Below are 72089 nucleotides of genomic sequence, written 5' to 3'. Positions count from 1 at the left end.
TCCTTCTCTACTCGTCCCCTTCCATCCCACCACCATGATTGTGCTGGTCAACAAAGGACTCTCCAGGGGAAAAAACAAAGCCCTGATTTGTGGCATTTGTCAATTCCCTTGGTGTAAATATTCTTACCATATCTGATTTTGAGTTACCAACATGATGTCAGTGGATGTGGAGTTAGGAGGAGGGGTGCCCCCCAGCTCTTGTGAGCCTGGACTAGCTGAATTCAGGACACCACTGCCCATCGCTCACAGAAATCAACCCTGAACAGGTGAGCAACATTTTAGAGCTCACAAACCCTTTGTTCCATATCGTCGCCTGAGATAGTCACAAGAATCCCTGGAGGTAAACATCATCCCTATAGATCTGGCAGACAGAAAAATTGAGACTGGGAGGGCTGGAGTGATTTGCCCAAAGTCAGACAACTAGTAAGTAAAAGAGCCAGGACACAGGCCTGCGCCTTCTGGCTCCAAACCCAGCGATCTTTCCTCCTCTGTGCCACTCATTTCCTGTGAGATCACTGCCTGTCTTTCTTTTCAGGTGCCAAGATCCCAGGGCTCAAGCCTCTGTTTTTCAATCTGACAGGCAAGAATAGTAATCCCCACCCTGCCTTCTTCACAAATGCCCTGGGAATCAAATGAGATAATCCAGATGAAAGTGTTTTTCGAAGCACAATACACCCTACAAAGATAAAAGGATGAATATTACAGTCAGTAGCTGGAGGGAAAATATGGGAGCAACAAATCCCAGGCCCTGTGGGGACTTACATACCACAGGGGAGGCAGGACCACCCTGAACACGTTCACTTCAGATCTATGCTCAAAGGAAAATGTGCGACAAGATGTATGTTCAATCCCCCTTTTAAATGTTTATTGGTACAGAGACAGTTGGAATTGTTCTCCAGAATCCTTGTTGCTTATCCTTCTTGCTCTCTGCAGAAATATGCTTATTCCCTCCTCCAGCACTGCCCCCCACCCCACTCACCTCTGTCTAAGAGGTCAGGATCACCAGCTAAAAGCAAAGGGAATATATTGACTGGTGTCACTCGGCAGTCCTGGGGAGTCCAACTCGGAGTCCTCATTGAGTGCGATGCTACCCTTGTGTCTGTGATCTGCCTCCGTCTCTCTCTCCCTCTCCTCTTCTCTCTTCTCCACTTTCCTCTGTAGCTTGTCCTCCCTGCATCCCCCCCCAACCACTGCCCCTGCAGAAAGCTTCTTTCCAAGGGGAGGGTGGTGGGCAGGGACACGGCTACTGGGAGTTCTAGTTTTATATCATCTCAACAAAGAGATATTCTTGGGGCACCTGGGTGGCTCAGTTGGCTGGACAACTGCCTTTAGCTGAGGTCATGATCCTGGAGTTCCAGAATTGAGTCCTGCATCAGGCTCCCTGCTCAGTGGGGATTCTGCTTCTCCCTCTGACCTCTCCCCTCTCATGATTTCTTTCTCTCTCATTCTCTTTCTCAAATAAATAAAATCTTTAAAGAAAGAAAGATATTCTAATTCCCAGAAAGAAAAGAAGAAAGAGATATTCTACTTCCCAGTTTCAAGCATATAAATGCTACCAAAAATATTTTTTTTTTCTCCTTGTCCTGAATTGGATCACATGCCCAACCTCTACTCTGGCCAAGGGTAAAGGTGTACAATGACTGACCAAGCTTGACGCAGACCCAATCCTGTGGCCAAATATCATGGAGCAGGGGAGAAGTGGTTCCCCTACAGCAGGAAGACCCCATTACCAGGCCAAGAGTACCGGACACAACATTAACAGCCGTCTGCTATGGTGGCAGAACCACATTCAGACGACAGCCTTCCCTAATGTCAAAGCCTTTGCCTGTTCTGTCATCCTGCACTGATTCCAAGCATGGAACACAACAGGATTAGAAACTAGGATGGCAAACAAATTGCTTCTGAAGTGATAGAATATCAGCTTTATAAGTCAAGGCCATGTCTGACTTTTCTTCAGTACCTAGCACATCTTGGGCACTTGACTAATGTTTATTGAATGAATGACAACAGCAGTTGATTGATAGGAAATGGTAGGGTTCTGAGTCCCTACCAGGAATCAATAGAAAGGAAGGGTGGGACTGATGACTGATGGGGGCCACGGGTAGATGTGGGTAGTGGCTGTATTTAGTATTTATTTGCTGACCCTGCTCTGTAACCAAGGCTCAGCATGGCAGGATCATCACTTCTTGTAATCTGGTAGTGTTGCTGCTTAATACCAAGTGTCATACTGTAGAATACTGTGTGTCCAGCTCTGCCAGAGGACAGTGTGCAATTCCTATTGGCCTAGTGGCATTGAGCCACCACTAGTAGGCTGCCATTCTCAACCTAATGCAAGCAGTCTGCCTTGGGCTATCCACACTTTCTTATACTTGTCTTCTTCATGACCAAGGCGAGCACTGGTGGGTGAGTACTGCAGGGGACAAAGGGCTGGGGGGAGGGGAAGGAGGAGGTTGCCAAACTGAGTCAGAAGACAAGAGTGGTTCTAGTTCGCGTTTGGCTGGTAACTTGCTCAGTGACCTGGACAATGGTATTTGGGCCTCTGGTTTGTACTCAACTCATGTTCATTACTCCACCCTGGTGTAATTCCTAAAATAAGCCTGTAAGGTAGGTACTAGTCCATCCATTTTACATATAGAGAAACTGAGACCCCAGGAGATCAAACCGATGTGTCTGAGCTCTCCTGTTGGGAGGTAACATGACTCGGAGTCAATTCTGGGACTTCTTGGCCCAGTGACTGTACCCCACCCATCACATCACTGCTGCTTCTCCGGGCCCTTTGGCCACAGAGCTCAGCTACAGGGTCTGTGAAAAGAGGGTGTCCCTTCCAGCCTGCCCCTTCCTAGAAGAGAGAGAGGACTGAGAGCCCAGTGCTACCCGTTGGAGAAGGTGTGTGCTTCTCCCCCTTTAGTGGAGGTTTAAGAGAATACCCTCACCATCGCTGGCATTGTTGCCAAAGAATCTACAGGTACATGGTTGCCAAGGTGATTCAAGGGACTGCAAGGAGGATGGACTTGGCAGGAAAGGCTCCCTAGTAGCTCTGTAGAGTTCTGCAGATGGCGTGGGCCTGCCCTGGCAACTGGGAGCCTCCGAGTGCAGTCCATGTGCTAAATGTCCACTCTCCAAGGGCCAGCAGGCAGACAGCACAGCACCCTTTCAGGCTCTCAGCAGACATCAGAAAAGAGGGAGGAAAATGGGGAGGAGAAACATGAGAGCTTTAGACACTTAAATATGTGTTGAATTGTGGAGACTTATTCAGAGATGTGATCAGATGGTAATCAGAGGGACCCACTACAATGCTATGATTTATGACACACCTACTGAGTGCATGAGGTCATCGACCCCTCCCTCCCTCTTATCTCCACAGCACATTATTTTAGCATCATATTTATATCATCTGTTTGCCTGGCTGTTGTCTCCCACTAGCTTGCAAGCTCCTCGAGGCTATGGGCTCTGTGCTGTTCCTCTATGCATCCCCAGAGTCTAGCAGACAGGCTGGCACTAATATGGGCCTGGGAAACATTTGATGAATGAATAAACATGCTGTGTAAGTACACAAACAGGAACTCATCCAGGCTTTCTGACTCTGAGTCCACAAATGGATCTCCCCCACCCTTTTGATCTCCTACAAAAATTATTACCTGGCAATTAATTTGACACTCCTATGCTGACTTGCACCATCTCTGGAGTTGTTGTATTGTGCCATAATTTGAAATTTTTATTGTTATTAAACATTTCACATGAGGATTTATGTCATGTTTTCCTAACTAGGCTTTAAGCTCATTCATTCATGCAATAAGCATTCGCTGAATTACGCACTGGGCATTGTTACATAGGCTATCCCGCTTTAAGCCTCCCTCCTTCTCCATGAAAATATTCATTTAGACCCTACTGTGTGTGTCACAGACACCGTGCTCAGTGTTGGGTATCACTGGTCCTAACAGAACTCAACCTCAAATGCCTTTAAGGGCTACGTTAGTGAGCACGACAGGTGAAGTAGTTGACTGCTAAGAGGGAGTGAGTGTGTTTGTCCAGGGCGTCTGCATATGGCCACCCAAAGGTGCCCAGATGAGAGGGTAGGATGGGCTGAAATCCAGTCTCCTCTGTACTCACCAAACTGTGTACTGGCACAGAGGGCAAGGTCTAACTGCAGCTAGAAACCACCTTTCCTTCACTGGAAGGCACTTCCACTTGCCAAGCCTGCCCCTGAGGCTACAACTGGCCAACGGGGCTCCCTCCCCCCATCTGCACAAGGGCACTGCATATCTAAGGGACAGCCTATTATCCCTGGTATGTGTTGGCATTAAAATTCAATTAAATAGATGGCTACCCAAATGAAATTCTTCTGTAAAGCATATTCCACTTGGAGCAACCCTAGATTCTAATTGATTCTTTAAACAATGCTACAAAATAGACATTAGCCGCTTAATCTCAAAGTTGAGACAGCTAGAGCCTCAGAGAGTCCAAGCGACATCTGTGAGGTGACAGCCGAGGATGTAAGGCGCAAAGGTGAAGAACGAGCCGCGAGAGCCGCAGCTGGAACCCAGCTTCCGTAAAGTTAACAGGTCCCGGGTCGCTCCCGCTTGAGCGGGGAGCTCTGCCAGGCCTCCAAGAATCCGTGCTGGACTTCGCTGGGGCAGGGAAGGTGTGCTGATTAGGATTTTTTTTTTTATTTGTTTATTTTCAGCGTAACAGTGTTCATTGTTTTTGCACCACACCCAGTGCTCCATGCAGTACGTGCCCTCCCTGTTACCCACCACCTGGTTCCTCAACCTCCCCGCCCTTTCAAAACCCTCTGGTTGTTTTTCAGAGTCCACAGTGTGGGGGTCGTCACAGGGAGGCCTCAGCCCCAGCACCCCACCCCCCACGCACACAGGCAAGCAAGGATAATGCAGGGATCCCCAGGACAGGCAAGTGTAGGCGCTCCTGTCAGGGCACTGCGACTGTGGGTCTCTTTGCACTCCAGGAGGAGTCGGAGAACCCCGCAAAGGAGCAGCTGTGTCTGTCAGCCTCACAGGCAGTGATGAGTCGCTGCAGACAACAGACATGCCGGGGGCACCAAGGACCCATTCTGTTTACTTTGCCTCCCTACTGCTCAGTTGTTCAGTCCAATCTGTTTCAGGAGTTCAGTCAGGGAAGAGAGTGAAAAAGAAAATCCTTTAAACCAACTGGCCAAGATATTTCGCAGGTCTAGTTGGGGGCTTTTTGGAAAAAATGAACGGAATATGGTTTCCAAGGCCACCACCTAAATAAGGGCTCTACTTTCAGCTCTGGTATTAAATCACTGTGTGGTTGTGGGCCAGGTGCTTGCCCTGTTCAGACTCAGGTTCTTCTTTATGAACATGGGGCATTGGACTAGGTGGAGTCCGGGGCTCCTGGCAGTTCTGTGGTCTATGGTTTAATGATTCTTGGCACAAATGAACACAGGGAGAACACCAGGTATTAAAGGGGCACTGGCCACCCAGCAGAGAAGACGATTTGGTAGTTGGATAGAGAGCCCAGATCTCAAAGACTGTCAACACTGATGGAATTGATTGAATTTCTTGTTTGATACTTTTATGGGAAGAGGGGTGTTTTCAGTTAATGTGAGTTCATAGGTGTTGGGGGATCCATGGAAAGGATTGTGCCCTTGGGGATCTGACTCTCTAGCTAGAAAAGTTATCAGTGTCCTGTGTTAACAGGATAAAGATTTTGAAATAAAAATATTCTGGGTTCAATTCCTGGATTTGCCCCAAACACTCAATAATTACTGAATGAACAAGCTCACTGTGTGTCCTTGCGCAAATTGCTTAACTTCTCTGAGCGGTGGTTTCCTCTATGGTTAAATGGGACAATAACAATTTTAGTCTAATGGGATTGTAAAATTAAATGAGATGATATAACTAGCCCATAGTGGACATTCAAAAGTAATAGTTTTCTTCTCCTTTTCTCTTTCCTTGAAGAGGGACAACATAAAATTACAAAAAGCTTAAACAAGCTGGAACAGAGATAAAGGATGCAGAGATGGAGCAGTGTGTGTGCAGACATCCGCATGGGATTTGGTGCATTGGGAAAGAGGGCAGGCTCTCATGGGAAGCTTCTTATGGAAGAGGCTTGCAAATAGTTAACCCCAAAACTGAGCAGTCATGGTCCCCAGTCCAAGGCATACTGGACTGTCTCACCTGGGCTGCCTGGCCAGGTAAGGCCTGAGGAATGAGTGAGCAGAGGAAAGCCAGTGCTCTCTGAAGACAAACCCTCTTCTATGAGAAAAAAGGAAGAAGGATCTGAGCTGATCATGCCTAGTTATTATTCCTAAATTCATATTCAGAAAAATCACATTAATTCTTCCAGAGAAGGGCAAATAAAGGCCAGGAGCATGCAAAGAGAAAATAAAATCTCCTTCTTACAAAACAGGAGTAAGAAAAAGATGCTTCTCTGACTCAAACAACAACCCGCAGACAAGCTTTCAAACCCAGTTTGAGGAGAATTTGAATTCCCCAGATATCGCCCAGATAGAATTTACCAAAACTGTCTATGGACTCATCACTTCCCCAAAATATTGATTTTGAGTTCACTAAAAAACATTCAAGTAATGATAATCTAAGTGACAACTGGGTCCATATGCCTGTGACACCAGATTTAGGTCTGGACGTAAGATATCGTTGTAGGAGTCATCAATCTGTAGAGGCAATTAAATGTATGGAGGGGATGAGACTTCTCAGAAAGTGGGTCCAGTAAGAATAGAAAAAGATAGAGAAAGAGGAAGAGCCTGAAGAGGGCACTGAGGAGTGACCAGAGAGGTAGGAAGAAAGCCCTGAGAAGGATTAGCTTTGTAGCCAAAGCAAAGGGAGGTTTAAGGATGAGGGAGTGGTCCTGAGTGCCACATGTTAATGAGGGATCAAGCTCGAAATAAGGATTGAGAAAAGGCCCTTGGATTTATTTATTTATTTATTTAAGTTTTTTAAAAAATATTTTATTTATTTGACAGAGAGAAATGACAAGTAGGCAGAGAGGCAGGCAGAGAGAGAGGAGGAAGCAGGCTCCTGGCGGAGCAGAGACCACAATGCGGGGCTAGAACCCAGGACTCTGGGATCATGACCTGAGCCAAGGCAGAGGCTTTAACCCACTGAATCACCCAGGTGTCCCAGGCCCTTGGAGTTAAAGTGTTTAGACCAATGAAGAGTCATTTCAGAGGGGATGATAAGAGTAGAAGCCAGAATGCAGGGGACCATTGGGAGGTGAGCCATACTTGTAGACAAATTTCAAAAAGTGTGGTGGGGAGGAAGGGTGGAGAAGTAGGGCAGTGGTTGGATGTACAGGTTAAGTTCAGGAAGAAAATTTTTCTTCCCTTTAAAATATAAAGATACTCAGCCATGCTGAGGGGAAGAAGCCAATGGAAAAGGGAAAGATGAATATGTAGAGAGAGGTAATGCGGGGGAAAGCGAAGTCTGTGAAGAGGCACAAAGATGAACTCCACAGTACATATGAAGAATGGGAGGGGGGCACCTGGGTGGCTCAGTCGGTTAAGTGTCTGACTCTTGATCTCTGCTCAGGTCTTGATCTCAGGGTTGTGAGTTCAAGCCATGCATTGGCTCCATTCATGGAGCCTACTAATAAAAATAAATAAATAAAAATTTAAAAATTTAAAAAAAGAATTTGGGAACATGGATTTGGAATCAGGTAGATGAGATTCAAATCAACTTCCTAGTGGTCTGAATCCCAACAAGTTATTTAGCATTCCACCTCCTCCCCCAAACTCAATTTCCTCTGCCAGCTGGGTATAATAAATAGTATCTTCCTAAAGCAGTCATTAGGGCTATGAACAAATATCTGATTCTCTCTTTCCGGGCATGTTAGGATCATACTTTCTCATCCCAATTAAGCTCAGGCAAGGCCTTCTGACTCATTTTGTTCAACAAGATATGGACAGAAGTGATGGGCAGCCCTTCCATGTAGGAGCTTTGGGAGTCAGTGTGGGCTTCACTATGGTCTTTTTTTCCCCCTCTGCTGTAACAGCCTCAATGTTTACAGTGGCTGCCCTATCGCTCTGAGTCTCAGGGTCCAAATAAATAAAACATTGTGTACGGTTACCAGCCAACCTATGATGGACATGTAGCATGAATAAGAAATAAATCTTTGTTGTTTTAAGCCACCTCAATCTTAGATAAGCTTGTTACTGAAGCATCATCTACCCTATCCTTACTTGTAAAACTACTGTGAGAGTCACATGAGAAAATACATAATAGAGCATAAAGAATAAGGTAATAGGGAAAACAGAAGTCATTTTGTAAATAATGATTCATTTCACCTGTTGGGAGCCATACAAAATGATCCCCACTGATAAGCATTTGAAGCTGTTTATAGGATGCAGAAGTATTTTAGTTGTAATTGAAGAGAGCTAACATTTATTGAACAATGACCACAAGCCAGATTTTGGATAAAGAAAAAGTCCTTGTGCTGGTTTGCTTCTTTTCTCTGTCACTTATTTTCTCTCTCCTGTGATTATTTCTGGTGATTCTTTTGAACCAACTGGATCTTGCTCACCTGGACTCTTATGCAAGAGCAGATCCTAGAAATCACCCAACACAATCTCCACTCAATGTTGGAGCTCCCTTTATAATTTCCCTGATACATAGTCATCCAAATTTTGCTACGCCACTCTTAGTGACTGTTTGCTTGTTACTTTTTATAGCAGCTGCTGGACCTTGAGTTCTAACATGTCAGGGACCACATTTGCCTTGTTCATCCTGGAATTTTCCATGGCCAACTCAGTACCTAGAAACAATGGAAAGTCCATAAATATGTATTAAAGGAATGAACGACGACATGCACAAACTTTTTTGATAACTAATTTTTAGCTTCCTCATCTGTAAGATAGTGATGGTAATACTAATCTCAGAAGACTTTAACAAGTTAACATGTGCATGTGAATGCACCCGGTACACTGCAGAAGCTCTATTTGTGTTAATTCCCATCCCTGATCTCCCTTCTCCTTCTTAAACAGAGTGAAAAAATAAGCTAATGCTGCAAAACAAACTGAGCCATTCACTGGTCTTCCAACTAATTCCCCACAGCCAAACTTATGAGTAATGCCTGGAAAAAAGGCATGACACGTGTGGCAAGCACTGAAAATTATGGAGTCACAGATTCCAGGAGGCAGTATTAGTTCAGTAATGAGGAATTCAGGCTCTTGAGTCTGACAGATCTGGATGCAAATCCACTCCTTGTGGACTGTCTGACCATACAAGTTTCTCATATTTACCAGCAGCCATCAACATTCTTATCTTTACATGGAGCTATCTCACAGTGTTGTTGCAAGTTTTCATGAAAATTGATGTAAATACTTAGCACTGGGCCTGGAACATAGCAAACCTATTTAATGTAAGATATCGGTGTCACTAGGTTAGAGCATTAAGACAATGTAGAGCCCTTCTAGTTTAATCCTGAATCAGCTCACAAGTGCTAGGAAATTAGATCCTGGTAGCGATGTGTTGACTTTTACCAACTCACTTCCATAAGTCAATATAATCTGTCACCCAGTCTATCCTGATGTATTAGGGTAACACTAGCTGCTATAACAAAGAAATTAAAGTGAATATGGCTCAGATACAATGGAAATTTATTTCTTATTCAAGTTCCTAATTGGTGAGTGGCTTTCAAGTGGTGAGGTAGGGATATAGGTTAACTCTGTCTTTGACACTTGGTTTCCAAGGACACCAATCTTGTTTACATCAAGTCATTAGAAAAAGAAAAAGAGAATGAAGAAACCATATTTGCTTATTATCTTGATGTGGAAGTAACAAATTTCTTCTCACATTCCATTGGTGAAAATGAATCATAGGGCACCTCCTAAATATAGAGAAGCTGACAAATATAATTGCTACCTGGCTTGAAAACTATTTCCCAGTTTATATTCTATTCTACCTCTATGAAAGGGTGAGCATGCATTTTGATGGCCATCTAGCCATATCCTTCACAACTGATAGACCTACTGTCATCTATATTTTGTTTGCTGTGATTTGCACAGTCCTGGAAGAAAGGTTTTAATTTAAACATGGGCAGCCCTAAAGTGTTATATACCATGTGGCATAACTCATAAAAATTTCAAATAAATTTTATGATGGTGGCAAAAGTAGAATATTTAATGTGTCAGGAACACAGAGGAGACAGTGATAGAGGGAAAGAGAGAACGTTAGAATTGGTAGAGCTAGGAGAATGCACTTTATACACACAATGCAGCATATAAGGTTTCCATGAACCCTGTATGGAAAATATATCCCCCATCCAATAAGCAAAGAAACAGGCTCAGGGAGGACTCAAACCTACAGTGGTCTAGCTACAAAGCCAATGTTGTCTCTTTCTCCATATGTGAATGTAAGGGGAGCCTATTAGTTTAAATAGTTCAGTCTGCCCCCCTGGCCTGCTTTCTCCTGCAATTACTCAAACTTTCACCAATTCTTCTTCCTCCAGGGAAAGTAACTTTGCAATTCCCACTTCTATTGGCAATGTGTTGTATATCTTACCCATAGGTAAAATGACAAGGACGATCTACCCTTACTCTAATTTTATTGACTCCTCTAATCAAAACCATTTTTCCATGTTGCACAAAGGGATATTAAAAATTAAAAATTCTCTTTACAGTGGAATCTATGAATATTCCCTTGAAATATTCCCACTTGAAATGGCCTAATATCTGCCTCCTCTCTCAGCCAAATCCCAACCACATTTTGTCAGCAAAGTCCCCACCATTTTGAATAGGGGGAAAAAAAAGAGCAATAGGCTCAGAATTACTGGAATCAGAGTGTGGGATTCCACACTGGGAATTTGGATTTACCTCTTTAATCCAGCTTAAGATCCTGCTTTGAGAGATAATAACAATAAAAAAATTAGCTTCATTTGCTGTAGATGATTTATTCATAAATGATTCATATTTGTCTAATAACTTGTACCCACCCGCCTCATCCAGGAGGCACCCATCAGCTACAAAGAGCCAACTACTGAATTTGACTCTGACAGATGCTTATATTTGATCACTCCAATTTATGGAATTTCTCTGTCTCTACACACACATACACACACGCACACACACACACACACACACACCAAAGAATCTGGTACAATTCATGGGGAGCATTAATTAGTACATATCAAATGTGAGCTTGACAGGGCTATGATTTAAATACAAAGATGCTTGAAGAATTATGATTCAATATTTGAGCTCTAAGCTTGTCTGATGCTATTCTATCCACCTGAACAAATTTGGCCTGGTACCCTCCCTTCTCTGCAGCTGGTGGATCTGAAGGGGCCTGGCCTATTCTTTGGGGGGAAAGGGTGGGGAAGATTTCCACACATTGCTCAGCAAGGTGAAAGACAACTGGGACTAAAGGGTAGGCTCTTCCACCCCTCCCAATGCTGTCAGGAAGTATGGTTCCAGGAGCAGATGAGAAACACCCAATCATTTGGTGTCCCATGGAAACTCCCATCCAGGATCTAACTTCTTCACTGTGGAACACCCAGTACATACGTGTTGACTCTCCTCAGCATCATTCATTTTCTTCATCATAGAGATGAAAATTCCTACACCTCATGAATGTGTTATGTATTCATTCACTTATGCCAGGCCCTGATCTAGCATTTGCATGCACTTTCTCACCCATTCCTCCAAAGAACTCCATGAATTCATGGATGAAAGATGAAACTGAAAAGCAGAGAATTAATGGATTTTCCCTAGGGCACCAAACTAGCAAATGATGAAGTAAGGATTCAAGCAGTAGTCCATGCTCTTACTTTATCCCATCTTCTCTCCTGGCTTGAAATAGAAGCTGTTCAGTTTAAATCAATGTAAGTAGAAAAGGGAATTTATGGTTTCTATCAACTGAGTATCTAGCATTTGGTCTGGCTGGACAGAGATGCTCAAAAAATGTCATCAGAGTTCTTTCTTTCTCTGCTCTTCTTATACTCCTGGCACATTGATCATATTCTTCCTACTTCCATGGGGTCAGAAAAAACAGCCACAAATGTCTCTAGCTCACATCATCTTTATCCTTCATGATATTAAAGAAAAGAGCATCTTCCTCAAAATATCCTTTGTAAAAGTCCTGAAAAGTCTTAACTTGGCCTGCCTTGGCCCTACCTTGTCCTTTACTGTGGTCAGGGGAGGAATATTATGACCAGGAGGGGAAGGCATGAAGTCACCCTCTCATGAATCTCCTGGAATGAGAAGGAGTGGTTTCCCCAAAGAAAGGGATGCTGAGCAGACTTTGGTGTATGTCCATCTCATAGGGATCAGAATAGCATAAGGCACAAACCTAATGCACAATTCTTCTTATTTCTTAACCCAAAGATGAGACAATTCCTAAAACCATTTTTAAAAATGTTTTTGCTTCATGCATTAGCATGTGATATATTCAGAACATTCAGTTTGGAATCCCTTCTATTCCAAGAAACCTCAATATTCTTAGATTTCTATCTCCTAAACCTCCCTTTTGTAGTCCTTATCCATCCTGGCTGATATGAGGGTTATTTATGGCCACATGTGTCCATCCAGTTCTCCACCTCCACCTAAAGTCTGAATTGGGTAGGTACCTGATCTTACTGACACATAGAAGAGAAGAAAACTTGGGCTTTGCAATCAGAGAGATGTAGAATTGAATCCTAGCTCTGCCATTGTGACCTGTATGATCACTTGAAGTTACCTATCTATTCTTAATTTCATTTTCCTCATCTTAACTTCATTTTCCCATGTATTATTATCACCATATTTATGGTGATAATAATACATGTCTTTCATTTTAAAAATTATTCTTTTATAGCCACACTTCAATTTATAATGAATTTAAGGCATCCTATAAAAATGCTTACAATATAACACAAAAACAAATGTTAGGGCAGGAGAAATTATAAGTTACAGTACATATTTAAGACCTGAGGAAAAGGTATAAATATATAGATCTTCACAATTATTAAATTATAACAGAGAGTACATAATGATTAAAACTGAGCTACAGGGGCGCCTGGGTGGCTCAGTGGTTTAAGCTGCTGCCTTCGGCTCAGGTCATGATCTCAGGGTCCTGGGATCGAGTCCCACATCGGGCTCTCTGCTCAGCGGTGAGCCTGCTTCCCTCTCACTCTCTCTGTCTGCCTCTCTGCCTACTTATGATCTCTCTCTGTCAAATAAATAAATAAAAAAATCTTTAAAAAAAAAAAAAAAACAAAAAACTGAGCTACATATTTCCTGGGAACAAATAGTAAAGGGAGACTTTAGCACTCAAGTGATCTCTTCTCTATATGTAAAAGAAATACGAGGAAGAAACATTCCAGGTCCTCATGAAAGCAAATTCCTTCCTGGCACTTATTTCTGAATAAACACTCAGAAGGGCATTTGGGATATAAATGAGATCTTGAATAATATTTGTCAAGCCCTTGATTGACAGTTCAAAACAAGTGATACCCAAAGACAAATAAATGGAAAGACATTCCAGGTTCATAGATTGGAAGACTTAATACTGTTAAGACAGCAACACGACCCAAGGTAATCTATAGACTTAATGTGGTACCTGTCAAAATCATAATGGCATTTTCTTTAGAAATAGAAAAATTCATCCCAAAGTTCAAATGGAATCTGAGAAGACCTCAAATAACCAAAATAATCTAGAAAAGAAAGAACAAGGGTAGAGGTGTCATACTTTCTGATTTCAAAACTTATTACAAAGTTACAGTAATCAAAACAGTATCATACTGGCAGAAAGACATATAGATCAATGAAATAGAGTAGAGAGTCTAGAAATAAACCCTTGCATGTATGGTCAAATGATTTTTGACAAGGATACTGAGACCATTCAATGTGGAAAGGATAGTCTTTTCAACAAATGCAACAAATGATGCTGAAAAAAAAATGGATATCCACAAAAGAAAGAAGTTAGACTCTTACCTACACCATATACAAAAAGGAACTCAAAATGGTTCAAAGACATAAACATAAGACTGAAAACTACAAAACACTTAGAACAAAACACAGGGGAAAAGCTTCATGACATTAGATTTGGCGATGATTTCTCAGATATGACCCCCAAAGCAGAGGCAACAAAGGTTGAAATAGGTAAATTGAGTTTTATCAAAATGTAAAACTTCTACACATCAAAGGAGACAAATCAACAAAGTGAAAAAAGCAACTTTGAGAGAAAGAAATTTGCAAATCGTATAACTGCTAAGGGTCGATATCTAGAATAAATACTCTACAAATTAACAACAATACAATAAAAACCCAAATGATACAAATAAAACTGAGCAGAGGACTTAAATAGACTTTTCTCCAAAGAAGACATACAATTGGCCAAAAAGTATATGAAAAGATGTTTGATATCACTAATCATTAAGGAAATGCAAATAAAAACCTCATGAGGGGCGCCTGGGTGGCTCAGTGGGTTAAAGCCTCTGCCTTCAGCTCAGGTCATGATTTCAGGGTCCTGGGATCGAGCCCCACATTGGGCTCTCTGCTTGGCGGTGAGCCTGCTTCCTCCTTTCTGCTTGCCTCTCTGCCTACTTGTGATCTCTGTCTGTCAAATAAATAAATAAAATCTTAAAAAAATATATTTAGAAAAAAAGTAATTGGAACTTGTATACTATTGATAGGAATTTAAATGATCTAGCCACTATGGAAAATAGTATGGTAGCTCCTCAAAAAATTAAAAATAGAATTGCCATATGATGCAGCAATACCACTTCTGGATATATATCGAAAAGACCTAAGGCAGGGTCTTAAAGAGATATTTGTATGCCTATGTTCATAGCGTCATTAGTCACTACAGATGAAACATGGAAGCAAGCCAAGGAATGGTATGTCCATACAATGTAGTATTATTCAGCCTTAAAAGGGAAGAAAATATGGCACATGGCACTACATAGGACATTATGCTAACTAAAATAAGCCTATCACAAAAAGACAAATATCATGTAATTCCACTATTTGAGGTATCTAGAGTAGTCAAATTCCTAGAAATAGAAAGTAGAATCAGTTGCCAGGGGCTAGAGGGTAAGAGAAATAAGTTGTTGAATAGGAATAGTCTCAGTGTTTCAAGATGAAAAAGTTCTAATAATTGGTTGCACAACAATGTGAATATAGTTAACACTACTGAACTATACATTTAAAAAGGGCTAAGATGGTACATTTTATGCTGTGTGCATTTTATTACAACTAAAACTTTTTTTTTTTAAAACCCAGGTGCTTCTTAATATAAATTTCCTTCTCTGTTCCTAGCTGAGTGCTTTTCAGAAAAAAATAGGTAAATTCAGTTGGGAAGTTCTGGAAAAACTATACAGAGGAGACACTAACTATGTCGCAAAGGACCAGGACATTTTCAGAACAGAGAACCAGCAGTGTGTATAAAGTGTGTGAGGGAAGAGCGCCTGGGTGGCTCAGTGGGTTAAAGCCTCTCCCTTCAGCTCAGGTCATGATCCCAGGGTCCTGGGATTGAGCCCCACATCGGGCTCTCTGCCTGGCGGGGAGCCTGCTTCCTCCTCTCTCTCTGCCTGCCTCTCTGCCTACTTGTGATCTCTGTCTGTCAAATAAATAAATAAATTCTTAAAAAAAAAAAAAGTGTGTGAGGGAAGAATACATGCCTAAAGACCTGGGAGTCCAGGTGTGAGCTGAGTGGAGAGAGTAATTGCTGATGAGGCTAGAGGGAAGCAGAGTTTTTCTGTCCTGGTAAAGAGCTTAGACTTTCACCCAGAGATTCCAAGAGTCTTGCTGCTCACAAAATTGGTCAGAGTCATCAGAATCATCATGTCTTAATGATTTGAGAACTGGCTACCTAGTACATGAATTATCCAAGTCTTTTGTCATTTTCACTATGCTGCTTTCTTTTTTCATTTCACTGATAATCAACATCATAAATATCACAGGGATAAGGAATGTTAGAGATCAGTAAATCATGAAATGTTGACTTGGTGGAGAGGGTCAAGGGGACATTGCACTGAGTATATTTGGGGTGTGAACTCTTCCTACGTCGTGTGGGTGACTTTGTACGCAGGCAAGTTTGCAGGAACCCTGTATACAAGAGGAATTCTTTAACTACTAGGGAAATAAGAAAGAGAATGGTGCAGAAACTTAAATTCTAGTCCTACCATTTAACCTAGTATCACATTGCCTGGGGTGAGTTTGTTATTCAAACATAATCTTAGCTGCAATTTGGAAATAAACTTGAGATCCACAGAAACCCCCTGATCATGGCAGAAGATTCTTGCACTGGGAAATTCCTATGGCCTCTGATGTTCAATTCCCATACAAGGAGCTGGTGAGGTCATCCTTAGAAACATCTGAATTCAATCCTTTTTTAATGTACCCATTCAATGTCTCCTAAGAGTAGGGCACTGCTCTGGGAATTCAGAGATGAATACAGCCTAAGCCCTGTCCTGAAGACCTCATGGTCTTAAAAAAAGGAAGACAGATAAACTAACAAATGATGTTCTTACCCAACATCACCAACATTAAATAAAGTACAGTTCTAGACCTACCCCATCCTCCATGAAGCCTTCTTGATTTCTTGATGGTAGCCTCTGGTGGTCTCTGTCTCCTATTAGCACTACGAGTAATTTATTCTCTATGCCACTCATCTGGCCCCTGTGAAATGCTTCCCATTTATAGCTGTTGGAGTTTATTCTTCAATCCATCACCTGGAGTGTGCCCTGCTTCTCAACAAGGACTTTCTTATAGCAACTCATGAAGTTCACCTTTTCACATTCCCATGCGTTACTCTTACTGTACTTTTACATGGAATAATCTTGCCTGCCCTCTCTTCCACCTCTTGGCAAACTCCCATTCAGCTTTGAAGGCCAAGCTCAAAGTTTCTAGGCAATCACTCTCACCTCTTTGTGCCCACTTCATCCTCCTACTTCTATAGCAGTTCTTGCACCATTTTGAAACATATTCACTCCCATGTCTGTCCGTCCCCCACCTCTGGCAGGACTAGAAGTATGGTTTCTCATTTTTTCAGGGATGCAGAATTCAGCAATGAATTTGTTAAGGTAAAGCAAACTGCTCTAACAGATAAACCCTAAAATCTCAGTGATCCAGCATGTGTAAATTACAACCAGATTTTCCCAATCCGTGACAGTGGGGTGGCTGTGCTCCCTGCAGTTATTCAGGGACCAATTTGACTGCAGTTCTGCTATCTTCATGCCTTCCAAGATCTCCCTGGTGTAATCACTGGAGGAGGCCCACCTCCTCCATGACCACCTTGGATCAGAAGGGGTACACATGACCTCTGTTCACATTCCCCTGGAGAGAGCTGGGCATGTGACACCTCCTAGATGCGAGGGAGGCTGCTAACTGTAGGCCCTGACTATGCAGCCACTTCCCAGTGGTGATTCTGCACTAAGCAAGAGGAGCAGGAATTTTTAAAGGACAGCTGATCATCTCTGCCAAGGATAGCAAAAATGGACTATTTACACACATGCCCAACCTACTCAGGAGATGCTAGTGAACTTTCAACCCACAATGTGAAGGGTGGTTCACCATCAAGAAAAAGAAAGTAGATGGGGGAAAAATTCTCAGATTCCTAAAAGGAACTTGGCAGAGAAAGCCTGCAAACAGTATGAGACAATAAAAGATAATGCTATTTAATTTGGTCCTGTAATTATAGTTACTTCTTCCCAAAGAGCTGAGAATAAACATTCTAATTACTCTACAGGTTATATGGAGATTAATAAGCCTGACTCCTTCAAATCTCTCCCTGCTGAAACACATAGCTCATAAAGACAAAAGATCAGGACTAGACCTGACCAATTATTAGACCTATCTCCCTGGGTGGAAGAAAGAAGGAATTGTAAGGTGAGTGTCTAATTCACTCCATGAATTGTAATAAGCATTTTATATAACTCATTTAAACTAATTCTCAGAACAAATCCTTGAGCACGATATTACTCAGGATATTCCTGTCTCCACTGTATATGAGGAAACTAAATTTCAGAGAACTGGAGATAGTTTCTCAAAGTGGCACAGCTGGGATTTGAGTCTAGGACACCAAAGCTCGCAACCATTCCACTGTACCAAGTTTTCTACGGGAAAACCTCAAAGATGTATAGGAGGTTTCTCTTATCAGAACTCTGCCCATAGAGGATCCCTTGATTGTAAATATACACCCTTCATACTTAGTTGCCCAAATGGGCAGATTTTATCACCCCAGATGCAGCCATGGTGAAGCTTCCCTGGGAGGCTTGACCTTCAAATGTCTCCTTCTAGCTGATCAGTCAGAGCCTTGTCTGTGACTTTGTGGATGGGCTTCACTGAGATTTCACAGAAACAAGTGTCTGGAATTGGACTACCTCATGCATTTATATTGGCCTCATCAACAGGATGACTCCAGGAGATGAGGACCAACCATTTGTACATCCTGAGTACAGGCTTGATGAAGGAAAGAGTTACCTTGAGCCAAACAGCAGGACACAGAGGCTGTCATGGTAGGGGAAGAAAGGAAACACTTCTTCAGAGAGGGCATCTGCAATATGAGCTCAAGAGAAAATGCTCTGTATGAAGCCTGCTCTCCTCTGATACAAGGGGGTCTCTGTCACCCAGGTCCACCTTTTCTCTTTCACAGTCTGCATCCCCCTGCATTCTTTTCTTCAACTCCTCTCTCTTTCTAGGCACTTAGCAGAGAGGCCGCAGCCTCGTGTGGAGACAGGGTGGGCAGCAGAGCGTGGTGATTAAGAGGATGCACAATGACAGTAGGAATCCTTGCATTCTAGCCCTGGTTCAATCACCTGAGACCTTGGGAAAATCGATTCATTTTTTTCTAGGCTTTAGTTTCTTCATCTGTAGAACAGGGACAATGGCAATGCCTACCTCACAGAATTGTCATGAAAACTAACATGTAAAATACAGAGCTTTGTAACTGGCATAGAGTAATTATCAGATTTCTGGTAGACTTTTTAAAAGTCTGCAAATGAAAGGCAATGGATTTATAATTTCTAAATCCTACCTGGAACTCTCCAGCTACATCACACTGGGACAGTCACTTAGATTCTCTCAATCCTAGCTACTTCATCCATAAAAGAGGATGGTTGATGGTTGATGATTGATGATGATGATGGTAGTGGTGATGCTGCTGCTTACCCTTGGACCTTTCAGAACTGATGAGAGTTCAAATGAGGTAATATTCATAAAACTCTTGGAGCAAGGGTTAGGAATATCAGTGAAGGGGCTCGCTGTTTTGTTGAGGAAGAAAGCCAGAAAAGAAATCTCACAATCTGTGAAGTGGTCTTACTATGGGGGCCAGAGATTGTAAGAACTGAAGAAACTCAGAGAAGAGAGATACTTGGGGATATAGGAAAGGTAGGACGGGCCATGTCTTTACAAACGAGTGGGGGTTGGCAAGACAAGAGGTTAATGACGAAATGGGCACAGACTATGTGTTTGGGGAGGAAGGCAAGTTGGTATAGGTGAGCAGGGATGAAACTCCTCTGATTAAATCATTGTCAGGTACAAAGACCATAACTTGACATAAATAGATGGGATGTCTCTATAGAAGGGAATTGGGGAATTGAGGAGGGGCAAAGGAACGAGACAGATGTTTTATTTTTGACTTTTGTGATATGGGCATTAGTTGTCTTTGCCTACCCATCATCCATTTGCCCAGATTTTCTTGTGGGAATTCCCCACCTCACACCCAATTTTAGGGATGGGAATTGAAGCCTGAAACCTTAATTCATCCTTAACTACCTTCCTATCCAGACAGCACTTAGGTACCATAGATTCTACCTCTTCAGCAACTATCTGATCCACCCATTTCTTTCCATTTTCATCGACACCCCCAATCCCAATCATTCATTCCCACTTCTCACCTGAATGCTATCCTAGACTCCTACCTGGAGTCCTTTCCTCCAATCCCACCCCCTCCAATTCATACTGTTTCCTGAAGTCAAAGTAGTTTTCCCTACAGTCCAGATGTCCCCATATTATTGAATACCTTTCAATGGCCTCGCATTACCCAGTGGATATACTCTAAACTGTTTACTGTGGTAGGTCCCTGTCTATCTGGCATAGAGTCTAGATCCAGGCTGCTTACATGCTGGCTTTGTGATCTTCTCTGGTCTTCAGTTTCCTCATCTGTAAAATGGACATAATAATAGTGCATACTTCAAGAGGTTGCTGTGAGGATTAAATAAATTACTGTATGCAAAGTGGTTAGAACAATGCCTAGAACATTGAAAATGTTTTTTTTTTAATTAAATTTTGAGGAGGGAGTGGATAGAAGGAGAAAATCTCAAGCAGACTCCCTGCTGAGTGCGGAGCCTGAGGTAGGGCTGGATCTCTCGACTCTGAGATTATGACCTGAGCCGAAATCATGAGTTGAATGCTTAACCAACCCAGCCACTCAGGTGCCTCTGAAAATAGTTGTTGCTATCACCACTGCCACCACACCCACCATCACCATCACCATCACTAACACCATCATCATCTTTGTATCTTATCATCTTTCCCGCTCACCCTCTGCTATAACTATGCTGAGATTTAATTCCTCCTAACATACTATCTTCCTTCAGAGTTTTATGTGTTGATCCCTCTGCTAGAGTATGGACTCCTAGATCCACAAACCATGATTCTTCACTTTTTATCTTAAGCCTCTCTTCCTCAGACCATCTCAAATGAGAGTAGGATGCCCACTACAGTCTCCCATTATAACCCATATTCTCCCACTTTGTAATATTCATCATACTGGTTAGCACTTATTCAATATCTTTCTTCGCCACTGGATTATAAACTACTTGAGGGTAAGGACCAAGTCAATGTCACCTCCATTCTATCTGCTTCACTCGCCACTCTACCAACTCCAACATATAAGGTGTTACCACGTCTCACACCGTTGTCTTTTCCTACACCCTCTCATTTTCAGAGTGGGAAGCATCCCTCCTACTGGAAATAAGCTTTCCACTTATTTATAGCACTATTTTATTTGACATTATTTTTAAAAGTAACCAGAATATCACATTTTAATCTTACTAGCTAAATCATTTAAAATATTTATAAGGGCCATTTTCAGCCTTTGTTCTAAAAAGGAGGCAGGGAGGTGAGGAGCAGACTTCAGAAGCGATGCATGAGTTAGAATTAGCAGAGCTATTGCTCTGAAGGACCATCAAAAGCTGCCACTCTGCCCACTTGAAAGATGTTTCCCAAAATAAAAGACATGCCATCCACTGACACTTCCATAGTATTGAAACCATGCGTGTTCAGCCTCATGCCAAAAGAGTTTGGGAGAAGAGGGAGAGCCTGCTCCTAGCTCTGTCAGCCGCCGCTTCTGAAGCTGCCATAGCAACAAGTATAGACTAAAAGCGATCCTTCCATATTAGGTGTGAACTGACTCCAGACAAGGAAAATAGCTTGCAGAGAAGAAGCCAGCTTCTCTGGGAAACTCATAGGAAGTAATTTTCAGGTGACCCATCCCCCTGCCTTCTCGTTCCCAAATCATCCTGTGAATAATAGCATGGAAGAATAAAAATAGTCAACAAACAAACAAACAAACAAAAACTTTCCATTCCTTCAGACACCCAGACATAAAACCTTGCTTGATGAAATTGCACTGGAGTCCTTCCCCACCCCCCAAATCCCAGCACTCTTCCTTGCTTGTTCTCATTCTCAGCTGCCTCCGTAGCTCATCCATCTGTTAGTGCACATATGGGTAAAAGAGGCAAGCCAGGAAGCAGAGAGAAGAGGATTTGTATTTCATAAGCATGTTCTTAGCAGATGAGTAGAAAATGCCTTCTACCAAAACTGAGAAGAGGGTGGTGGGACTGGGGCAGTATCTATTCAACTTGGATTGACCCTTCAAATGTAGAGGCTACTCTTTCATTTGGGTTCCAGTGGCAGAAACTGCCTCCCTTCTCACTACATCTCCCTATCCTTACCATCCAACCACTTCCAATAAGTGGTTACCATCCAACCACTTCCACTTACCATCCACTCTCACCCAATAAGAAGACTCTGTGTGGCGCATTGAGTCCCAACCTTTTATATGTCCTTATCTGCTCTTCCCCGGTTCTCCTCTTCAGCCCAGAATCAGCTCAAATCTGAACTCTGACACGTAGTGCCAGGGCAACCTTGAGCAAGCCCTTCATAGCTGAAGATGGTTTTCCTCAGCTGTAAAACAGGGCTAATTACATTGTCAAACTTATATGTAAATTATGAGGATTAAATAAGATAATGCATGTAAACCTTTTAGCACAGTCTGGATTATTATAAGGGATCAGTAAATGTTAGTTTTTTCCACCCACGAACTTTATCTTCCAGCTCACCTTGGAGCTGCCCATAATATCTAGTCTTGAGAGATTTTGTCCTCAGGGCAAGGACTATGTTGCCTTATTCATCTTTGTCTCAATGATTTGCCTATAGCCCTAGTTACCTAATACATAGTTTCTGGCACAATGTAGGTGTTTAATACCTGTTTGTTATTAAAATATACAAATTGATGGATGGTTGGATGGTTGGGTAGATGGGTAAACGCATGAATAATAAAGGGGAAACATGCACCATTCCTTGCCACATTGAATCAAAGATAATGTGGTTCTCTGACTAGCCATCTAACAGAGACAGGTTGCCCAGGTGGATTCACAGACTTGCCTAGTCCTCAGGTCTTTTCTGACCAGGGGCTGCTGCATGGAGTTGGCTGAACATTTCCTTCCCTATCCATATGGGAACTGGGGAATTTGGCTAAAGTTCTGGTATTTTGTTTTGTTTTTCTTTCTTATCTTGACACTGAGGCTCCTTTTCTTTCTCTCCTTGAGTGCCAGCACAGACGCCAGCTGGCCCATTGGCTCAGTTAACCCCTTCCAACCTGCCCTTGGATGGCTATGCCAATGCTCCATATTGCTTGGCTTTGCTGTGAACCCACATGGCTCCCTGCCTCATGATATTTATACTGCTAACCTGCCTCTCTCTCAGTTCCCCTATCTTAGCTTCTTCCATTGCATAAAGCCACATCAGAAGAGATCTGGGACTAAGCATAAATCTGGAAAAAAGGCAATGCCTAAGACTCTCAGGTATTTTCCCTTGTGCCCATGGCACAGCTTAAGATCATGTTATGCATAAGGAAGCTGATGTTCAAAGGAATGAGGTATAGCTGGAATATATGGAGCCAGAACTCAAACCCAGGCCTTCTGGCCATGGAGTCTGTGCTCAATTCACCACACCAAAAATGTTCTCACTGTCCTTGCAGTAAAGTGGAGGGTTTTTTCCCTATCCTTCTTTCTGTCCCATTTCTATGTCCTATCCTAGGTTTATCTCTAATTCTATGGAGGGATAGACTGAGGCTTAGAAGTAATAAGGGATCTATGCAACTATGAAGTCTCATTATTGGAAAAGAAACAGAAAGATAATGGGATCTAATCAGATGATGAAATCCTGGTCAACCCCTCATAAACAAAAGTAGTAGAACTAGTCCCATTTCTGACCCCTTGAGGTCTAAGCTAACTCCACAGTACCCTCTTCTTACACTGCAGTGCCATTCACGACATATACTGAAGTCACCTGTTTATACATCTGCCTCCCATTCTCTAAGACTTTCTTCATGACAACATTCCAGATATTTATTGCAGCATAACAAACCACTTCAAAATTTACAGGCTTAAAACAACTTTTTAAATTATCTCTTCACAGTTCTGTGGTTAATTAACTGAGTTCAGCCAGAAAGTTCTTCCCTAGGGTCTCTCATATGGTTACGTCAGTGACTGAAGTCAGGGTCATCTAAAGATTCACTTGGTCTGGATGTTCAAGATGGCTCATTCATATGGCTGGCAGCTGATGCTGGTCCCTGGTTGGAAACTCAGTGGGGGATGTCACCACAGCGTCTATTCATGGGCCTGGAGCTTTTCTCAGCATAGTAATTAGGTTCCAGGAGTAAGTGTTTCAAGAAGCCTAATCAGTAACTGTAAGGCTTCTTATGACCTAGCCTCATAAGTTCCACTACATCACCAGCCACATCCTATTGGTCAAGAAATTCACTAAGGTCAGTCAAAATTTGAAGGACTAGTACAAAGTTCACTGCCTTCTTTTCTATGCCCAGAAAGAGAGGGTGTTTTAATTGTCTCTATAATCTAAATATTTTGAATAACATCTAGCATACACAAAGAATAAATAATTGTTGACCACACTCAAACTGACAATTTGTATGAGATGTAAGAGATTATGCCAGAAACAACTTCAATAGCCTCTACTTACTCCCTTGGAATCTCTAATTGTCTTTAACTCCAAATAACATAAATGCATTTTAAAAAATTCTCTCTTCCAGCTCATCTTTAGTTTCTGTCCAGATCTCTTTAGTAACAGGGAAGGTATCTGCACAATAGTATAAGATGGAGAATCTTTTAGTTTGACTGGTTATATATATGGGCTCTGGAGTCAAGACTCTCTACAGATTCCTGTCTTTACCCCTTTCTAGCATGTATGTTTAAGAAAACTTCTTATGTTTTCTTTCCTCATTCTATATTATAGGATAATAAAAGCATCTATATTCAGGATTGTTATGAAAAGTTCATCATTTAGTATAGTACCTGGTATATGAGTGCTCAATAAATATTAGTTATTTTTTAAAAATTTTTTAAAGATTTTATTTATTTATTTGACAGAGAGAGAGAGAGAGAGATCACAAGTAGGCAGAGAGGCAGGCAGAGAGAGGAGGGGAAGAAGGCTCCCTGCTGAGCACAGAGCCCAATGCAGGGTTCGATCCCAGGACCCTGAGATCATGACCTGAGCCGAAGGCAGAGGCTTAACCCACTGAGCCACCCAGGCACCCCTAAATATTAGTTACTATTTCCAGGCTTTATACCCCCTTTCTTGAAGCTGCATTGAACAAACATCTCCTTACCTTCTGAAATCCACTTTTCCATAACTTTCTCTTTCCAATTACTGGTTTCTACTTTTTCTAAATATCAGCTTTGTTATTGTGTATGGATTTGTATAGAATTTTATACTCTCCAAAGTAGTCTTGCATCAATTTAGTGTATCCCATTAGCATCTTTAATAAAGGTAACAGGATTGTTACAGTCATTCCTATGTCATAGATTATTGAACAGAAGCTAACTAATGTGAAATGTCCTGCTCAAGATCATCAACAAAGTAAATTATCAAAGAAGGAACAGAATTTCAGTTCTGTGGCTTAGATTTTAATCATTTCCACAATAACCACATGATCTCTTGTGATGTCTCAGAGAGTCAGATTGCACATGACTTTAAATTCTGAAGGAAGTCATTAGAGTTTGGGCTTTCATGGACTTGACATTAGAAGTGAATGTTTACCCCTACTGAATTACCAAAATGGATTTAAGCTTCTAGAACAATTTGAAAGGCAATTAATTTTCCTAAAATAAGAGCAGCTGTTCTTGCTGTTGATATTAAATAGAAGTCTTGTGATGATTTAGAATTTGCTAAGGATACTTGGAAGCCAGATTATGATGACTTTGTTGCTAATTCATGGAGGCAGATGCCTTCTCCCCTCTGGATCTAATTCATGGCTTATGTGAATTCTCTGGTTTGGAGAGAATCTATGTCAAAGGCAATAAGACAAACCTTCTTGCTATGAATCCAGCACACTCAGAGGATGACCCAAGGCACACTAAGTAGTCCCTACAAATGTGTGACATTGGCAAATGAAGGTATTCATAATGGTAGCCAATAAAAAATATCCTTCTCAATAAGCTAGAGACAGGACAATACGGGAAGAGGGCACTGGACTAGGAATGAAAAAAGAACTCACATACTTCAAGTCCCAGTCACGTTCAGTTCAAAACAAAGGACATTGAACACTCACCTGGTGACATGTATTGTGCTAGAGATATGACACTTGGCCTCTTCTTTCAAAGAGCTACTAGTCTAGTAAATCAGAGACATCAAGATGTTCATGATCATGTGGTAGGTGTCTTGATAGAGATATATGTAAAATGATATGCATAGAGTCATGAAAGCACCTGGAAGGGACAGCTAATCCACATTAGAGGAGGAACAGAGAAGGGCAGAGGAGACTTTCTAAAAGTGATGCTAGCTGATATGAATTGTGAACAAATTTGGATGTTATAAAAACAGAGAAGAACTTGAAATACTAAAGTGGCATGGTGTGGGAAAGGAGGGGCATAAATTATTCTATATTACTAAAGCATGTGTCAGGCAGGAAGCAGCAAGAGATAAGAGTAGAGAAGAAGGCATGAGACAGGCAGTGTGCTAGGGACTTTATGCACATTATATAATCTCTATGTCACAGTAGTTGTTTAAAAATTTTGGTGTTTCTCCATTTCACAGATGAGGAAAATGAGGGCCAAGAAGATTAAAGAATTTTCTTTGCTTGACTCTGAGAAAGCTGTATTCTGATCTGACAAGAGATGTATACCATCCTGAAGGAAATAACTCTTCATTTATGTGTTTCTTGTTCCTTTTCCTTGAAATAAAAGGAATTGGACAGGATACTTTCTCAGGCCACTGCCTGCTGCTGTTTGTTAGTATCCTATGTCAGACTCCTTAGCAGCCACTGCAGAGCTAGAACCACGTGCTTCTTTTCAGCACCATGGAGAGGTGCCGCATTGCTGAGAGCTGCAGACACAAGGGTCAGCCAATATAGAGGAAATCTGGAGATCCACAAATCTTCCTTTAAACAAGACATCAACAAAGACAGAAGGGCAAGGAGAAGGAATATCAAGAGAGGAGAGAGGAAGAGAAATTGTCCATCACCAGTGTTTTCTCGAACAGCCGTTGAGTGATATGCTGAGTGAGACAAAGTGAACTAAATAAAGGGAATAAATTGCGGCAGCAACATGTCCTCGACATCATAATACGGATGCTGTAATCATACAAGGCTAATAGTCTGAGTCACTCCACAGCCATCGTGAGCAAAAAATTGATGGGACGTGCCTTGCAGCTGCTCACAAAAACCAATAAATTAAACCTGCTGACCATGGCCTGAAGACAGGGGGAGGCACAGCAAAATTATGTAACTGATGGTTTATTTCCTGAATCACACAGCTTTCTTTTCCCTTTCTTTTTCTTACCTTTCTTTCTATGGCCTCATGTTTCTCCCTATCACAACCAAGACTTCCTCCCCATAAAAGATCCACTATCTAATTCATACTAAGGTGTAAGTGTCCATTAAAATGTCAAGAACTATCTCTCATACAGAAATCAGAAGCTGAGAGATTGATTCCCTGTACTTTAAGTTCCTTGAGAACAGCATAGTTTTCATTCTTGTTCACAGCACCTATAATGTTGTCTAATGTGTGATAACATTAATTATTTATTGAGTGTTTACTATGTGACAAATGCCTTTTGTGTGTTCTTTTAATCTTCATAACAGCTGTATGTGATAAGTAGTATTATCATCCCAATTTTCATATGAGGAACCTGGAACACAGAGATGTTATTAACTTCCCAGGATCACATAGCTAGGAAATGCAGGCCACTGATGAAATGCAGGGGCAAGATTTAAGCCAAGAAATCTAAATCCAGAACCCATGGTTTTAATCACTGTACTATAAGACGATGAGAGGAAAAGGTGAAGAGGTGCACAGAAAAAAACCAGAAAAAGATATAGAGATACATACAATAGTGAGAGTCTAGTCCAAACTTTAAAATATTATTAAAGCCTATGAAGCCATATGATAAGGATTAAGAAAGAAAAATAATAACTCACCAATTCCATTCAACACAGAGGCACTGTGCTGAGAACTGAGGATACAGATATAAAAAACAAACTGCCCTCAACATGTTCATAACTAGTGAGGGGCAAGGACAAGTAAAAAGGTAAGAGCATAAAATAGTATAATGGGTGTTTAGATAGAGGTTAGTTCTGATGCTATGGAAATTCAGAGAAAAGGCACTTCTCAGGATTAGGGAGCTGGAGTATTGCCTATGATATGAGCTCTCTCCATAAATTCTAAGAAGCTAATGGGGTACACGCACAGGTCAGGAGGTAGAGAAAACTCTCAAGTGTGGACCTGAAAAGATTAGTGGCCCATGTTAGAATATTGAGGGTCACATGGTTTGGTCCAACCCAATGCACTCTCTAATCTGTTTATTCAACAAATACTCTGAGTACCTGATAGGTGTCAGGCTTCATGCTTGGTACTAGGGATGCAAAAAGGAACAGGAAGTCACATTTTTCTGCCTTCACTGAGATCACATTCCAAAATCTACCCTTGAGAATAGTGGAAATGAGGCCCAGGGAGGTAGAGTGCCCTCCATCAAATTGAATAATGAAGTGACAGTAAAGCACAGACTTAAAGCCAAGGCTCCCGTCCATTGCTGCCTCCCAGGAAATGCTCATTGAATGAGTGAGTGAGTAATGAAAGTATTGTATTGAGGGTGTATTATAAAACTCCTTGGTAGGCAGAGGGAAAAAAAAGTCACTTAGTTAGGTAGTTCAGCAGAAATCATGGCTTAAGTCTGACTGAACTACATGGATACCGTCAGGATATTAGTTACTGACCAGAGGAGCCTGGAATGCTGAGTCTAAAACATTCTTCTTTAACATCAGTTCTCTTGCTCCAGATTTTCAGCAACTCCTTATATTCCAATGAATTTGTACATTTTGTTTTCCATTGTTTTTTGTTTGTTTGTTTGTTTGTTTCTGCAAATCTGTAGCCAAGCCAAGGAAAATCAAAATCAAAAGTATAACTTACTGAGACAGCCTCAGAAAGCCCCAGGAGAGATGGTAGCAGTCATAAGAGGAGCAAATAAACCAGCAGAGTATAAATAAAGCCTGCACAGCAATGGGGAGGCTGATTCACATCATTCCTTCCTTCCCCCCCGACTCTCCCCTGGAAAACCACAGGAGACCCTACTACTGGCAGGATAATTTTTAGATGACCCAGCTGCTAGCTGCATGTCCTAGCTCTCCAGCATCCAGCATGTTCCAGCACTCAGTATTTGAGTCTGATACCAAGATGAGGAATTTGGAGGTGCCACATAGGCCAATAAGTAGAAGCCATAAGTTTCATTCTTCTTGTTAATCTGCCTTATTTTCTCCCAAGGGGTCAATGTTAGAAAGGTCAAAAGTAAAACATTTCAGGAAAGACCCACTATGAAGTAATCAATGGATATCTTGATAACATTTGTTAAGAAGAACACCCTAGGGCAGGACTGGCCCTTTAGCCGGCCACTCCGAGAGCCCTCCTTGAGCTCATGGTTATTTGAGCCCTGAGAGTACATCTCGGTGACATTGGAGCCCTTGCCCATAGGTCCTTTGGCCCTTTATAACTGATGGTTTATTTCCTGAATCATTCAGCCTTCCTTCTTTCTCTTTCTCAATGGCTGAGTCCTTTAATGTTTCCTATCTCACCAGATGCTAGCCTCTAGTCTAAACCCAGTAGACTCCAAGCAGCTGACAGCCTCCTAATTTACCCAAGATCTACCAATAGATAAATGATATCATACTAGAGAGATGAGATGGAATTTCATCAGATAAGTCTTAACCATCTTTGACTATGGATAAACTTCCCAGCTGCCCAAGGCAATTTGAATATCTGGAAAAATAATCCATCTATATAAATCCTATAAAAATTAATTCTTAAAATAACCATTCATAGAATTTTAAGCAGTAACTGGCTGAAGAGAAATTTTGATCCTTCAATCCTTGCCACTATAGATCCACCCAGCTCAATTCAATTTGAGCAAAGAAATATTTATTAAGCACCGACTGTGTGTCAGTTGCTGTACTTGGTCTCAAGCACACAGAAGTGAAGGAAACACAGGTTCATCTTGGAGGAGTTTATCATCTAGTTAAGATGTCACAGAAAACATAAATCCAATTCCAGGAAGGAAATTACCATAACCATAATATAGACTGCAATGAAAGCTTAGAAGAGAGAGGTTAATTACAACTAGGACAAAGCAGGGAAGTCTTCCAGAAAGCAGGTTAGCTATGACAGACAGGATTTGGTAACCACACATAAGGAGAACACATTGTAGGTAGAGGACACAACAAAAGCAAAGGCTGACATGTTGAATGTGCATTGTTTTACGGAATGAAATGGCATGCTTTGCCCAGAACATTGTGTGTGTGTGCACCCACACGTGTGTGCACATGCGTGCATATGTGTAATGAATGATGATGAGAAAGATGTAAGGCTAAAGGAGGACCCACGGTGGATCTCCTACTCATTAGTGAAGCACTTTACAGCACTGGATGCTCAGAGATCCTGTTCTTTGGAAAGCCCTCCCTAACCACCTATTATTGGCCTAAGTGCCTCTTCTGCACAACTGAGATTTGGCATTGTGATTTTCCATTGTTCCATGCCTTCTCCCCTAGGCTATGAGTACTTGAGGGTAATGACTGCCCTCTCATGCCTATAGGGTTCCTGGCACACAGCAGGTACCAGACTTTTTTTTAATTAGTGTATAATTAGTGTATAATACTTGCATAGGGTGCCTTTGCCACAACTTCTCATACAGGTGAGAATTCTTAGGCATGGAGAAATTCAATAATTGGCCTCAGTCAAAGAGACAGGAACAGAAAAATTTATTTCCACATCTATTTGTTTCAGAGGAGGGGAGGTGGGTGAGGGAAAAGTAGTGGATAGATGGGACAACATGTTTGTAACCATCTGTCAAGTCTAGAACTAGGGAGACCACATAGTTTTTGGAGTCATTGATCAAAATCTCCCAGGTGGTCTTTCTTGATCACTTCCACTCTCCTCATATTCTAGTTCCTCAAGCCGTGTTTTCTCTATGACTTAAATATTCATTGTTTTTCATTTACTGCCTTTCTTCTTCCCTAAGAGGAGAGTAGAGGAGAGATTTTGTTCTCTTTATTGCTGTAGGCCCAGCACTAAGGTCATGCCTGTTCTATGGTAATGTTGAATGTCTAAGAGAAAAAACACCATGGGATGCAAGGGGCAGAGGTGCTACAGACAGGAATGTGAACATCAAAAGAAGCGAGAGCATCAACAAGTCCTTGCATTGTGTCCACAGTGTGTCAGTAAAGGAGAGTCCTTGAGTGGACTCTCAAGACTCAAGTGGACTCAGCTAGAGAGCAATGGTTGATGTGGTCCTCCTCCAAGGACCTGATAATATGATCAGCCAGAAGAGGCTAACCACAGATACACCAAAGGGCACATAATGTCCTGTGGAGGTAGGCAACTGCAGGGGTGGTGAGAAGTGGATCAAGGACAGCTCAGGGGCAAAGCACGGCCCTGGGAGTTTCCAAGCAGGCCAGACGCCAGGAACGTAGTGGGAAGTGTGAGTAATGAGGGAACTGTGGACATTGCAAACATTAACAACCAAGAGCTCCGGTGGCATGTCCTGCTAGACACTTATAGATACTGGGTTGTCTCCTGCCTCTGTGCTTTTCCTTACACTATTCCTTTCACTTTCTCTAGTGCTTGCTTCATTAGCACCCACTCAAACCTCACAACCATGCTCAGGCCATGCTTTCACGGGAAGCCTTTCCTTCTAGCTTATATCTCTATGTCTCCATGGCACTGTGTGAACTCATCTTTATGGTAACACTTGCTATGTTGGGTTGCAGCTTTAATAAAAGGCAGAACTGCTGAAAGTTTAAAAACTCAGGGTGGAGGCAGACTCTCTGGGTCCAAATCCCAGTTTACTTCCATTTATCCATTTACCTTGGGCTAGTTACTAAACTCTGTTTTATGTACTAATAATTAGTATCACTTCATATGGTTGTCCAGGAATGGGGATTAGTTAATTAAATATTTGAAGTACTTTGGACAGTACATGAAAAGGAGTGAGAATTCAATAAAATGTTATATCCTGGGGATGAAACCCACAGTTCCAAAGCATATTCTCTGGGTCAAGTACTGTGATAAGACATCTTACGTATGGCATTTCATTTTTCTTAACAACATTGCAAGGTAAGTATTACTATCTAACCAGTTTTTTACTTGATGAAATTGAAGCTTAATAGGATGAAAAAAGGTGAGCATTTAAACTGCTTTATTTATAAAATAGAGTTAATAATGACTATCTCAGAGTTGTCATGATACTTAGCAGAAAAAAATAACAACTAGGGTGTTCAAATGATCTGTCATTTTGTCGTTGAGGCAGGTTGCTTCAAGTTCAAATAAACATCAGGCTGGGTCGTGGGGGAGGAGCAAAATGGCGGAGGAGTAGGACATCTAAATATTGTGGCATCCCAGGAGTTCAGCCAGATAGTTTTCAAGCCATTCTGAACACCTACAAATGCAACAGGAGATCCAAAAGAAGAGCAGCAATTCTAGGAACAGAAAAGCAACCACTAGGGGTGCCTGGATGGCTCACTGGATTAAAGCCTCTGCCTTCGGCTCAGGTCATGATCCCATAGTCCTGGGATTGAGCCCCACATCGGGCTCTCTGCTCTGCGGGGAGCCTGCTTCCTCCTCTCTCTCTGCCTGCCTCTCTGCCTACTTGTGATCTCTGTCTGTCAAATAAATAAATAAAATCTTAAAGAAACACTGAGGGACATGGCTCCCGAGGCTAAGTGGGGGTGTGGAGCCCTCACGGGGACAGTGTGGTCTCAGGACCAATGGGTCACAAAAAGACCAGGGGTGCCTGAGTGTGGCAGAGCTCCCAGCTATTGGAACAGGGAAGCTGGCTGCAGAGATGGAGCCAAGCAGTGGGCTCTCAACTCAGGGTTACCGGAAACCATGATCTGAGGCACAGTCATGTTATATTCCGAGCAGCAAGTTATACAGATGGACACCATATTCCGTAGGCCAAATTGAGGAGTCTTTATTAAAAAGCTGGCGGCTGTGAGAGGGCTCATGCATTCCAAAATCTCACAGCCCCGAATGAGTTCAGGGGTAGGCTTATAAAGGCATAAACCACATCCTGTTGCCAGTTTCTAAGAATTGCCAAGTGTAGTACAGAAGCAAAAAAGCTGGGTCAAGTAGATATCTAGGGTAGGGTACATTTCCCAGGATTTTCATATCTGGAATATTTTGTGTTTATTTTTTCTGCTAAGATTGCAATAACATGGGTGTAATAACATGACTATGTTATGAAATGGCCGCTTTTTACAAAAATGGCATGACTTATGCTAAGTCTGTCTCCTAGGTGACTCATTTCTCACTGGTTTTAAGACAATGAATCAAATCATTGATTCTTCTTCATTTTGTAATGGATTATATGCTTGTTTTATCCTTAACAATTTGACCGGGATCATTTGTTTTTGTGTTTGTTTTTTTTTTAACCAGACTTATAGTCCAATTTATGATACAGGGTCCTATTGTAATGGCCATGAGTAAGAGAATGAGAGGCCTTAATGTGGCTGAAACAAGGGTGGTTACCCATGGAGACCAGTTGAACAAGTTTTTAAATGAACTATTTTGTTGCTCTTTTTAAATTTTTCCTAGTTTCCATATTTTCTCTGACTAGAGATAGGCTTTCTCTTATTAACCCGGAGTTATTAGCATAAAAACAACAATTTTCTCCTAGTGCTATACAGAGTCCACCTTACTGGAGGAAAAGGAGATCTAGCTCCCACCTGTTTTGTAGGACCATTTCTGCTAATAAATTCACCTGGCTCTTGAGGTGGGAGATGGAGTTTTCAAGGTGCCCTAGGTCAGCATCTATTTGAGTTGAGAGCCCCCTATATTGATTTCTCCTTTTACTAAGTCTGAAGCCCCAACTGTGGCAGATCCTGCAATTCCCAGACTGACCAAGATTACACTAGAATGGGAGCTTGTTTCCAGTGGTTTGAGGATGACAGGGAATGGATTAAGGTTCTTCCACTGTCCCCATTGTATATAAATATTTGAGGTAAAATGTAGACTAGGATACAAAGTAGGGGTCTTGACTGATCTGGGAATTGGGCCCCAGCAATGCGTTTTGTGAGACCATTAGTGCAGACTAGCCAAGTTTGATTCAGGACTTGAAAGAAGTTTTAGAGTTGTTACTAATTTGGATAGTCCAGTTGCATACTGATGCACAGGGTGATTGTTGAAGATTGTAGTTAGTTGACATTAGGCATGTCCCTGACCCTTGTATGTCTCCATGGGAGACATGGATGTCCCCATCCCTGTGGTAATTGTTAATAGTTGATAGAGTTTCACATCTCCAATATTAACTTGGGTTATTTCCCAACAACAATTATTGGGGTTGTTAGTAGATGGGATGGCTCCAGAAAGACCTACTCCTATATAATATGGGGTTTGGAGTTAAAGCATAGCCAGCAGTCAGCTCCTAATTTTGGCTGGGAAGTATTTATAAGCTGATGGACAGCACTGATTATGTTTAGAAGAGGCAGCTCTGGTTGGGGATTTGGCCGAGGGGTTAGTAGCTGATCTCTTGATCTGGGCATAATGCTTGTAGGGGGAGTGGGCAGTTTGGAGGGACCTTTGCCTACTGGTATTGGTAAAGCTAGATGGGCAAGAGGACCCAGTGATCTTTCTGGTAGGGGCGGGGTTTTCTTTTGAATGGTAAACAGGGTTCCCGGGTCCCTCTCAGATACATAACGTTTTATTTCCCAAGTCTTACTCATTTCCCATGAGTTGGAAGTTGAATACCCTTTTCTGATCGTGAAGGTCACTGGGTTACATTTTCCTGTTACACAAGTAGAGGGGTTGGGGTCCCTTCTAAATTTTAGGTGGATGTCCCTGTCCCTGTGGTAATTGTTAATAGTTGATAGAGTTTCACATCTCCAATGGGGACAGAAAGATTCCCCTGAGTTTAAAAATTGCCAACTAACTTGTTCTGAACTCTGGTAAAGGTAGATACCTAATTTTTGTAATCCCTGTTCTGGTCTTTTTGTCCCACATTCCCAGTCTTTTACCCCTGCTCTTCCCCCACTTCAGGATGTTTTTTCTTCCCCAGTTATGGTAATAGTATCTTTAAACAGGGAGTGTTTCCCAATGTTCCCCTGGGGAAAGCCCTCCTAACCTAATTCCTAGAGGGGCTCTTTTTTCTTGTTTTGCATTTGCTTGTGCACAAACGGCACACCTACAGATAAGGTCATCTATTAAGTTGCTCCAGTTAGGGATATAGTACCTATCTCTAAAAAGTTCATTAAGTTTTGTTTGACCTAAATGGGTTGACAGGTGCAGCTGTTTAGTCAAGGTTCGACCTAGTGCCTCAGGGGCCAGTAACCTTCCATCGGTTAGGGTCCACCAGCCATTTGTCTCTTGGGTGGCTTCCTTCTGCACAGCCAGGTTGTTTTCTGTTTCTGTATAGGAGGGTGAGGTGGGTAATTCAGGTTCAGGAATAATCAGTAGGATCTCTAGAGGCCCCACTAGTTTTTGTGTGACCTCTAGCTGTCTGGTTGGCCCACCTGTTTCGTTTGGCCTCAATTGTATCTCCTTTTTGGTGGCATTTTCAATGAACTATGGCAACCACCTTTTGTAGCCATCTAGCCTCTAGCAAGGCTATGCTTTTTTTTTTTTTAATTTTTAATGGCTTTTCCAGCAGAGGTTAGTAAATAACCCTCTTTCTTAGTATCTTGCTCCATGAACATGTGCTGTAGCAAATGCATATCTGCGGTCAGTATAAATGGTAACGGTTTTTCCTTTAGCATATCGAAGGGCCTGGATTAGGGCAATGAGCTCAGCCTTTTGGGCCAAAGTTCCCTGATTTAGGGATTGTGCCAAATAATTTTGCCTAATGTTACCACCACCACACCCATGCGCCTGATCCCATTCTGGACATAACTGCTGCTGTCAGTGAACAATACCTCATCAGAAATAGGCAACGTGTGTCCTTCAGGTCTGATCATGCAGATTGGGCCATGTTGATTATCTCCAGACGGTCATGAGTGGGTTCTTCAGGGTCATCACCTGGAAGTAAATTTGCAGGATTTATAGCTAGAGTCTTTGGAAATTTGATGTAGGATTGGTCTAATAAAAGGGCCTGAAACTGAGTAACCCATGTGTTTGACATCCAGTGCTCAGGAATGCTTCAGAGCAAGGTGTCAACCGAGTGGGGTGCTGTTAACAAGAGTTCTTGCCCCAAGGTTAGTTTGTCTTTTAGCTCCTTGAATAGAAGTCCTTTGTGCAGCCAAAGGGCCCAGTGGCTTGGTCAGAATGGAGTGTACTGCCCCAGTGTCAACTAGAAAATTAACAGGCTTGCCCCCTATCTGTATAGTTACCTCGGGCTCCCAGGGGCTCAGTAAAAAGGAGCCTTGGCCCCGTCAGTCCTTTTTTTTTTTTTTTTTTTTTTTTTTTTAAAGTTTAGAACTTTTGGTGTCTGTTATGGGTCCCTTTCCTTTTTTCGGTTCCTCTTCCCAAGTCTGTTTCCCTGATAGCTGCCACTACTATTTTCGCTATTTGATATTACATCCCCAGTCGAAGCAACCTGACAGACGACCCCATCTCTAGAGAACTAGGACAATAATAAATGACAAAAACTCAGAATAGACATGGTTAATGATCTGATAGGAGAGTTCACTATGACATGATTTACAAGAAAACTCAGTTATCTTGTGATACATAACACTTCAATAGCCAGAACCAAAATGTTACATACCAAATAAACAAGCCTAATTAGTCAGCAAGACTTTGTTTGTGATTTAAATCTTGGGGAAGTTTGTTAAAACCTTAGAAAGTTTTAAAGCACTTGCCTAAATAGGATTAAGGATGGTAAAGACCTAATAAAGGCAAGACATAGAAACTGTTTCTTTCTTGGCAGGTGGAGAGAAAACAACTATTTGCAATTTTTTTCAAGAGCAGACCAACAATTGGCAAATACGTTGTCTTTTTGAATGGAGAGGAAGCTGACTTACATTTATATCAGTGTCTTTAAAATTTTTTCATTTTAATTTTAGTCCATCCTGACAACACGTAAAATTCGTTTCCAAAGATTCCCTTTCACAAATCTTCTACAACTTTTCTTTGCATTCAGATTTGTCCTAGGTCATCTCTTTTCAAAAAAAATATCATTTAGAACAAAATTACCTTCTTTTACCTTTTAAAATGCATTTCCATGCCTTATCTTTTTTACATATCTCCTACTTTTAACATACAGAGTTGTTTTCCTTATGTCCACTAGTCTTAGTTACAGTTAGTAGAATTTTTATTCTTTAGAAACCTTAATCTCCAGTGACAACTAAGGAATAACCAACATGAGCTGTTATATCAGAATTCTTTAGATGGCAAATTTGTGAATCAGTTGAGCATAAAACATGTTTATCAGCAGATTTAAATATCCTTAGTTTCTTTGTAGTAAGAAGTCAAAACCACAAACCTATGTCCAGTAATTAATGACTTAGCACTTTATTCTATTTGGAAAAGACCTAGATGCCTAATGAATTCAATTTCATCCAAGCAAAGCTTTAAAGTTTTAGCTTACCAAAGACTTAGAAAGCTTTCTTAACAATTACCCAAGAAAACTTTGAGACAATTAACCATCAGTGTAGTCATCTTTTTGCTAACAGATTGCAACAGAGATAACAGGAGATTATTTGACTTTTAGTAAACCTTGATAGAAGAAAAGTTTTACGTTTACTGCTGAGAGCTTTAAATATACATCTATCTTAATTAGACCAACAAACTTAGTTTAAATACTGAATTATGTTCCATCTGGATCTTCCCCATGGTCAATTTTCACCTGAGACATGTGGGAAATCTGGAGTGGGTGGTGTTAGGTCCAGGGGGTGCTCTTCTTGCTAAGACCATAGGTTTTAAAGAGCTTCCACCCATGGTGAGCAGGGGCTCTCTTGGTCACCTGCGTTCCCTCCCTGTGCATTGATGTAAAGATAAACAACAGGGTGGGTGCCCCTCCAAAGGAGAGACCAGTCCGATGCCCACCTGTCCACCTGAGGAGACCTGGGTGCATCTTGGCTGTAACAAATCCATATAAACCCTGGACTGGCACCCCAAAGGGGCTTGCCTTAGACCTTATGAGGTCACCACAGAAATAGGTAGGGCCCACTTGGACTCCGTAGGCCTCTGGGGACGCTAAGGTTGCCCACCTATGGAACCACAGAATTAGTCTGCCTGACAAGCCAGGTCCAACTACACATTCACTCATGCATTCATTCCAGAAGTTATTACAGTTCCTTCCTGCTGGGAGGCCCTGACCTGTGGAATTCCTTCCAGAAATTCCTTTCTGATGCCCCTTTCAGGGGTTCCTGACCTGAGGGACCTCCCCCCTGGAAGTCCCTACCCATGAGACCTCTTAGAGGTCTCTGGGAAGTGATCAATTTCCCCTTCCACCCTGATGGGTGGGCCTGATTGTGTCCTGATAACACTTGTAAAAGACCAAAAGTAAAACCAAAGGAATAAGTGAGAATTTTCCTAACCAGATCAGCCAATGGATAGACATGAAATAAAGATGATAAGGAGGAAGGTAAATAGTGAAATCTCTGCTGGACTTTAGTCCTGAAAAGTCCCTTGGAAAGAGAGATCAATAATCCAGGAGGAAATATCTTCCACAGAAGGGAAATGGGATGAAACCAAGACTGGTGTTTTAAAATGAGATGGAGAAAAGAACCAAAGTGACACAACAAATAAATAATTCCCATGAACCAAGCCTCCAGAAGTAAGACTGGAAATTTGGTTCACGAGAGCCATCTACCCACCACCATGTGAGAATTAAAGAGTAGATCTAAAGGATGAAAATGGGTTCAGACTGGGTCAATGCTCCCTCCCGAAGAGGAGAGGGGGATTGACCAAGTCCTAGTCCAGAAGGCTGTCACCTGAGTCTTAAGACTGGCAGCCACCTTAGTCACTTTTACTCAGCTGACAAGTACCCAGTATAGATTTTGTTGGCCGACAGAAAACACCAGAGAAAAGAAGATTTGGAGAAGTAAGCCAGGAAGGACTTTTGTGGGTTCCTTGGCCAGAGACGCCCACCTAACATCTTATGGATGAGTCCATGGAAGAGACATAAGACTGTGTCCAGTTGTCTCACTTCCACCACCAAGTAGACCAGTCCTCAGAAAAACAGAAAGGTAGCCTCACCTCAGGAATTTCCAGGTAACTCAATGGGTGTTTGGAAGGTTGACCGGCTGTCAGAATCTCAGAGAGAGGACTCCGGGACCCTGGAACATCTCAGGGAGTGCCTCCCCTGGAGTTATACCCCAGTCCCAGCAGCACAGAGAGCAAGGCCGTCTGCCCTGTAGGCATCCAGTCCGAGTGCCAGAGGCCACTTGGGTATCTTGCTGGGGCCTCCAAATGTTATATTCTGAGCAGCAAGTTATACAGATGAACACTATATTCAGTAGACCAAACTAATGAGTCTTTATTAAAAAGCCAGTGGCTCATAGACTCCAAAATCTCACAGCCCCAAATGAGCTCAGGGATAGGCTTATAAAGGCATAAACCACATGCTGTTGCCAATTTCTAAGACTTGCCAAGTGCAGCACAGAAGCAAAAAAGCTGGGTTAAGCAGATATCTAGTATAGGGTACATTTTCCGGGATTGTTATATCTGGAATATTTTGTATTTTTTTTTCTGCTAAGAGTGCAATAACACGGGTGTAATAACATGAGTGTTATGAAATGGACACTTTTTACAAAAATGGTGTGACTTCTGCTAAGTCTGATTCCTAGGTGTCTCAGTCGGGCCACTTCTCTTCGAGCAGGTACCCCCACAGATGGCAGATCCAGGGAAACTAACCCTCCTCCAGGAAGAGCAGTGCAGGGTGTGTTGTAGGAATCTGCTGGGTTTGGAGACTTCATATGGGGCCTTGCGCCAGAGACAAAAATGCTTGGTCACAGGCCGGGAGAGCTCAGAGTGCAGCCAGAGACTAGGGAGATGGGAGAGATTGACTGCTTTTCTCTGAGGGTGCACTGAGGAGTGAGGCCCTGAGCTCTCAGCTCCTATAACCAGATATTGGGATGGCACCCTACAGAAAGTGTTCAGGGAATAAAACCTCAATAGAGTGAACCCAAGCAGATTACTTAGCCTGGCCCCTGGCAAGGGCAATAAAATTCTGCCTTGGGCAAAGACATTTGAGAATCACAGCAACAGGCCCCTCCCCCAGAAGATCAGCAAGAACATCCAGCCAAGACCAAATTCACTAATCAATGAGAACTGTGGAACTACAGAACTAGGGGAATGCAACACATACAATTCATAGCTTTTTCCCCCATGATTCTTAGTCTTTCAAAGTCAAATTTTTATTTTATTTTTTCTTATTCTATTTTTTTAATTTTTTATTTTTTTCTCTCTTTTATTTTTTTATTCTATTTTTTCCTCTTTCCTATTTTAACTTTTTAAAACTATTTTATCTTATCAATACCTTTTAACAAAATGTTGACTGAAATAAGTCAAGCAGAGAGTCAATTATCACATGGTTTCACTTACTTAGGGAGCATAAGGAATAACACAGAGGACATTGGGAGAAGGAGGGGAGAAGTGATTTGGGAAAATTGGAGGGGGAGATGAACCATGAGAGACTGTGGACTCTGACAAACAAACAGGGTTTTGGAGGGGAAGGGGGTGGAGGGGTTGGGTGAGCCCAGTGGTGGGTATTAAGGAGAGCATGTATTGCAGAGAGCACTGGGTGTGCTGCATAAACAATGAATCTTGGAACACTGAAAAAATAAAATTAAATTAATTTTTAAAATTAAAAAAAATCTTTTAAATTTTCATTGTTACAGTCGTATTCTATTCCTTCATTGGATTTAACCTTCTTTTTTGTATTCATATAGGTTTTTCTTTCTTTAAAATTATGGAATACAATTTTTTCTAACAGATCAAAATATACCCTAAATCTAGCACATGGCTTTGTTCTAGTCTCCAGCCTGATCACATTCTTTCCTCTTTTTTATTCCTTTTTTCAACCAATTTCTAATCAGTTCCTTTTTTAGAATATTTTAAAATTTTCATCTTTACAGTCATATTCCATCCTTTCAACATGTTTACCCTTATCTTTGCATATATATATATTTTTTCTTTCTTTCTTTAAAATTTTGGGAAGGAGTTTCTTTTAAAACACCAAATATACCCAAAATCAAGTGTGTGGCTCTGTTCTATTCACCAGTCATTATATATATAATATATATATACACATATATATATTTTATATATATATACATGTATGGGTCTTGTTTTTTGTATATTTATATTTATATATTATATATAAATATATATTAATATATTAATTATTAATACTATAATTATTAATAAGTGATATATTATAATATTAATAAATATCAGTCATTAATATATCAATACGTTAATAATTAATATATTACACAATGTATTATATAATATATTATAATATATAAATATAAATTACTTATATATTTAGATATAAATATATAAAATATATAATTTATATTATATATATAAAATATATATGTATATTACATATACATATATATAAAATATGTATATGTAATATATATGTATATATACATATACATGTGTGTATATATATATATGTATACATATGTGTGTGTATGTATACGTGTGTATATGTCTCTCTCTATATACATATGTGTATATATGTATACACATGTGTATATATGTATACACATGTGTACATATGTATACACAAACACACACACACATATATTTTTTTTTTCCCCCTCCCTTCTTCTCCCCCTGGTTTCAGGTCTCTTCCGATTTGGTTAGTGTATATTTTTCTAGGATCCTTGCTACCCTTTTAGTATTTTATTCTCTCATTCAACTATTCTTATCTGTATAAAATGAAAGGTGGAAAAATTCACCCCCCCCAAAAAAAAGAACAAGAGGCAGTACCAATGGCTAAGGAACTAATCAATACAGACATTAGTAAGATGTCAGAACTAGAGTCCAGAATGACAAATATCAAGGTGCTAGCTGGGATCCAAAAAAGCAGGGAAGATACCAGAGAATTCCTTTCTGTAGAAAGAAGAGAACTAAAATCTAACCAAGTTGAAATCAAAGAAGCTATTAGTGAGGTGGAATAAAAAATGGAGGCTCTTGGGGCACCTGGGTGGCTAAGTGGGTTAAAGCCTCTGCTTCAGCTCAGGTCATGATCCCAGAGTCCTGGGATCGAGCCCCGCATCAGGCTCTCTGCTCAGCAGGAAGCCTGCTTCCCTTCCTCTCTCTGCCTGCTTCTCTGCCTACTTGTGATCTCTGTCTGTCAAATAAAATAAAATAAAAGTAAAAAAAAAAAATGGAGGCTCTTACTGCTAGGATAAATGAGACAGAAGAGAGAATTAGTGATACAGAAGACCAAATGATGGAGGATAAAGAAGCTGAAAAAAAGAGAGAAACAACTACTGGGCCATGAGGGGAGAATTCCAGAGGTAAGTGATACCATAAGGCAAAACAATATTAGAACAATTGGGATCCCAGAAGAAGAAGAAAGAGAGGGGCAGAAGGTATATTGGAGCAAATAATAGCAGAGAATTTCCCTAATTTGACAAAGGGAAAAAGCAACAAAATCCAGGTCAAAATCAATAAATATAGGTCAATACCCTGTCATCTAATAGTAAAACTTACAAGTCTCAGTGACAAAGAGAAAATCCTGAAAATAGCTCAGGACAAGAGGTCTGTAACCTACAATGGTAGAAATATTAGATTGGCAACAGACTTATCCACAGAGACCTGGCAGGCCAAAAAGGACTGGCATGATCTATTCAGTGCACTAAATGAGAAAAGTATGCAGCCAAGAATACTATATCCAGCTAGGCTATCATTGAAAATAGAGGAGAGAGAAAAAGCTTTCAGGACAAACAAAAACTGAAAGAATTTGCGAACACCAAATAGCCCTACAGGAAATATTGAAAGGGGTCCTCTAAGCAAAGAGAGAGCCTAAAAGTAACAGACCAGAAAGGAACAGAGACAATATACAGTAACAGTCACCTTACAGGCAATACAATGGCACTAAATTCATATCTTTTAATAGTTACCCTGAATGTAAATGGGCTAAATGCCCCAATCCAAAGACACAGGGTATTAGAACAGATAAAAAAACAAGACCCATCGATATATGCTGTCTACAAGAAACTCATTTTAGACTGAAAGACACCTCCAGATTTAAAGTGAGGGGGTGGAAAACCATTTACCATGCTAATGGACATCAAAAGAAAGCTGGGATGGTAATCCTTATAGCAGATAAACTAGATTTTAAGCCAAATGAGGAAGGACACTATATCATACTTAAAGGGTCTGTCCAACAGGAAGATCTACCCATTTTATATATCTATGCCCCTAACATGGTAGCTTCCAATAATATAAACCAATTAATAACTGAATCAAAGAAACACATCAACAATAATACAGTAATAGTAGGGGACTTTAATACTCCCCTCACTGAAATGGACAGATCATTTAACCAAAAGATCAACAAGGAAATAAAGGCTTTAAATGACACACTGGACCAGGTGGACATCACAGATACATTCAGAACATTCCATCCCAAAGCAACAGAATACACATTGTTCTCTAGTGCACATGGAACATTCTCCAGAATAGATCACATTCTGTGTCACAAATTAGGGCTCAACCAGGTGTCATTTCCTGCATATTTTTGGACCACAGTACTTTGAAACTAGAACTCAATTGCAAGATGAAAGTTGGAAAGAACTCAAATACATGGAGGCTAAAGACCATCCTACTAAAGAATGAAAGGGTCAACCAGGAAATTAAAGAAGAAATTTAAAAATTCATGGAAACAAATGAAAATGAAAACACAACTGTTCAAAATCTTTGGGACACAGTAAAGGTGGTCCTGAGAGAAAATTATATAGCAATACAGCCTTTCTCAAGAAGCGAGAAAGGTCTTGAGTTCACAACCTAACCCTATACCTAAAGGAGCTGGAGAAAGAACAGCAAAGAAAGCCTAAACCCAGCAGGAGAAGAGAAATCATGAAGATCAGAGCAGAAATCAATGAAATAGAAACCAAAAGAATAGTAGAACAGATCAATGAAACTAGGACCTGGTTCTTTGAAAGAATTAATAAGATTGATAAACCTTGGCCAGACTCGTCAGAAAGAAAAGAGAAAGGACTCAAATTAATAAAATCATGAATGAAAGAAGAGAGATCACCATCAACACCAAAGAAATACAAACAACTGTAAGGGCATATTACGAGCAACTATACACTAGGAAATTTGACAATCTGGAAGAAATGGATGCATTCCTAGAGACATATAAACTACCAAAACTGAACCAAGAAGAAATAGAAAACCTGAACAGACCCATAACCAGTAAGGAGATTGAGGCAATCATCAAAAATCTCCCAACGAACAAGAGCCCAGGGCCAGATGGCTTCCCAGGGGAATTCTAACCAAACATTTAAAGAAAAATTAATATGTATTCTCCTGAAACTGTTCCAAAAAATAGAAATGGAAGGAAAACTTCCAAACTCATTTTATGAGGCCAGCTTTACCTTGATTTCTCAACCAAAGACTCCATTAAAAAGGAGAATAACAGATCAATATCCTTAATGAACACGGATGCAAAAATTCTCACCAAAATACTAGCCAGTAGGATCGAACAGTACATTAAAAGGATTATTCACCACGACCAAATGGGGTTTATTCCTGGGCTTCAAGTTTGGTTCAACATCTGCAAATCAGTAAATGTGATACAATACATTAATATAAAAGAAAGAACAAGAACCATATGATACTCTCAATAGATGTTAAAAAAAGTGACAAAGTACAATGTCCTTTCTTGATCAAAACTCTTCGCAGTGTAGGGGTGGAGGGTACACACCCCAATATCATAAAAGTCATCTATGAAAAACCCGCAGCAAATATCATTCTCAATGGAGAAAAACAGAGCTCTACCTAAGGTCAGGAACACAGCAGGGCTGTCCACTCTCACCACTGCTATTCAACATAGTACTAGAAGTCTTAGCCTCAACAATCAGACAACAAAAAGAAATAAAAGGCATCCAAATTGGCAAAGAAGAAGTCAAACTCTCACTCTTTGCAGATGATATGATACTTTATGTGGAAAACCCAAAAGACTCCTTTCTAAAAAGACAGTGTCTTAACAAATGGTTTTGGGAAAATTAGACATCCACATGCAGAAGAATGAAACTGGAAATTTCCTAACACCACACACAAAAACAAACTCAAAATGGATGAAAGACCTAAATGTGAGACAGGAATCCATCAAAATCCTTGAAAAGAACACAGGCAGCAACCGCTTTTACCCCAGCCACAGCAACTTCTTTCTAGAAACATCACCAAAGGCAAGGGAAGCAAGGGCAAAAATGAACTATTGGGACTTCAAGATAAAAAACCTTTTGCACAGCAAACAGTCAACAAAACCAAAAGACAACTGACAGAATGGCAGAAGATATTAGCAAATGACATATCAGATTAAGGGCTAGTATCCAAAATCTATAATAAACTTAACCAAACTCAACAACCAAAGAAAAAGTAATCCAATCAAGAAATAGGCAGAAGACATGAATAGATATTTCTCCAAAGAAGATATCCAAATGGCCAACAGACATGTGAAAAAGTCCTCAACATCATTCAACATCAGGGAAACACAAATCAAAACCACGGGGAGATACCACCTCACAACAGTCGGAATGGCTAGAATTTACAAGTCAGGAAACAACAGATGTTGGCAAGGATGCAGAGAAAGGGGACTCCTCCTACACTGTTGTTGGGAATGTAAGCTGGTGCATCCACTCTGGAAAACAGTATGGTGGTTCCTGAAAGAGTTGGAAATAGAGCTATCCTACAACCCAGCAATCACACTATTGGGTATTTACCCTAAAGATACAAATAGTGATCTGAAGGGGCACATGCACCCGAATGTTTATATGAGCAATGTCCACAATAGCCAAACCATGGAAAGAACCTAGATGTCCATCAACAGATGAACAGGTAAAGAAGATGTTTCATACACACATACACACACACACACACACACACACACACACACAGGAGTACTATGCAGCCATCGAAAAAACACAAAATCTTGCCATTTTCAAAGACATGGATGGAACTAGAGGGTATTGTTTTATGTGAAATAATACTCTCTGACTGCAGAGAGACAATTATCATATTATCTCTCTGATACGAGGAATTTGAGAGGTGGGGGGGTTGTGGGGGGAAGGGAGGGAGGAAATGAAATGAGATGGGACCCAGGAATGAGACAAACCATAAAAGACTCTTAATCTCAGGAAACAAAATGAGGGTTGCTAGGTAGTGGGAGGGAAGAGACAGGGTAGCTGGGTTATGGATATTGGGGAGGGCTTGTGCTATGGTGAGTGCTGTGAATTGTGTAAGACTGATGATTACCAGACCTGTACCCTGGAAGCAAATAATACATTGTTTGTTAATTAAAAAAAAAAAAAAACACAAACATCAGGCTGAGTACAATGAGTACAGATACCTCCTGCCCTTGAGCAGCCCACCATCCAGCAGGTTGTCATAGGGGCCTGAGGGCAATAAACAGAACTTTCTCATCTCAGCAACTCATCACACGCCACCTCACCCCTGCCAACCCACAACTCAACACTGCAATGCCTGGTACAGAGCTAGCGCTCAGTGGACAGCTCTTGAATTACTTCCAGGCTCTGGTTCCAAGTGGCCTTTGCTCCACTTCCTCTTGGGTTTAGAGAGAGAGAGAGAGAGAGAGAGAGAGTCATGGGAAAGAAAGAGACATATCTAATGGATATGCTCATCTATACCCTGGCTCAAGGTGGATTATAATAAATGTTAAAATGGAAATCCCAGCAGAGTAATATAGATGCATGATGAGGAGGAAAGTAAACCTGATGGTTGGAGCAGAGAAGCCTTCCTGGAAAGCCTTTTTCAGATCTGCACTGGGTCTTGAAGGATGGAATGACTTCATAAGGAAGATCTTTGAGAATGTAAAAGATTGAACTACGTTTTAGGGTTCAGCCAATTCCAGACTATTTGGAAAGTCTCAAGTGTAGTTGGATAAGGCTCCCCAGGAGACAGGGCAGAGCAGAGAAGAAGGAATGCTGCAATAGCGGGATACTGGAAGGGAAGCTGCCATCTCTCAAGGCAGAATTCGCCATGCTGTTGGGTAGAACAAATGAACCTTCAAAGCACCTTCAAGTAAAAGAGCTTGATAAAATCAATATCGTACATTGAAATAATCTTAAATAATTATATTGAATAATAATTAATTACTACAAGGCTACTGAGGCTATCATTCACTCTCTTATACAATGGATGCTTTACATCTTCATGACAGTCCTAAGAAAAGCTATGCTTCTCCTTGGCAACCAGTTCAACTTACTCAAGTAGATGCTATGAATATTATAAAACTAATAGTTGCTTCCCTGTTGGTGCTGGCTACTAAGAAGCTCAAAACCAAATATATGGCTACTTGTAAAGCTGGGCAGAAACATATGTTAAAGAGCTTGTTTACAGATTCTACTATTGTCTTCCTCTTACTTTCCTGCCAGTATCATTTCTTTGCCCATCTTTACTCATTTATCTCATATTTTGACTTGTATTATTTGTTTCTATTGAAGGCACTTCAAACCCTGTTCTGGAATAACGTAAGGGTATAAATAAATTACCAACACTAAACTCTTTATTGTAGCACAAGGCTTTCAGTAGAGCAAAATTGTGTGTGGCCTACAGAAGGAAGCTATGCCTCTTCGGCACCTCTGTCATTACTCCAAGCCTGCAGCAGCTGATGGGACAGGCATTCTACAAACCTGGGTGAGATTTGTCACTGCACACACGCTGGGGTGGTAAGGGAGGCTGGTACAAGAGGGAAGATTCAGAGGACTAGGTCTGAACCAAACAAATACTTTAAGTTGGGACATGGTCTAAGCCAAAGTTTGACCCCTGAGAGTGAGACAGAACTGGAATAGGCAAGAATCATGCCTTGTACCACTTTCTCCATGAAGCTGCCCATCCTAAAGCAGGTGCCCCACCTCTGTACTCCCAGAACCTTCAGAGTTATCACTTTTTGTAGCATTTCTCATTACTTTGCATGATACAGTATCACTACATCTGTTTACCACTGTTTACCTCTCTCACTTTTGTGTACATATGATTCACTAGAAAATGTATAAAATGCATATTCTCTGGTTCCATTTCAAAAGATTTTGATTTTGTGTCCAAAATGAAGCTTAGGAATCAGTATCTTCAATTAACATCCCAAGTTATCTGAAGTTAGTTGTTACAAATCCTTCTGTCTGGATTGAACTCCTGCACCCTACCTCTAAATTCATAGCATCCAGGACAGGGTCTGGCTCAGAGTATCATACCTCATTTTATGGGCAAGGAAACTAAAGCCCAAGACATTATATCACTTATCCAAAATCCCCTAGCCATAGATTGGGGGAAGCTAGGATCAGAACTTAGATTGGACTGATTCCGAAGGCTATGTACTTCCCACAGTCCCAAGCAGGGAAGTGATATGACTTACCTGGGCAGCATCTAAGAAGGCTGTGTACTTCCCAGAAAGTGTGCAAGATGATCAACTGGGATGTAGGAAAAGCATTCCAGAACTTCTACCCATATTTCTTTTAATACATCCTTTCTTGTTTTTATTTTCGTATGTTTATGATATGTAAGCATTAGAACAAAGATACATATATGCAATGAATGCATACATAAACATGTGTATATGGGCTGCTTGCTCAAAAACACCTTACTGATAGGGATGCATAGTCAAAACCTTGGGAGGTCACTGGTTTAACTGCCTTTACTCTGCAATAGTAACACAGTGGTACCCAAACCCATGTACCTTAAAGATGCTGCACTTGGCATGTGACACACCCTGCTGAGACTTCTTAGAGGACAGAACAAGAGATGGATGAGCATAATTACTGCATGGGGATTAAGCACCACTGCTCAGAATTTCTACGGACTGTGCATTTGTCTTCTTGCCTACCAAAGACAGATTTTTACATACTGGGGTTGCTGGGATTGCCTTCCTCTGCTATATAATCAGGATCTGTCCAGTCAAGTGCTTCTGGGAGGCAAAAGCAAGCACCTCTCTGCAGGGTGGTGGAACATGAGACTATATAGGCTCAAGGATAAGATAAAAGCATCCCTGCCTCTCTCCTGCATTCTGCATCATTTATGGCTCAGCCCTAAGAGGTTGCTGGAAGAAAAACCCACGTTTAGAAATTGAATTTACTGGGGCATCTGGGTGGCTCAGTGGGTTAAAGCCTCTGCCTTTGGCTCAGGTCATGATCCCAGGGTCCTGGGATGGAGTCCCACATTGGGCTCTCTGCTCTGTGGAGGGCCTGCTTCCTCCTCTCTCTCTGCCTGACACTCTGCCTACTTGTGATCTCTCTCTTTGTCAAACAAATAAATAAAATCTTTAAAAAAAAAGAAATTGAATTTACTGATCAGACAAGGCTAGGTTTAAGAAAAGAAGTGAAGGCTTTGATGACTTATGGTAATGGAAAAATAATGGGTAGAGGTGAGCCCTGCTTAGAAGGAAGAGCAGGTTCTGGTCTTGAGCATGGTAAAAATCTTAGTTATTGGAACAGAGATTTTGGAAGGTGTTTCTGCTTTAATGGACTGATAGGGAGGAAAAGCAAGGAAGTCAGGTTAGAGTCGAGATGGCAAAAGTAAGACAAATGCATATAGTTCTGAACATGGTACCCTGCATCAGCATAGGAGAGGGGACTAAAATCCCACCTACTTGCACTCTGCTTGCCAAGTTAGGGTCTTGGTGTGGCCCTATGTTAGCTTAGAAGGGACAGTTTCTCCTCATTTGTATGCCGAGAGGGTAATTTCTCTAATTGGTCTCAGGGATGGTGGGGAGGGCTTTTTCTAATTTGCACAAAGGTGCAGTATGGATACCAGGTGGCCATGAATAGTTTTTTGTCCACTCTGAGGTGACTCCACATCATGATTCAGAAATATTCGGGAAAATTCTCACTTATTTTTTGCTTAGCATAATATTCTCTAGCTCCATCCACATCATTACAAATGGCAAGATTTCATTATTTTTTATGGCTGAGTAATATCCCATTATATGTGGGCATGTGTGTGTATGTATACTTCTTAATATATTTATCCACATATTATTCATTATATGTGTGTATATATATATATGCACATATTTATGTATTTTTCAGCTGACGGACATTTGGGCTGTTCCCATAATCTGATTTGTCAATAATAATGTTGCTATAAGCACTGGGGTACATTATACTCTCTAGCATTATACATGTCATTGCAGATGGAAAGATCTCATTCTTTTTATGGCTGAGTAATATTCCATCATGTGTGTACATACATACACATATACATACTATACCTTTTTTATACATTCATCAGTCAATGGGCATTTGGTCTCTTTCTCTAACTTAGCTATTGTTGTTAATGCTGCTATAAGCATCAGGGTGTATGTATCCCTTTGAATTGATATTTTTGCATTTTCTGGGTAAATACCTAGTAGTGCAATTGCTGGATAGTAAGATTGTTCTATTTTTAATTTCTTGAGGGATCTCCACACTATTTTCCACAGTGACTGCACCAGTTTGCATTCCCCCAACAGTGTAAGAAGTTTCCCCTTTCTCCGTATCCTCACCAACACCTGTTGTTCCTTGTTTTGTTGATTTTAGACAAATGCCATATAATTTCACTCATAGGTATAATTTAAGAAACAAAACAAATGATCATGGGGGAGAAAGGAGAAAGAGAAAGAAACAAAGAAAAAGACTCTTAATAGGGAACAAACTGATGGTCAGCAGAGGGGAAGAGGGTAGGGGGATGAGGGTTAAATGGGTGAAGGGGATTAAAGAATGCATTTGTTGTGTGTTGTATGGAAGTGCTGAATCACTAAATTGTACATCAGAAATGAATATTACACTCTCTGCTAACTGGAATATAAAGAAAGACCTAAAAAAGTTAAATAAATAAATAAATAAATAGATGAAAGCTAGATAGATAGACAGACAGACAGACAGACATTCAGGAAAACTAAAAATAGGATGTGCTAGGAACTACTGAATCACCTCAGGAATCCTGAAAAGGGTGAAGTTTTTAGCTCTGGTTGACATGTGCCAGTTTCAAGATGAACAGAAGAGCAGAGGCAGAGCGACCATGAAAAAATGAAGTCAGGAATTCACAGAAATTCTAGGGAAAGCACTAGACTCATGTAAGACTGGTAGGTTTGAGCCACACTACCCCAACCTCTGAGAAGAGAGGAAAGTACATGAAACTTCTGGGGCATGAGACTGTAAGGACATTTGTCTTCCCCTCCTCTGTATGTCAGTGGGCCCTAACTTGTCTGTGACATAAAAGTTTCACATGGAAGGAGAGCACACAAGATAACTGAGACCCAGAGGGCTTAATATGTCTTTTTGACTCAGGACCCAGACTTTCTTCAGTTCAAATTCTGACTCTCCCACTTTTTAGCTCTGTATCCTTGGCCAAAATAATTAATCTGGTTGTGTCTCAGGTTCCTCATCTATAAAATGAGGATGATAATACCAACTACTCAGTAGGACTGTGGTAACTGAATTCAGGGTATATGCCTGGCACATAGTAAGCACTATAAAGATGTTAGCTTTATTATTATTTTTATCATCATCATCATCATCATTATCATCATTATCATGATTTTTATGCTTTCTGTGATCTCATTTAATCCTCACCACTGCCTTGAAATCTAGGCATGGAAGAGTCTAGAATCCCTGTTTTATAGTTTAGGACACTGTAGCTAAAGGAGAGAGAAATGAGGGGCTGGGATGTGAGGGAATTTGGCTCCACTGAAACCAAAGGACAGTTATGAGATTGATGCATACTTAGGCCTTTGATGAGTGCAGATGGCATTGAAAATGTCACAAAATTAATCCTTCTCATTAGAAATGTTTCACTAAGACATAGCAATAACAAGAGACTAACACATTCTCATTAGTCAAGGAAAATCCATTTTCTCAAGAACATTGTCTATGTGAAGGGGAAGAATGGCTGTGAAATGTCAAAGAGAGATCCTGCGTGGTGGTTATCAGCCCTAATGAGGCCCTGGTCCAGGAACTAGGGCCTTGAGAGAAATAAGTGATGGTTAGAGGGTTGAGGAGGAACCTCAGCTGGGTCTGACCTAGAACACAGCTCATGAATTTTCCCTTTCCAAGGGTGAGGGAGAACCATTTAAGTATAGAAATTCCATTGTAGTTTTAATGTCATCTATGTGCCAGGCATTGTGTTCATAGTCTCTATGCAGTGCATCATTAATCTTACCATAACTCAGTAAAATAAGTAGTATTATTAGTTTTTCTAAAGTTAAGGAGTTGACGATTAAAGAAATTACTAAGAATCGTGCGAAGTCAAACAGCTGTTGGTTAACGGCACAGGACTTCAGACTTGGGTAGAATAGCATAGCTAAGCACATGGGCTGTTAAAACAAGCTGCCTCTGTTCAAGCATGGACTCAGCCATTTTCTAGCTGTGCAATGCAGAGAAAATAACTTAGCTCCTCTTAGTCTCCACTTCCTCATCTGTAATGTGAAATTATGAAAATACAAAGAACTTCATAGGGCTGTTGTGAGGTTAATTAAATTGGCCTACATAAAGTGCTTAGAACAGAAAGTGACTACAGAAAGTAACTCATAAATATTAGTTGTTATTCTTTTTTATTATTTTTGTTATCATTTTAATCTTTGCTCTAGAAGGCTTTGGTTTCATCCAGTTTTGAATTATCTTGCCAATACCAGTTTCTTAGTTGTACCAAGTATGTTGCCTGCTGGTATGCAGATCTGTTTCCTCCCTTCCCATGTTCTGCTCTTATCACTGGGGGGATGATTCCTGCAAATTATACTCACAAGGATTCCTTACTAACTGGTTTTCAGTTTAATTTAACCATTAAATACAGCACGGGAACTGAAGGGCAGGAAAAGCTGGTCTAATCTCCTCTAGGATTCTCTCACCTGACATCTCTCTCTATGGTCCCATCTCCCTCCCTCCAAACAGCTTCTATCCTGTATTCCAATTCCCACTGCACGGTCCCTGCTCCTGGTCTCTAGGACCATACCTACTCATCCCTTCATCAGCCAGCACAAGAGTGGTAGCTCCTTCCGGCTGCGGCTCATCTCTGGGGTACCTCACATGGCCCCACTTGACTTTTCAGTTCTTCTTTTTGTAACCAGCTCATTATATTGAATTCCTGCCTTGATGGTCCTGTTCAGACACTGGCTGATGTAACTAAGGTATACGGGGATGAACAGAACAGGTAAGAACAAAATTAGGCCTGGTCCTAACAGATTAGCAAGACAGGACTCTGGCTCTGCAGAGGCCAACACAGGAGCCCAGTCATCAGAACTGAAACCCAAAAGATGAAATCCAAGTCAGAGCAAGGTGGCATGGCACATACATATGGAGTATAGATGGATTTCCATACCACTGCATCATGAAGGGAGGTTACTGCTCAAATCCAGGGCAGGACTGAGCTTTCAGGTAGAGATAAAGGGGTTTAGTCTAGGAGAAGTGGGAACGTGGCAAAGCCTGAGAGAGAGACTCCAAGAGGGTTACGTGTTAACCAGATTTCGGCTAATTTAATTACACTGTAATGCATAGGAGAGCTCACAATTAAAGAAGCCCTGTGGGAAATCTTTTTGTTCTGCAAGTAATTATCCACCTAATTTATTTGCTTATGTTTGGGTTTTCATACATTGGGTTTGTTTATTTATTTATTTATTTTTATCCAGGAACAATAGGGCCCAACTCAGCTGGGGATGAGCAGTTGCTTTGAATTAGGCACTGTTTGGAATAAACCACAATCAGTTTAGTAAACTTTTAATTATATTAGCCTTGCAAATAGGCTTGCCCAGAATGAGTAGAAATGCATTATGGATAAGTGGTAGGGCAGGGGGGTGGATCATGATTCCAGGACATATCTGGGCTGGAAAGACTCTAGAGCTGTCAGAAATCATCTCAAATATGTGATATTCAAGCCCTGTTTAAAACATCTTAGTCAGGTGTATGCCAAGTATGGTTTTGAAATCCATCATTTGTCTAATGGGAATTTCCATTCACTGGTCATGGTTTTGCCTGCTGGGATCTTGGGAAACAAATTTTCTCCCCAAGATTTACTATATTTTTAGATAGTTTTACTCTTAAAGTGAAAATTTCCAATTTCTTCAGGCATTCCTCCTGTGATACTTCTTCCAGAGCAGAGGACTATTTGATAAAGTATATGCTCCAGGTTGAATAGCATATAACAGCTACAATAATTGTTATGAAGAAAAGAAACTCTTAATGCTAAAAGACAAAACTAGATTATGAAATTGGAAGGAGGACATTTTCATATTGCTGAATACTGAGGATCATATGTGCTTTTGCATTTTCTATTGTAAAAATAATCTGGCAACAGCACAATTACATATACATAAAAAAATTACCCAAGTTCCCAAATGACAGTAGTTATCCAATGCTGTACTATGGATAAACTGTATTAGAATCACCAGAAGCTGTTCAAAATTAGAGACCCCAGGATTCCACCTAACTGAATCTCTGAAGATGAAATGTGGGATCCTATGTTTTTTACTTGCTCCCCAAGGGGCTCTGAGTAAAGCCAGAAGAGGGAGTCACTGACTATTAACCACAGTAACAAAAGTCATTTCTGTATTCCCTTCTAGTCTTTTTTCATATGTATATGTTCACTCAATTGTTAAAATAGTATTTACTCAATTCTGGACATGAATATTTTAATAATGTTGAAACATAAGTATTCTTTGAACTGAAATGTTTGATTAATGCAAAAAATATAGAAAAGTCAAGAGAAGAAAACACTTCCCATAATCATGACACCCTAAGTCAACCACCATTAACATTTTGATATAAAATTCTTTTGTTTTTTTCTAGGCACAATTTATTTGGCTTATTTTCATTGGTATGATTGAGATGCACATGTAATATTGAAATCTGTATTTTTCTCTGAAAATTGTGATATACAACTTTTTTCACACACTATTACAAACTCTTCATAAGATTTCACTTACGAATAACTTAGTGACAAACATCTCTCTGTGTAAGATATTTTATATTAGAGCATTTCCTTATAATACATGTCAAGGAATAAAGGTATTGAATCAAAGCATATGAATATTTAAGACCTCTTTTTTTTTTTTTCGGGATGCCTGAGTAACTGTCGGTTAAGCATATGTCTTTGGCTCAGGCGATGATCCCAGGTTCCTGAGATAGAGCTCCTCATCAGGCTCAGTGCTGGGTGAGGGGGTGTCTGCTTATCACTCTCCCTCTGCTCTCCCCCCACTCATGCTCACTATCTCTCAAATAAATAAAATCTTTAAAAAAAAGACTTCCTCTTTCATAAAAGGTCAAGTCATCATAATTACCTAAAAAGTTCTATCAAGTAGGTCAGCCCACTCTCTAAGCATCTCTCTTCCCAGGGTATTTAATTCTATACTACAAAACTAAAACTGATTTTGCTAGGGGAAGCATCTCAAAGATGCAAAGAATTCCTTGAATAAGCTATATGGAAATGTTAGTATAAGGCTGAATCTACGAAGTCTTGGCCACCAAGCTAACATGCAAGGAAAAGCTTCATAATGCAGATCTTTCCAGATTTCCAGATCTTTCAGGTAGAGACAGTGTATGATAGGAGCATTCCCACTGGAGTCCTCTTTCTGTGGAGGAAAGTATCAGCCCTCCCAGGGTGCCTGCACACTGGAAGGAGCTTGCCTGTGTGGGTGGCGGGGTAAGAAAGGAGGAGCAGTTCTTTGACAGAAAGAAAAAAAACTCTGAGTGAGCACTCATTATTAGAGGTCTCAGATTCTCCTGAAGAAATAATATACATTCCAGTGCTCTGTGGATTCCTCAAGGACCCTTCAGGAGCAAACAAGCTGGGTTTGATTAGGCTAATTCAACAATAATACACAAGGGGGAGGCAATAACACCAGTTAATACTCCAGGGACAACCTTCGGTGGATTGAGAACAAGGGTAATGGAGCAATAACCCCAGCTTCCAGCTCATCTCCAGACACAGTTTTGAAGCATGTTCTATAGGGGCTCTCAGAACATCCCCAGTGGGAATGGGCTCACCTTGTCTACTGTAGCAACCCATCATTAACGTAGATGTTACTGATTTATGGTTAATTCTATGGGGATGGAGGAGGCCAACAGGGAAAGCTTCACAGAGGCAGTGGCTTTCAAGCTGGGCCTTGAAGAGTTCAAGAGATTTAGTCCAATAGGAAAGGAGAAAGAGACTCAAGTGGCTTATTCTGCTATGCAAATCACATTCACTATGCATATAGAGTGACAGTCCAGTGAATTTTTCAGGCAACATGTTCCTTCAGGGTGAGATTCAAAGATGCCATATATATTTGTGTAGAGCCCAACCTACATAGCTAAAAACGATGGCCTCAGTATGGTTTGCTGGGGAGGTCTAAAAGCACAAGTAATTTCCCTCATCCTTTTAACCACGTATCTGAAAGACATCCAATTAGATATGAATTCCTTTGGATTGAACTAGTTTTTCTTCAATGAACCTTTTTAAATGCAAATATACTGAGTGGAGGGGAAGCTATGACACATGATACTGTAACACTGCCTGGGTCTATCAGAAGCCTGGAGCTGATGGAAGACTGATTTCTTAATGTCCTACTCTATCCTTCCAAATTTGAGGCATCTCACCAACTCTCTCTGCCCTACCCTCCCACCAAGCTTAGATATCTCCCCAGTTCCTAGAATGCATCTAGGTCTCATGCAGGAGAGATACGGATTGAGGTCCTCAGCATTCAGCCACTTTTATAGCTTCTGAGGATTTTTTTTTTTTTTGGATAATCGTTTTTGGACAACCAGACTGGAAATTGTTGTGAGTACCTGCCCTCACACAACCCTTTGCTGAACTCAGTAACCTGCTAATTAGTTCTGGACAACTGTTGCTGCCACTCTGTCCTCCCTCTGTGCAGAAATCTCTAGACCATGTGGCTATGGGTCTTGCCCAATGAGAGGTATCATCCTTTACCACCTATGCTAGACAAGGACCTACTTCCTAGAATGAGTCCCAGCCATTCCCCACATTCGAGTCTGCCTGATCAAGTCTCCAGATGGAAATGAAGATTTAATAAGCCTTTATTGAGCACTTACTATGTGCAATGTGCACAACCCCAGAGAGTCCTCGGGGTCAGTTAAGTGAATGAATAATTGTCACACAGTGTAACATAGGGGACACTGGCACTGAGCTGAAGAAGGGTGGTAACAGGGAAACACTTAAGTTTATAGCCTCTTTGAGCATTAATTTTCTTTTCTGTTCTTAAGATTTTATTTATTTATTTGAGTGAGTGAGTGGGGAGTGGGAGGAGCAGAGGGAGAAAGAGAATTTCAAGCAGACTCCCTGTTGGACACAGAGCCTGATGTGGGACTCAATCTCGTGACTCTGAGATCTTGACCTGAGCCAAAACCAAGAGTTGGATGGCCAACCAACGGAGCCATCCAGATGCCCTGAGCATTGATTTTCTTAGCCATAAAGTGGAGATGATCATTTCCTTGCAGGGTTGTTATGAGAAGTTGAGATAATGTTACGTGAATCATCAGCAGATATAAATGTTCCATACACACTGGATTTTACGTTGTTCCTAGCTAGAATGAGATTCCTGGAAGGCCTGTATAGACTATAGGAGCTTCACTTTGGGGTCTGAAATGTTCAATATTTAGCATATCACACCTATAATAGGGGGCAAATATTTTAATAGAGAAACTCTTCCCAATCAATATTGCCATAAATGTATTACAGTTGTGCCCAGAGTGAGACCCTCATTCCCATAGGTGACTGGAAGAGGTAGGGGCTGGGGTTGAGGGATAAGGTTTACTTCCAACCCTTCTTTAGCTTTTATTAATGAGGGAGCTAAGGCACGAATGTGTGCCAGGTTATACCTACTAAGAGCTATGGCATATATACAAACACAGGTCTTTCAGCTACAAATCCACTTTTCTTGCTTTCCCTTGCTAACTTTCTCATTCAAGGCAGGTCCATGCGTCCTTCTTGGAATGGGGTGAAGTGAACATTGTCATACAGTGAGCTTCTTTCCCAAAGATAATGAAGGCCCTGTAATTGACCTAGGATTACTAAGGCCTGATTCAATAAATGTTCCAAACATCTTCATAAGTCCATATGCCGATGGACAGGAACAGACCTAGAACTGCCTAGAGAGGTAATATACTTCAGCAAAGGTGGGGAAAGGGAAGTTCATACTGGAGACTAATGAAGTAAGTAGGTTGTTGAATTGGAAGAAAACTGGAGATATCTTAATCTTGGTGATTCCTGTCTAGATTTTACTTAATTATTTCCAATACCTTGATTTCAAAAATAATGCATTCCCCTCCACTCCAGGACAATTTTGATCAAGGTAATTAGTCAAATGACTATTTGGCTGATCACTATCAGTCTATCCACATACACACACACATAGACACTACCCACACAGATACACATACATACACACAGAATGCAAAAAAGAATGGGGCTGGGGCCAGGAGTTTGGAGTCCATTTTTTTATTCTTCTAGGGGTTTACTCTCTGACCTTGGGAAAGACCTATGCTTTCTCTGAACACTTATTTCTCCATATATAAATTGAGGGTATATATAAAAATTTTTTTCATATAATTTGATATAGAAGAGTATTCAGAATAAAGCTGAGTGTAATGGTTGTCCTTCAAAGAAATTTATGGAAGTTAAGATGGTCCTCAGAAGAAAACATTATAGAAAGTTATTATGTGTGTAGATTTTCCAATATCCTGAATTATTTGCTGAAAAGAAGTTAAATTTAGAAGGTAAGAATTTGGAAGTTTGAATGAAGTTACTGAATGTTTACTTGGGGCCTGGCACTGTGCTGAGAGCTTTGTATACTTTATTTTGGTCTGGGGCCATGGTCTGGGGTTCTTTCTACCCAACGCTGCTTCCTTCTCCCACTCCTTTCACAGATATCAAACCTGCATCATAGTCTGCAGGCTCTTGCTGATGACTCCTGCTCCCTTTCCCCTTTATCTTTCACAAGCATTACCCCCACAAGTATCTTGCATTTCAACTTTGTACTATCATTTCCTTCCTGGTGGATCTAAAATGATCATGATTGTCTACATTATCTAATGTAGTGCACACAACAACCTTGTGAAGTGTATACCTCTATTATAACCTATTTATAGATCGAGAAATTGAGACACACAGATGTTAAGTAATCTGTGCACAAATGACAGAACAAGGATTCAAATCCAGGTATGACCTACTGTAATAAAAGCATTGGCACCTAACCATTTCTATAACTAGTATGAGATAAAGGAATCAAGCCAAATGCTCTAATCAGACCCTGTGATCACCAGTTAAGAAAGCTAGTGGTTGAATACTGTTACGCTGAAAAAATAAATTAATTAATTTTAAAAAAAGAAAAAAAAAAGAAAGCTAGTGGACTTGCAGAGAGATTAAGGTGGGACCAAGCAAGAATAATCCCTGCTCTGTGTGCAGATTTAAGAAAAGAAGAGGGCTGCAGAGAGCTGGGCATTGCCAAAAGGCAGTTCTGATGCTACCATAAGGATGGGTTCCAATAATAGACTAAAAAAAAGAAAATAATATGGCTTTCCTGGATACCCTCTACTACCCTCTGAATTTTAAAGGACATGTCAAAACCATTCATTTATTCAGTGTTTATCATGCTACTACCATGAAATAAGCACTTGAGTATAGCAGTGAAAAAGATGCTGTCCCTGCCAGAAAAAATTCAAGGTTTATGAGACAGAATAGAAAAGCTTAAGAAGAACTGAGTATAAGGCCAGCCTCCACCAACCTCTGGCTGTGGAACTTTGAGCTGGGTATTTTAGCCTTTTGAGGAATCTGAACACCCTGGAACTTCTAAGAACTAAATCAGAAATGTGAGGTTCACAATGTGCTAAAGCTTATTAAAATACTAGTCAATGCAAAGTATATTATTAGCAATCTTCAGATTATGAAGAGAACAAGGAAGCAGCATGAGAACAAGGAAGCAGCAGACCCAGTACTTGGAAGTGAAAAATGAATACGCAGTGGAGGACTCACAATTAGGACCGTGGACTCTGGAGTGGGACTCTCTGTGTTTAGATCCCAGCTACAACCACTTACTAGTTGTGTGATCTCCAGCAAGTTACTTGACCTCTCTGTCCTCACTTGGTAAAATGATGGCAATAGCACTACCAACTCAATAGCACTGCTATGGGGATTCAAGGAGTTCACAAATATACTGCACTTAGAACAATGCCTGGCATACAGTAAGTACAATGTTAAATAGTAGCCTGTTTTTTCAACCCCTGGGTTCTCTTCTAGTTAACACCTTGAACCCTAGCATGACTACTTTCAAATCCTGACTCTGACTTGCTCTACTCTGTACTGTGAATCTGCCCAACACTGTTTGTCTAAATTAGACTGACCACCCATAGTTGATCAAACAGAACCCAATAAGGCAGAGCTTTAGACTTAAGTCCTGGAGCTTCTAGTCAGGATGCCAGAAGGAAACAGATGGCATACTTGATTAGGATAATAAGATTATTTACAAAGTTGTGGGGAGGGTAAAGGGAAGCTACACAGGATACTCTGGTGCCCAGGGGCTAGTAAGAAGTGGGGCACCCTGAGGTCTCTAGATCTAAAGGGGCAAAGGGAAGGAGTTGTTAACAGAACCCGGAGAGCACAACAGGGATAAAGACCTGTGTCTGAGGCATGCAATAGTCTAAACAGAGAAACATCAGGGAACAAATCCCTTGACCTCCCTTTCCTCCCTTCCAGTCTCCCTCCAGTGTCCTATCTTCCCCAGTGGCGGAACTCACTGAGAAACCAGATGGTAAGAGATCAGTGTCAGTCTTCTTCCCGGGGAACATGACAGGATGAAGAATGGTAGAGTAGATCGGAAAAGGCTAACAGGAGTTACCCAGCATAATTTTTAGCCTTAGAGCATAATTTGTTCTTTGTTTCATGTTCCATTCTTGAGTTTTCATTGTTTCTGGATGGTTGGTTTTATCTCCTAGTCCTAGCCTTAATCTCACTCTATGAACCTGATTATAGACCAAGCCCTTTGGTTCTGTTTTTGGTAATATCTCTTGGATGTGGTGTCTGTTCTAACTCATCCCTTTAAACTTGGCTTTGTGCCCATTTAACATATCCCAGTAAGCATTCAAAGCAAGCCATAAGCTGTCTATTCTATCCTAGTTATCTGCCTGATTCCAAAATTCTGGTTCTATGCTTTGGCCTTGACATCTTCCTTCAGTCCTTTCAATGTGCTCCTCCTTTTGTTCAGTTGGCCATACTGGCTAGCTGGCTAACTTTTGTTCAGTTAGCTTTAGATATTGGCTTCTCATGTGGTTCCTGAGGCTCTCGGCTTTTTGTGGCCCCCTTTGTTTCAGGCGAAGGCTTCCCACTACCTTGAATCTCCCAGTTGTTGGGAAAGTTCACAACTTGGAGCCTCAAGATCGAGAAACATAGTATTTTACACTTAACTTTGAGCTTTTTTATTACCACAGCAAGTGATTATCTCTCTGATCACACTGGATCTTCAGAAAAATCATAGGAGGTATCTGTTGGTTTTGCTCTATTTTTAGTAAACTGAGTCTTAGTAAAGTTAAAACTGACTCTTTGTAAATTTAGAACCTGTCAAATGACACATAGCTGGTAACAACTAGACACCAGGCTACCTTCTCTATACAGATTAACTCACCACAATCTAAGCACCATAAAAATAGGGATTTTTGTCCGTTTTGTTCACTACTTTTTCTCCAGTGCTGAAGGGAGTATTTGTCATAATAGAATCTCAATAAATATTTATAGAATGAATGATTGGACTAGATCCTCATTACAACCCCATAAGGGAGGTATTATGATTTTCCTCATTTTATAGGCAAGAAAACTAGAGGTTGGGAGAAGTTAAGTAACTTCTCCCAAGTCATATACATCTAGTTAAGAAGATTCTAACCCAACTGTGAGCGCAAGCCCCTGTTCTAGAGTGCTATTCTCAATGTGATCAGGGACCAGGGCTAGACTATAAATGGTTTGTTTCTGGTATTGATGAGCTAAGTATAGAAATTGAGAATGAGCTTTTAGAAATTTTTTAGCAATTTAACATTGCTGTGATTTCCCAGTATGAGATCAGTGCTTTGTCTCATCACATAGGATTCCAACTATGGTGCTGCTGAATTTAGAGAGATAAGTTGCTGGTGGTGCAAAGCACATACTAGTAGTTGGGCCATGTATCAATTCAGTTTATTAGAGATAAAAGATACGTGCAGGCCTTCCCCACAGACAGTTTGAGAGACACTGCTCCAACTTACTCCATGTATGCCAAATTCCAGCACACTATGCTCCTTTTAGATTCAGCTCCAATGCTAAGCACAAGGGCAATGTTTTCATTTCTTTGGTTCTCTTCTTCATTCATCCAACAAACATTCACTGAGCAATTTCTTTTTTTTTTTTAATTTATTTTCAGCGTAACAGTATTCATTGTTTTTGCATCACACCCAGTGCCTCATGCAGTACATGCCCTCCCTATTATCCACCACCTTGTTCCTCAACCTCCCACCCCCCTGCCCCATCAAAACCCTCTGGTTGTTTTTCAGAGTCCATAGTCTCTCATGATTCATCTCCCCTTCCAGTTTCCCTCAACTCCCTTCTCCTCTCCATCTCCCCATGTCCTCCATGTTCTTTGTTATTCACTGAGCAATTTCTATGTGTCAGGCCCTGTGTTGGGAGCTGGGGTACAGAATGAATAAAACAGGGCCTTGCTTAATTAGTGGACCCTTGGAGTTTATACATATTTCATGTAGTTGTGTGTTCATGGTCTTTTCTCGGGTAACAAAGAAATGATTTGAGGAAAATCCACATAGATGAAGAGTGAGCTGATGAAGTCACTCCAGCTCTCTGGAGTGTCCTGGAAAAGTGCGCTCCCTTTTATTGTCACCATGACAGGACTACAGCCCTGAGATGGGCACTAAGAAGACACAGGGCATGATCTGACTTATACAGAGAAACTGATCTTTTATTCTGTTAGATCATGGCAACGTCATTGTGAACTGGTTTATGTTTTTGTACCCATAATAACAAGATTCTGACTTTCTCTTGAATGTTTTTTAAAGACGATGATTCCATGGATGCTGAAGTGGTTAGTCATTACAAAAGAAAAGGAATGATCAGTTCAATGAAAACAACTGGTCAAGGCACTAAATTGTCCCCAAAGAGCCCAGGTTTGGAGTCAAACAGACTGTAAGTCCTAGGTCCACTGCATGTTGGCCTGTAGACACATGTAAGTGACTTAACATCTCTGAGAGGCACAATCTTTATCTCTAAAATAAAAGTAATAATTCTTACTCTCTAGTGTTGTAGGAATTTGTCATACAAAATCAATACAGTAACTGTGCAACAATACTCAGTAAACGGTTGTGGTGGTTGTTTTTTGTTGTTATTGTTGTTTCTGTTAGTCATAGTTGGTATGAAGCTTGGCAGGGTCTGAAGGGTCACACTTATCTCTGTCAAGTGCAGCAGACTGTCTAAGTATGAATCTTGGCTCTGCTATTTACTTACTGGCACATAACGGGGCTATGTGAATGTTTATTAAAAATAAACTCAACTAAAATGGTGAGTTTGATCCAAAGAAGAAGCGAGTCTAAGCTAAGAGCTCATTGACTTAACATTCATTTTCTGAGGAATACCATGCAACACGATGGTGCCAGGCACTGGGAGCACAAAGTGAAAAGGTTAGAGTCTCTGCCTGTGATGCTCAAATGCAAGGAGAAATCAGACAAGACAACAGGAAATGAATAGAGTGAGGGAGGTAGATGGGGGAGAGAGAGAGTAGTACAGTGAGGAAGGCTGGGGACTGAAGACAGATGTCAACCTAAAGAGGATGCTTGTGCTCAGTCATTAGGCAAACAAGAAGGAAACAGCCTTCCAAAGACTAGATACATGAACAGTTATTTGTCAAGAAAATGTTGAAAACTTACGTGCTCAGCACTGGGTTAGATGCTGGGGAGGAAAGAGAGAGTACTGAGCATCCAGAGGTACTCTTCCATCCATATATTCCAAAGCACCTCCTTCACATGCCTTCTCTCCCTGTTTAACTCTAAGTCATCCTTAGAAAATCCAACCAGGCAACTTCTGCCAAGAGGCATTCCCATGATCTCATGGGAGTTGGGGTGTTTACCCCTATTTGCTCTGTGACCCCTAACATCCTCTACACCCTTATGGCAGGCAAAATTTCTAGGAAGGGCCATAAAGATCCCACACCCTAAGCCCTGGAATCTGTGAATATGACTGAGATATCACTCCCATGACTGTGTTGTTGTAAGACATAGCTGAGCTTTCAAAAGTTAAGAGTAACCAAGTGAGCCAGATCTAATCACAAGAGTCCTTAAAAGTACAGTACTTTCTCAGGCTGGTGCTACAAGGAAAAGACAGAAGAGGAAGGCAAAGAAAGTGAAGGCATGTGAAAGACTCTACCCCCCATTGCTGGTTTGAACATGAAGAAAGCAGCCATATGAGAAAGAATGAAGTTGACCTCTAGAACAGTGAGTGGCCCCTGGTCTGACAGCCATCAAGGAAACAAGAACCTCAGACCTACAACTTCAAGAAACAGGATTTTGCCACTAATTTGATTGAGTTTGAAAGTAAATTCCTCTCCCGAACCTACATATAAAAGCCTAGACAAGCCGACAACCTGACTTTGGTCTTGTGAGACTCTGATCAGAGGACCCTTCGGAACCCATCTGGATACTGACCTACAGAACTATAAGCTAAAAAAATGGGTATTATTTTTAACTGTTAAAGTTGTGGTGATTTGTTACACAATAATAGAAAACAAACACATCCCTCTAGCTTAACGTCTTCTGCATAAATGTCTGTTTGTCTATATCCTTCTTCAGTAAGTTCTTCAAAGGCAGGGACTGTGCTTGTCTCTTTATCTTCAGTGCATGGCAGAGAGTAGCTTCCCTACAAATATGTGTCCTTGAACTGAAAATACATTTAAGTAAAAAGTTAGAGATCTGAACTGAGCACACATAAAAAAAAAATGAGAGAACAATTCAAGAGATAATGCAATCTAACGTTGGACTATGTGGCTCGGACCACAGCTGCCATGAGAGGTCTAAGGTGAGCGTAGGTTGGAACACGTAGGGAAGATGTTAGCTTGCTCCTTTTTAATTAAACTCCCCCTCACTTCATACTACATGGTATCCATACCTTATTTCTACTAATGCAAATTGAATCTGAGCCAGTGGAGGAGATGGATACTCCTGTAAGCTGCAGATGGACCACTGAGCCATTATTTTTATGTCTTTGTTGAGGCTGTATCTTGGGTAAATGACCCACAAACATTTAGCCTCCAGTGACTGCGATAAGGCCTAGGACTGCTTCAAGTTAATCTACAGGGCTGGTCTAAGGAGCTGTCCAACAAGTGGGCCATTCTCAGTGAATGGGACCCAGACCCAAAGCCATGTTCCTGGCCCCCTAAGGATCCAAGAAAAACTCAGACAAATAGAATCACCAAAATATGAGACTTCTTTAGACTAACCCCTCTATTTTACAGATGAGGAGACTGAGGGGCAGAGGGGGGAATAAGTAGCCTATGCCTAAAGAGCAAATTAGTATGAGAGTGGGTTAGACCATGTTGCTGATTCCCTAATCCACTTGTCACTGCCTCCCAGCATCCATTTGATTAATGGCCTCAGGCTCTTATTCCTCTCCAGGGAATCTAGATCTTTACTCACCTCAAAATGTAAGACCAGAAAGGCAGAAAGAATGAATTTTTTTAGCTAATTCAAGCATGCATTGGAAATCTTTGTCCTCTTTCTGACACGCTGAATATAACCCTCTCTGCAGCTAACGGACATCTGGCATCTTTCCATAGTGATAGCATTAGTTCTAGAAGGACAATTCTCTCACAGCCAGAGAGCAAATCACTGGAAAAACAAATTTGCAAGAAAGAAAGTGTTTGGAGTCCAGGAAAAATATGCTGGGCATTCATGTGGGTCAGAGGTATTTGTGGGGAAATTGGGAAGAGCACATTCCTGAGATTAGTAAGTGATTAGTGTTTTTGAGCTGCAAAGGTGACAGGGAGAGAGATACACACTTTGTTCAGGTGTCAGCCGGAGCCTTTCCATTTAATATAGACCATTTCATTTTACTTCCTTCCTCAAACACTTGCAAAGGCTGCACATTGCTTATAGAATAAAATCCGAAAGTTATATTTCAGTGTTCATGGCTACTGATATTTTAGTCTCAAATTATTTTTCTGTTTCATAGTCCATTTTCACACCTTTTTGGATTAAGATGTGTTTGTTGCAGATAACAGAAATAAAATTTGAACTACCCTAAACAAAAAAGGGGGCTTTATAATAAAACTTTTGTGTAACTCATAGAATTCATGGGCAGAAATGTGACAGCGGCAACTTGAGCTGGGGACTAAAACACTCTTAGGGGGACTCAAACCTCCCCCCCATAATTCCTTTATTCTTTTTTCTAGCCTCAGGATGACTTCTCTTTACATCACAAGGAAAAAAAGTATGGCTAAGAACTCCTTCTGAGTATTATGCCTTATATCTTCAGTCAGTGGTTATCAACTTCTCTGTATAGGTTTTTGTTTTAAATTTCCAAGAGATCAGAACCGATTGGCCCCATCCAGGTCTCGTATCTTCCATGAAGGCAATAAACTGAGAACAGTGTTTCGGGGCTCTTCATACAAGCATGGAAGCCCTGATGGTTGCTCTTTTTAGAAAAGAAGTGCTCATCTGACATTCAATAGATATCCACTATCTTTCTCCCAACTTGCTCTAGCCAACTCATATTTTCCTCATTCTTCTTCCATCTCCGATTCTGTAGGTAGTCATAGATTCACTGTGCTGTGCAGGATTAGCTCAGAAACCAGGCAGAGATGCCCATAGTGAAGAAGGAACTAGAGAAGGCATGGCTGGGAAAATGGTTCATCTTACTTTTGGTGAGTGAATAATAGCAATTATTTATTCATACCTTCAAAAAGCATTTGCTAAGTTCTTACTCTTTGCCAAGAACAATGCTAGGTATGATATCGAGAGAACAATCTATATTCTCCTGCCTGGAAGGAGCTCTCATTTTAATGAAGAAAATAGATCAACAGATCATTTTTTAAAAAATAAATTTGTAAGGATGCTTATTTATTTATTTTAGAGAGAGAGTGTGTGAGTGGGGGGAGAGGCAAATGGAGAGGGAGAGAAAGAAAGTCCTCAAGCAGACTCCCCACTGAGTCTGAAACTCAATGCAGGGCTCGATCCCTGGATCCTGAGATCATGGCCTAAGCCAAAACCAAGAGTTGGCCACTTAGCCATCTGAGCCACCCAGGTACCCCAAAAGATAACACTAAAATGGCATGACATGTGCCTGACAGAGGTACATCCAGAAGACACTGGGGACACAGGAAGGACACCCTGGAAAGACTTCATGGCTGTGGTGCCACATAAGTTGAAAGCTGAGAAAGGTTCTGCTGAAAGCAGCAGTCAAGAGTGTGAAGTAGTCGCCAACTACTGATAATCTCAGACTAGCTAGGGGCTCTGCTTCTCCTACGTGTCAGGCACTGTGTTGTGTGTTTTATATTAATTTCCCCATTTAATCCTCACAAAAATCTCTGTGAAGTTGGTGTTATCTTTACCATTTTAGAGATGGAGAAATTGAGGCTCAGAGAAGTGGGGTAACTTGCCCAAGTTCTTGATATGGCTTATGTGGCAGCGCTGGAATTTAAACCTAAATCTGTTTCAATCAAATCACATTCTCAAAGTACCTTATAGTTTATCAGAAGCCCAAAGCATTTTCTATTAATAAGATTATGGGGGGAAGAAAAAAAGATACCAGCTTCTCCAGAATCTTTACTATGCTCATGATTCAAGGACTGACCAAGTGGAACACAGATGTCCCAGATTCCTATTTGCACCTGTGCCAGTCCTGAGTCCTGAGGCTGTGTTCTTCAGATTCCTACACCAGCTGATTTCAAATGAGTTCAGCCAATGGGAGGCAAGAGATTATAGGGTAAGGGGAAAAGCTCGTTTTTCCATCCTCCTCCGTCTCTTCTCAAGACAGCATCTCTGACACTGGTTGTATCTTCCCACCCCATAGCTCTAGCCCCCACCGGCTATGGCTTGGTATGGTTCCACTCCCCCCACCCCCACAGGTGACCCTACCTCTTGAAATACCACTTCCTTTCTCTAGTTCAAAGCTGTAGTGGCTTCCTGATGTTGCTGATCTCTGAGTTCCCTTGCCATCCTCTCTTACCTTCTTAGATCCTCTATTACATATGGAGCTAATTCCCTATGTTAAATTTCCCCCAATTTCCACAAAAAGTCTTCCCTAAGAGAGACAATAATAGCACTCTATCTTAATAACCCTTCCCATCTTCCAAATCCCCACAAACCATTGTATTGATGGAACAGATTCAATAAACTCTCTGTTATTACACATCTAGTATGTGCCATGCTCTCTACCAGGTGGCCAAGGTTTTAAAGATAAATTAAGACTCAGTCACTGCCCTCGGGAAGCTTGGCATCCAAGTTCTTTTGGAAGCTTGTAATATCAAACAGTTTACATTTCCAAGTGTTCTTATTGCATCTGGTAGTACAAACATGTATCCACCATGATCTCTATTTTGCCCTATCTGCCAGGAAGCTCAGATCTAATCTTAATTCTCAATCATAGTAACTCTATTAGTCTATGTGGTTAGTGATTTTGCCTTTGCCTTTTTCTCCAGATATTGTCTAATTCTATTTTATTGGCCTTATTTCATATATATATATGTATATATATTTATATATAAATATGTACATATTTCATATATATATATATATGTACATATATATGTGTGTGTGTGTATATATATATATATATTTGATGGTAGGCCCCCTCAAATACCTTCCATATGTAGAGTGAATACACATTATAAATAATACATACTTTGCCTTGTAGGAATACCTAGCATTAGGTACACATAGATGCTCAATAAAGAATTGATTGAGTTATAGCCAAAATCAGATGGTAATCCAGACCACAATCTAATGCATTCAGAAATCTATCCATATCAGTAGCTTGTGCCAATATCCTCAGGCCTCAGCACTGCGTTTTTTCTCATCGTATTTAATAACAACAACAAAGAAGATCCTGTCTCCTCTTGCCAATTAAGCCATAGCTTCTTGAGAAGACTAATTGTCTCACTTCTTATGTCCAACATTATACTCAGCAATTGGACCCTCATCAGGCCATCTCTAGTTGAATAAGTATAATTTGAATTACCCTCATCATGCTTGGAAAAGAAACCACTCTCTGGCTTCTTAACCTGGAAAAAAAAAATCAATCCAGAGGGTTTTATTTTTCTTACTGTGCTTTCCTGTTCCAAAGCACCTGCCTCTTGGTTCGTCATGTCTAAATGTCAAAATTAAGCATCTCAAAGTCCCTTGAAGAAAGAGGACATGGTTAACTAATGGGTGTGTTGCATGTGCATGCTGGGTGCTCCTATAGAATTCAGCTTCAAGTCTACAGGAGAATATAATTCCTGTATGTATTCACTATGCCAGGAGAAACCAGAGGAGGAACTGGAATAGTCAGAATATAAGACAGGCACAGCCAATACCAGGCACATATGTCATCATCCACTGTGAGGGGGCCACCACAGACATCACTAACCAATCTGTCCTCTTTCCTCCTGAGCCCTAATGGGCCTCAGAATCTTTCTCAACCCAGCACCACAGATAGCCATTACCAGTGGGTCAGATTCAACATACGAGAGACATTTATATGTCATCCTCTTCCTGCTTGTAGCTTCCAGGCCAGAGTTTCCGATTGAACACCTACATCCTGGGGCACCTGGTGATAAACCCCAGGCCTACGGGAGTAGATTCACAGAGACAGGAGAGCAGACTGCAGACACTGAACTTTGACCAAGTCTCCTGTTCAAGGACTGTTCATCCCAGGTGAAGTGTTCACACAGGGTCTATGTGGTCTTTGGATTTTATGATTTTTTTTAATCACAGCTAATATTTCTTTGTAATTATTTTCTGTATTTTCATTTTACCCTTCTCTTGGTCGTCAGTTTTGTCCACATAGTACCTGCTGATCTTGAGTGAATTTCTTTACCTCTCTAAGCCCAGGGCATCCCCATGTCTAGGAATATACCATCTTCCATAGGCTTCTTGATATAAATTAAACAATGTAATTCAGGCAAAACAGTACAGTATGGGAAGAGTACCACCAACTTTGGATCCGGAAGTATATTAAGTATATTAGTTTATAATATACAATATACTCTGATCTGCTAATTTCTATCCATAAGACTTTAGAAAAGTTCTTAGCCTCTCTGAGCCTTAGTTTTGGAAGGAAGGAGAAAGAAAGGAACGAAGGAAGGAAGGGAGGGAGAAAGGAAGAAAGAAGAAAGAGAGAAAGAAAGAAAGAGACAGAGAAAGGAAGAAAGGAAGGAAGGGAGGGAGGAAGGAAGGAAAAGAAAAGTAAAAAAAGGGAAGAGGGAGAGAGAGAAAAAGAGAAAGAAAGAGAGATGAAGGAAGGAAGCAACAAAGGAAAGTAATATAATACTGACCTCATAGGGCCATTCTAAGGATTAAATTGGCTATATATAATGGGTTTAAAAATAACCACACGGAAGGTACTCCATGAATATTTCTTCCTCTGGTTATTTGGACACCAGGCTCCAAGCAAGCACCTACCAAATTTTAGTTCCCCTTTGCTTAATTCCTTTCTGAAATAATCTCATTTCTTCTTTTACCTCTTATAATTACAGTGAGAGATCAAGCTTTGTTGATCCAAGCGGAAGTAAAAATGTTCTGTCAGAGAAGAAGTGGGACCACCAAAAAGAAGGCTCATATACTGCCCTTGGAGACGCACTCCCCACACCCCCCATTGGTGGCAGGTTTCAGGTAAGGACTCGGCCACGCCCCTACTCCACCCCTCCCTCTGGCCGGTGGCAGGCCTCTTTTAGCTAGGGAATCTGCTCCTTCCTCAGTCTCCAGGAGACAATGTATTCAGCTTCATAATTACGTGCTTCTCCCCAATCACATAGCATTATACACCACATCACCACACTGCCGAAAAAAGCCCCAAATGCTAATTAGTCCTCAAATTATCATTGATTTGATTTGATGTTGAATAAGCTTTGCCGTTTATATTTAGGAAAGAACTTCAGATTCAAGATGCTCTCTCTCAGATCAGGGTTTTAAATAACTCAGTGGGGCCTGTCTTGCTTATTCAGTGTGTTTATGTCAAGAAATCAGACTGGCTGCTCTCCCCGGCTGCAGATGAATGCCAGGTTGATTGAGTGCAAGGGACGAATTATCCTCTAGGCCACTGCTCAAAGCCCAGAGATCCTGGGAGCCCCTGAATGCAGAAATCCCCATCTTGCAGGAGGACCAGAGAAGGAAAAAGATGAGAGGAAGAGAGGAAGTGTTTCAAATCCTAAGTGCCTGAAGATGAAGGAAAATGTATTTCAGATTCACATTCAGTGATGCCTCTTGGTACCTAGGAGGAGTCAGGCTCTCCTAGGCATCTTCTCCTTTAATTCTGACAACAACCCACCACATGGGCATTTTCAGGTGTGGAAACCCAGGGTCAGAAACATGAGGAGACTTCACCCAACACAGAGCAAATAAGTGAGGGAAAGTGAAGGTCCTCTGATCAAGGATGGTTTTCTCCCTTCTCTTCTTGTCACTGTTTATCTCTTGGGTCCACACATTCCCACAGGCCACTTCCAAACCCTCAGCACTATTCCCCCAACCCAGACACTCTGCCAGCTCCTCATTAAATGAGAATTTTATAAAAATCACTCAAAGTCTTCGTTTTAGAAAATATCACATTATGTTTATGTGCTTTAAAATTTTCCCCATGCGAACCATGTTTTAAAGTGATCAAATCACTTTAAAGAAAGGGAAACACCAATCTTGACATCAAAGTATTAAGTGACAACCTACGAACACAAAAATTTGCCATTGCTAACTAGTGTCTATTCTTGTCATTTGATAAAAATTATTCATAACTCCTGTGGATAATCTTTTTGAAACATGGCTTTAAAAACAAGTGCTTAGGGCACAATTTCACTGAAGTCTGTATTTATTTTCTTAATCCTCATGTTGAACTTTGTTTAATAAATCCATGTATACTTTATTGAATTTTACTTCCCTTCCTATGATAATAATAGCATGAGAAAAAGAAAAGAGAGGTAGGGAGGGAAGAAGGGAAGAGATAGGGAGGGAGGGCAGAGGAAAAATTAGAAGGTAGACATCACAGTCATCAGGCTGTGATGTTAGAGAAAAACGGTCAGGAAGAAAAAAAAAGAAAAGAAAGAACTATTAGGAGAGCCCAATCAGGCTGCTGATCATAGT

The sequence above is a fragment of the Meles meles genome, chromosome 1, assembly GCF_922984935.1.
Source record: "Meles meles chromosome 1, mMelMel3.1 paternal haplotype, whole genome shotgun sequence".
NCBI classification, from domain to species: Eukaryota; Metazoa; Chordata; class Mammalia; order Carnivora; family Mustelidae; genus Meles; species Meles meles.
The sequence above is the reverse complement of the archived record's forward strand: the minus strand, read 5'-3'. Positions refer to the sequence as shown.